Source organism: Apodemus sylvaticus, chromosome 21, assembly GCF_947179515.1.
Source record: "Apodemus sylvaticus chromosome 21, mApoSyl1.1, whole genome shotgun sequence".
NCBI classification, from domain to species: Eukaryota; Metazoa; Chordata; class Mammalia; order Rodentia; family Muridae; genus Apodemus; species Apodemus sylvaticus.
Genome location: NC_067492.1, coordinates 44,838,145 through 44,909,439, shown reverse-complemented (window position 1 = coordinate 44,909,439; position 71,295 = coordinate 44,838,145). Strand labels below are relative to the sequence as shown.

Below are 71,295 nucleotides of genomic sequence, written 5' to 3'. Positions count from 1 at the left end.
AATTCCAGCATTCCTCTGTTTTGGTTTAATTAAAAAAAGGAAAAAATTAGGAAGAAGTGATGGTGGAGCAGGAATAAATCCTCATGACCTCTAACTACTTTCTGCTGGCTTTAGGGTGATGTGTCTCTGGGAAACCTAAGAAAATGGGTATGAGAATGTTGCTCCAGCCTTAGAAGAGTTGGCTGTTTCCTGCTGTCCAGGGTCTGTGGATAGATCAAAAGGAACAAGTCAGCTGGGAGGCAGAGGCAGACAGATTTCTGAGTTCGAGGCCAGCCTGGTCTACAGAGTGAGCTCCAGGACAGCCAGGGCTATACAAAGAAGCCCTGTCTCCAAAACAAACAAACAAACAAACAAAAACAAACAAACAAAAAAAAAAAGGGAACAAGTCCAGTAGAAGCGTCTGTGTCTGTGGGAGAAGGTTGGAGCATCTGTGGGTTGCTTCTCTGGAGCTGTCCTAGATGTAGTAAGCACCTGGACTTGACAAGATGCTGAAACACACACACACACACACACACACACACACACACACTAGGTAGAGAAGAAGATTAAGTGTATTTGGGAGAAAGAAAATTTTTTCTTAGATATATATTTGAAACCCAGAGGAATCCCACCCTATGGAATAGGTAATAAGTGGGCTATTGATTAGCAGCAGACGTGCTTATCTGGATGGAGTCTATTTGGTCCATGAGAGGTAGATCTGAGTGGGTTTCCTGTACCTTATAAGTTGGGCAGAGTCAGTCTGGCTTTCAAGCCCAGAAGAGGAAGAGCCTTTTTCTCTATGGAAAGGATACCTGTGACATGAGAAATGGCTTACCTTGATTTAGACAATATAAGTCATTTGACTCAGGGTATCCAGTTTTGTCCACTGTGTGTCTCAGTGGTTATCATACCACAATCCAGGCAGTATCTTGTAGCTGTGTTCAAATCTTCTGAGACCTTTTGGGGTAAACTATTAGACTTCAGGAGATTCTGTCCATCATAAACTTAAATATATTAATAATTAGCAGACTTCTGAGAAGATTGAGGGCTATATCGATTGGATATATCTGAATAGAGCATACCATAATTTAATGGCAGTAGCAAAAGTCACTATTTATCAAGACAGAATAGGAATGAAAATCTTAAGTAACTTTGACAGGTTGCATAAGTAGAGAAAAACACATTTTGCATTAGCAGAGAAACATTTGGCTTTGTATTAGTAGGGAAACACTTGACTTCGAGTTGGGGTGGACCAGAATATAAGAGAACTGGCAGGAGTGGCTTGAGATGTGGTGACAGAAAGTGAGTTTGTCCCAGTGGGTTCAGGCCTGAGACATGAACTGAGCTGGCAGACAAGCATTGGGAATGGCTAGTCTGCAGAGCGAGGGACAGGTGGGCACACACATGTGCAGTCGAGTGCTGTGGTGACGCATGCCTTTAATCTCAGCACTTGGGAGGCAGAAGCCGGTGAGCCTCTGAGTTTGAGGTGTACAGATTGAGTTCTAGAACAGCCGGGGCTACACAGTGAAACCCTGTCAAAAAGAAAAAGTAATTACTAAAATATCCAGTGCCTTATTCTGAACTCTGAAAGTGCATACATACATGTGCACATACAGATACAAAAGTCCTTTTAAAAATATGTAAAATATAGTGATTCAAAATATGTATAAACTGTGAAGAATTACTACAGTCAAATATTTTCTTATCATTTATTTATTTTCATTCTGACTGCAATCTCCCCTCCCCCTCCTCATAGTCCCTACCCACACAGTCAAATATTATACCACCCAGTTATCACACAGTTAGTGTGTGTGTGTGTGTGTGTGTGTGTGTGTGTGTGTGTGTGTGTCTGGGGGCTGACATTTGGCTTTTAGCTTTTGCCTTTTAAGACAGGGTCTTGCCAAATGGCCATGGTCAGTCTCAAACTTGCAGCAGTTGTCCTGCCTCAGCATCCCAAGTGCTGGAATTACAGTACTATCTATCATACCATGCCATTTCTTTAAAATGAATGTCTTAGTTAGGGGCCTATTGCCGTGAAGAGACACAGTGACCAAAGCAACTCTTATTAAGGAAACCGTTTAATTGGAACTGACAGTTTCAGAGGTGTGGCCCGTTATGGTGGGAAACATGGCAGCATGAGGGGCAGGCATTGTGCTGGAGAAGGAGTTGAGAGTTCTACATCTTGATCCACATCTAACAAAAGGAGACTGTGCGCCATACTGGGTGTAGCTTGAGCATCAGAGACCTCAAAGCCCACCCCCATAGTGACACACTTCCTTCAGCTAGGCCACACTTATGCCAACAAGGCCACACCTACTCCAACAAGGTCCCACCTACTTCAACAAGGCCACACTTCCTAACAGTGCTATTCCCTATGGGTCAAGCATTCAAATAAGAGTCCATGGGGCCATTCCTATTAAACCACCATGCTGAGTATGCATTAAAAGGGGGAAACAAGCCATCTGTAACTTCATCACTTAAAGATAAGCACTATTCACAATGGACCATACATTTCAGACATTCTAATCTATTCAAATATTCACAGAGAAAATAAAACCTCAACTATCACTTTTAAGCCTTTTGAGCATCCCAGTGGACTGGAAATGTCATCCTCGGTGACCTGTGAAGAAATGGGCTCACTGTGCAGGGAGTCAGTCTGTTTGAAGTGGCTGTGCAACTTCTGACATTCTTAGAACACTAAGTAGCTCAGAAATCAGATGGGCATTCAAGAATTTCTGCACAGAGGATATCTAGGCTAAAACGGAATATAAGAGTGTCATGAAGTAATACAGCCACAGTGATAATAAATTTGAAACCAGCATTCAGATCCCTTTGATGTATGTCTCTTCACAGAGGCTAAACCAGTCTGACTCTGAGTCTGTCTATTATCTTGAACTTGAGTGCACAGAGAATTCTAGTTAAAGAGAATTTAGGTGGTGGAAGCTAGTGGCCTGCTAAGTTAATAGATTTTAAAAGGGTTTAATCTGTCAGTCAGAGGATGCCAGGTCTGACACAGAGGTGAGCAAGGTATAGATAGCTGTTTGGGGGGTTAAACTTAGCCCGAGATAAATTATAGACATTCCAACTTCTCCAAATCACTACAGTTCAAATCAATCAGACGTTACAGACTCAGCTTCTTTCCAGAAATTCTTGTTCAATTTCTATTTCCATAATAGCTGCAGTAACTTATATTCCTAGGAATGGTGTGTAAGAGTTCCTATCTCCTCACATCTTATCCAGCGTGTGTGTGTGTGTGTGTGTGTGTGTGTGTGTGTGTGTGTGATTTGGTGTGCCTTCCAAGTGGGTGAGATGACATGTATTAGTCAGGGTTCTTTAGAGTCACAGAATATATAGATAGTCTCTATATAGTAAGGGAATTTGTTGATGATGTAGTCTATAGTCCAACTTCCCAACAATGGCCAGCAGCAGCTGTGAATGGAAGTCCAAGAACCTAGCAGTTCCACAAGGCAAGAAGGCAAGCAGGCAAGCAGGCAAAGGAGAGTGAATCTTCCTTCTTCCAAGGTCCTTATGTAGGTCTCCAGCAGAAGGAGTGGCCCAGATTAAAGGTGTGTGCCACCATGACTGGATCTGGGGATTTGTCCCAGATGACCTTGAACTCAGAGATCTCCCTGTCTCTTAATCTGGGATTCATAACCACTATGCCTCAAGATCTCCAAGCCAAGATCCAAGTCAGAACTCATTCTAGATATAGTCAAGTCGACAACCAAGAATAGCCACCACAATCCACCTCTTGTCAACTTGACACAAATATTATTTCATGTCCACATGAAATAATAACAAGGTCATGAATATGCCTAACATGATATAACTATTCCTCGTAAAATCGCAAATGCATTTATAAATTTACAATGGAGCAATGTCTCTTGGGAACATTCTTTTAGTGTCTCAACTTAAATACCAATTGATGTTAAAGAACTTGGAAGAAAGACAATTGTATTTTTTTTTGTTTTGTTTTTGTTGTTGTTGTTGTTTTTGAGACAGAGTTTCTCTGTGTAGCCCTGGCTGTCCTGGAACTCATGTTGTAGACCAGGCTGGCCTCGAACTCAGAAATCCGCCTGCCTCTGCCTCCCAGAGGGCTGGGATTAAAGGTGTGCACCACCACCACCCTGCGACAAATGTATTCTTAATAAAATAAGACAGAAGCATCCATATTATTGTATAATTCTCCTTTCTGCAACTGGTTATGTGGTTTTAACTGGCATATATAACTACCTTCCTCTGCTACCCATTCTAATTTCCTTCACTCTCAGCAAGCACCTCAGCAGGTCTTGGCTCTTTTCCTGAGGATTGACCCATACCTTCATTCCTAAAGGGTCTGCATCCTTTGTCATCCTGCTTGGATTAGGTTGTTGTAGTTTCCCGTTGACTTTAATCACAGGACATGGTAGTACTAAGAGACGCCCTAGGGGAGCTCCTGCACTCCAGACATAATCCTACTCACCTCCATTGTGGAGAGGCAATCCAATTTCCTCATGCTAATCTGGATCTATCACCCCTCCTAACACTGTTAGTCCTTTCTTAGCCTGTCCTTTTAAGGGCATTAGAAGCCCAAAATGGCCAGGGGAAGTCTGAGCTTCCAATTCAGTGCAATGTTTGTTGTGGCTTCTGGTAGGAACACTGCCCCCTCTAGAACCAAAACGCCTAGGCCAACAGAATCTAGAGTTGTGGGGACAGGAAGCAAAAATTTTCCTAGAGGATCACTAGGAGTGAGTGGAACTATTCCCTTTTCCACCTCTTGATTCCTGGACCCATGAAATCTATGTAATATATGCTATGTAATATACTATGCTAATATATGTACCATATATTAGACGCTGATTCAAAGCATATACTGCCTTCTGAAGAACTCTGCCCCAGCCCTCCATGCTGTTGCCACCTAATTGGCACTGTTAACTGTGTCTTCAAAAGGCCATTTCATCTTTCTATCAGACCAGCTGCTTAAGGATGATGGGGAACATGGTAAGACCAGTGAATCATGGGCCCACTGTCACACTTCTCTGGCTGTGAAATGAGTTCCTTGGTCAGAAGCAATACTGTGTGGAATGCCATGATGATAGATAAGGCATTCTGTGAGTCCACAGATAGTGGTTTTGGCAGAAGCATTACATGCAGGAAAGGCAAATCCATAACCAGAATAAGTATCTACTCCAGTAAGAACAAAACGCTGTCCTCCTTTCCACAGAGGAAGTAGTCCAATGTAGTTAACCTGCCACCAGGTTGCTGGCTGGTCACCTTGAGGAATGGTGCTATATCTGGGGCTCAGTGTTGGTCTCTGCTGTTGGCAGATCTGGCATTCAACAGCAGCTGTAGCCAGGTCAGCCTTGGTGAGTGGAATTCCGTGTTTCTGAGCCCAAGCATAACCTCCATCTCGGCCACCATGGCCACTTTGTTCTATGGGCAATGATGGGAATGGCTGGGGAAAGAGGCTGACTGTCCACAGAACGGGTCATCTTATCCACTTGATTACTGAACTCTTCCTCAGCTGAAGTCACCTTTTGGTGAGCATTTACATGGGACACATATATCTTCACATCCTTTGCCCATTTGGAGAGATCTATCCATATACTTCTTCCCCAGATGCCTTTCTCACCAATTTTTCCATCGTGATCTTTCCAAGTCCCTGACCATCCAGCCAATCCATTGTCTATAGCCCATGGGTCAGTGAACAATTATACACCTGGCCATTTCTTCTTTCAAACAAACTATAATATCATATGTACTGTTCAAAGTTCTGCCATCTGTGAAGATTTTCCTACACCTGTATCTTTGGGGTTGTTTTAGAAAGGGGTTGTAATGCTGCAGCTGTCCACTTCTGGGTGGTGCCTGCATAATGTGCAGAGCCATCAGTAAACCAGGTCCTAGTCTTCTCTTCTTCAGTCACCTGATCATAGGGAATACCCCATGAGGCTATAGGTGCATGCTTGGCAGCAGATGGCATTGTAACAGGAGTAGAAACCATAGGCATCTGAGCAACTTCTTCATGTAACTTACTTGTGCCTTCAGGACCTGCTCTGGCCTGATCACGTATATACCACTTCCAGCCTGGCGGTGGTGGCACACGCCTTTAATACCAGCACTTGGGAGGCAGAGGCAGTCAGAGATTTCTGAGTTTGAGGCCAGCCTGGTCTACAGAGTGAGTTCCAGGACAGCCAGGGCTACACAGAGAAACCCTGTCTTGAAAAAACAAAAAACAAAAACCAAAAAACCTGTATATACCACTTCCATTTGATAATTGACTTAGACTGCTGCTGTGCATGTCCTACTTTATGACTTGGAGGGCCTGATAGCACCCAGCTCATGATGGGTAGTTCAAGTCGCATAGTAACTTGGTGTCCTATTATCAAACGGTCTGTTTCCATTAAGGCCCAATAGCAGGCCAAGAGCTGTTTTTCAAAGGGAGAATAGTTGTCTATAGATGATGGTAGAGCTTTGCTCCAAAATCCCAAAGGTCTCTTCTGTGATTCACCTACAGGGGCCTGCCAGAGGCTCCAAACAGCATCTCTATCTGCTACCAACACTTCTAATACCATGGGGTCTGCTGGATCATATAGTCTAAGTGGTAGTGCAGCCTGCACAGCAGCCTGGACCTGTTGAAGAGCCTTCTTCTGTTCCAGGCCCCACACAAAGCTACCAGCTTTCCATTTCACTGAGGTAGGTGGTCCTTGAATTTTGGTTAGATTTATTTCCTATCCTCTTATATGCATATGTGCTACCAGAGTCCAAAGTGGTTGCTACTTCCTGCTCACTTGGTCCGATCAGCATAATGTCATCAATATAGTGCACCAATGTGATATTTTGTGGAAGAGACAAATGATCAAGATCCCTTCTAACGAAGTTATAACACAGGGCAGGAGAGTTAATATACTGTAAAGGTATACTGCTGGGCTTGCCAACTGAAAGCAAATTGCTTCTGGTGGTCCTTATGGACAGGTACTGAGAAGGCATTTGCCAGGTCAATAGCTGCATACAGGTTCCAGGAGATGTGTTAATTTGTTCAAGTAACAAAACTACATCTGGTACAGCAGCTGCAATTGGAGTTACTACCTGATTTAGTTTTCAATAGTCAACTGTCATCCTCCATAATTCATCTGTCTTCTGCACTGGCCAGATGGGAGAGTTAAAGAGAGATGTGGGGGGAACCAATACTCCTGCATCTTTCAAGTCCTTGATAGTGGCAGATAGTGCAGTCCTTAATTTCTACAATTCCTCCAGGAATCTGATACTGTTTTTGAACCACTATTTTCTTTGGCAGAGGCAACTCTAAAGGCTTCCATTTAGCCTTTCCAACCATAATAGCCCTCACTCTACAGGTCAGGGAACCAATGTGAGAATTCTGCCAATTTCTGAGTATATCTATCCCAATTATACATTCTGGAGCTGGGGAAATGACCACAGGATGTGTTCAGGGACCCACTGGACCTACTGTGAGTCGGACATCAGTCAAAACTCCATTAATCACCTGTCCTCCATAAGCCCCTGCTCTAACTGGAGGGTCACAATGTTTCTTAAGATCCCAAGATCAGGGATCTGGGATCAGTGTCAATTCAGAACCAGCATCCAATAGACCCCAGAAAGTCTGATTATTTCCTTTCCCCCAGTGTACAGTCACCCTTGTAAAAGGCCCTATGTCCCTCTAGGGAAGAATTGGAAAAAGACTAACAGCAAACTCTTAGGTATCTTATCAAGATCCTTCCTCAGGGGAACTTGGCCACCCCTTCATGCAAGGGGATATGTAAACTGGCTCAAGTCTGGAAATTGATTCACCGGCTGAGACTGCCTTTTACCATGATCCAATGTAGACTTTCCTTCATTTGTTTGAGAATTTTTCTGCTTATATCAAACAGATATGCTGTAAGCTTCCTATCTAGTTCATGCCTGGAAACAACTTTATAACAATTATAAATAAACCTGTTAAAATTTTCTGGACAATGTCAGCATTTGGATTTTTTTTTAAAAATTAAGTAAATTTCTTAATGACAGCAACTTAATGGTGTTTGGAGCATTTTTATCATACAGTAGATTCCATCCATTCACTATACTTTTCTGAGTTGACCTACATGCAAGTACATGTTTTCAATGTTGTCTGTCTTCTGTGCTGTTCCTGTAAGTTTGCTATTAAAATACATTAATATATATATATGAAGTTTGTTTGAATGGTTGACTGAAGTGTTTATCGAAAGCTGGCCCACTGGAAAGGAGTTGGAGATGCCGGATGCTTAGTGTTGATGAAGGGATTGTAAGGCTCAGGGAAATTGCAATGCTAGAGTGGATACATTATGTAAAACCTAATCCTTCACAATGGGAAGGCCCAGAAGATATGCCCTTCAGGAACCCTATATAAGACACAAACTGGTGAGAGGGGCACCAGCCCATTTGAAAAGTTTTGTTCTTGCCCTTTTCCTTGTGCCATACCTTAGGGTTGGAGATGCTGCTGCTCAATTAGATGAATTAAATTCAATGGGTTTAAATGGGTCCCGAGGTAACCAGATGGCCAGATTGGCAGCATTGAATTGCCAGAGACAAGATGATCATAGTTTTTATAATGGACGGTGTAGACAAAACAATGTTTATAATGATATACCCCATAATGGTCAGCATAGGAGAGGTGAAACTGTTGAAATATGTTCACTGAAACATTTTGCTTGCATTAATACTTTACATCTTGCATTTGTATTACAAATTCACACACAAATGAACGTGGAGAAACTGCCAATACCTGATTCTGTCCCCTATGTTTCCACTCACAATCATACACCTAGGTACCTTTGACCCCATGGAAGAAATATCTGACATTCAGAACTACTGATAACAGGAAGAAGAAAAAAAATTTTTGAGAATGAAATGTTTCCCATCATAGTGGACTCTGAAGCACTCTCTCTGCATATGTGGCATACTAGCTGGATATCTTTCGGCATAATTGTTACACAGTTGGCACGGATAGCACACAGGTTGGTATCTTCAAAAAGGCCAACCAGATAGGCCTCAGTTGTCTCCTACAAAGCACCAATAGCAGCACCCTGGAAGCGCAGATCTGTTTTGAAGTCCTGAGCAATTTCTCACACCAGACGTTGAAAGGGGAGCCTGCAAATCAGAATTCAGTGGACTTTTGATAGTGTCTGATTTCATGGAGTGCCGCAGTACCAGGCCTGTAACAATGAGGTTTCTTCACTCCTCCAGTAGAGGGCGAGCATCTCTCCAGCCCTCAGAGGAAATCTTTATGGGGCCAGTTTTCTCTCCATCGGGTCTGTCAGGCTTACATGGCATCCATCTTTGCCCCAGAGCTACCCCTTGTCCTCTAGTTTATTTATTTATTATATGTAAGTACACTGTAACTGTCTTCAGACACACCAGAAGAGTGCATCAGAGCTCATTACAGATGGTTGTGAGCCACCATGTGGTTGCTGGGATTTGAACTCAGGACCTCCGGAAGAGCAGTCAGTGCTCTTAACCGCTGAGCCATCTCTCCAGCCCCATTGTTTTTGTTTTGAGGCAAGAATTCAAGTAGCTCAGGCTGGTTTCAAATTTACTACGTTGCTGAGCCCCCCTTTTTTGAGACAGGATCTTGAGGGACTCTAAAAGCTTTTCCAGTCACACAGCCTCCACACAGCCCATCCCCTCCCCTGCGGCTTCAAGGCTTTAAGGCTGGCTTAGAGCTCACTAAGGCACTCTGTAGACCAGGCTGGCCTCTGTCTCACAGAGATCTACAGTCTCTGCGTCTGGAGTACTGGGATTAAAGACTTGAGTTATCATACCAGAGAACCTAAACTTTTTTGTTGCTTTGCTTACTTTATTTCTTGGAGGTGGGGGGCGGGGAATGAGAGGTTTAAAGAATTACTTCCTGCTTCAACAAGCTCTCCCTAACCCCACCAAGACTACACAGTACCAGTGCCGCTGTCCTTTCTCCTTCTCCGAAGCTCACGAAGCTCAAGGGTCACTTAATCTGGCTAACTCTCACTCGGCTTCTCTGCTCTCACAAAATTCCATCCCCTTTCTCCCCAGCACTCATTACAGTTGGTTCGTCATCGTCACGTTTGGGTACCCGATGAGTTCAATAGCATCTGCTTTTGTTACGAAACTGTTCCACGCAGGACAGTCTGTCCCACTTATTGATGTCTCGGAACTCAGTACAGTGCCTACTACCTGATACGTCTCCAGTAAGACCTTGCTGAACTAAGGAATGAAGGAAAGTCTTTGTGAGCACATGACCGGCTGTGTGGGTGGGCTGCATTCGGTGTGTGTTTGGAATACTCATCTTGCCTACAGGAAGGGCATTCATGAGCTACTCAGTCAAGTTCTACCTCCATATTTAGGATTTTTTTTTTCTCCTGGCTCGCAGCGGGCATGGAGAGCAAAATAAAAGCAAAGTTCACGGAATTGCCACCCCCTGTTACACGCACCATGAAGAAAGTTTTCAAAGCTGAGTGCATCACGATCAACAGTTCATATTTCCAAATTCAGAGTTTCACAAGATTGATCCTAGAGTCCCAGCCAATCAGCGGGCTAGGGGCGGGGCATAGGTAATGGCGGGAAGCCGGGGCTCCAGCAGCACCTGATTTATGAAGCACAGCTCCTACTCCACCACTAGCCCCCCGCCCTCACCCCCATCCCCTCCCGGCTGGCTGAACAAGCTGCTTACCCTGAGGCTCTGCAAGGTAGAAATAACATTGTTTGCTCTTTTGTGCTTTGTACACAGTTAAGGGTGGTTCACAGGAGGTGTTTTGGTTGGTTGGTTCTTTTTTTTTTTTTTTTTTTTGGTTGTTTTGTTTTGTTTTGTTTTGGTCAGTGCCCTCTCCTCCCCACTTCAAGAATGATAGACAAGCCACCTACCACTGAGTCACACCCCCAAGCATGGGAATTTTCTTATACAGTCTAGACACAGTGCTACTGGGTATGGTAGAGACATGAGCTACTTGTGTTTTGCAACAGTGATGTGGGAGACAGTGTAACCAGGCAGCCTGCTGGGTACTTTTTCTCAATTGGTCTTGTGTGTACTCTGGAAAGACCTCCTCTCGTACCCCTTATTTCTACTGATTAGGGTAGAGATAGGCAGAATGACAGACAGACAAGCTGGAAAGACAGATGGCACAGTGACTCAAAGGACAGTATCTTAGCATTTTACTGCTGTGAATGGACACCATAACCAAGACAACTCTTTTTTTTTAAAGATTTATTTATTTATTATATATAAGTACACTGTAGCTGTCTTCAGACACACCAGAAGAAGGCATCAGATCTCATTACTGATAGTTGTAAGCCACCATGTGGTTGCTGGAATTTGAACTCAGGACCTCTGGAAAAGTAGTCAATGCTCCTAACCACTGAACCATCTCTCCAGCCCCCAAGACAGCTCTTATAAGAACAACATTTAATTGGGGTTGATTTACAGGATCAAAGGTTCAGTCCATTATCATCAAGGTGGGAGCGTGGCAGCATCCAGGTAAGGCGTGGTGCAGGAGGACCTGAGAGTCCTATATCGCCATCTGGAGGCTGTTAACAGATACTGACTTCCAGGCAGGTAGGATGAGGGTCTTAAGGCCACGCCCACGGTGACACACCCACTCCAACTAGGTCACACCTCCTAATAGTGCTACTCCCTGTGCCAAGCATATACAAACCATCACATCCAGGGAATGCATTTACCTCACGGGTAGGTTGAAGTTAGGTGGGGCTTGGGCCTGCTTAGGAGGCATGCGTTTGTTTGTGTGGCTCTTCAGTGGGGCAGAGTGTGTGATAACAGGACACTGAAAACTGAAGTACTCAAGGTCCTATGTCACTGGGAGAATCTTCCATCTGGAGACTAAATGCTGGGCAAGGAGACAAAAGCTGGGAAGCTGTTAAGAGAGGTGTTGGTCAACTAAAAGACCAAACATGAGAACAGAGAGATACCCAGCGGTTAAGAGTGAGCATTGAAAAAGAAAAACCAAAAAAAAAAAAAAAAAAAAGTTGAAAAAAGAGCCGGGCAGTGGTGGCGCACGCCTGTAATCCCAGCACTTGGGAGGCAGAGGCAGGTGGATTTCTGAGGTCGAGGCCAGCCTGGTCTACAGAGTGAGTTCCAGGACAGCAAGGGCTACACAGAGAAACCCTGTCTCAAAAAAAAAAAAAGAAAAGAAAAGAAAAAGAAAAGAAAAGAAAAAAAAAGAGTGAGCATTGATTGCTCTTCTAGAGGAATCAGGTTTGGTGCCCAACAATGTCATGGCCACTCACAATTGTCTGTAACTACAATTTCGGGAGATCTGATGCCCTCTTCTGGCCTCCGTGGGTACTGCATCCACTTGGAGCACAGACATACATGCAGACAAAACACTTGCATGCATAATATAAGATTAAAAACAAAAACCCAGACAGCCTTTCTTTCTGCTTGCCTTCCAGGAGCCAGCCCACAGGGAAGGCCTGGCTCACCTCTCTACTTCTTGGCTTCTCTCCCTTAATAATCTCTTTCCTTGCAAGAGAAGACAACAACGACGACGACGACGACGACGGAGAAGAAGCAGCAGCCTCCTATGCCACACAGATAACTTCTTTGCAGGGACTTGAGTCAGACTAGTTTATGAAGGTAGGAGCACTCAGAGCTATCTTTGGCTTCTGTTCTCCCTGACGCATTCCTCTTTCATGAGTAATCAATTTGTTTGATCAAAGCATATGGTAGTCCCTTGAGAGATCAACAAGAGTGTTGTGCAACTTTGGGATCCAAGTTCCGCCAAGTCCCACCAGAACTCTCTCCTCAGTTGCTCATGGCAGGTACTGCTACGTCCACTTCACACACGAGGGGGACAGTGACCTTCTTAACGTTAGGTGACTCAGAAGTGGTTGTATGCGATTATTCTCAGCCGGTTCCCCGATGTCCTGCTTCTGCCCCCCCCCTATGCTGCTTCTCCCTTACACTGAATAGTGTCTCCTTTCCCCAAGTTTCACAAGACAAATGTATTTGTTGTGACTGTGCAAACCCTGGGCTGTTTTGCCTCGAAACTACCAGAATTACAAAATGTTCAAGATAGCAAGGGGAAAGGGAGGCCATTTAACCCGATTTATTTGGCAGCTAGGGAGTCTGAGGCAGAGAGAAAGAAAGCGGCTTCTCCATGTCCTCCTTGTAGATGTTTGTGGCTCAGGCTGCCAGCTTACATTTCTACCTTTGCACCAATTGCACACTTAACCTAGTCTTGTCCCAAGCTTGCTCCGTGTAGTGGCTCTTCCTGGTTGTCAACTTGACTCTATCTGGAATGAACTATAATCCAGACTTGGAAGGCTCACCTGGGATCCTGATCTTGAGGCTGGAAGATACAAGTTTCTGACCCAGATCTTTGTATGGAGATCTTGAGGCAGGTTGGCTAAGAATCCCAGAAGATTAAGACAGGGAGATCTCTGAGTTAAAAGCCATCTGGGACAAAGCAAGTCCCAGATCCAGGCATTGTGGCACACACCTTTAATCAGGGCCACACCCTCTGCTGGAGACCTACATAAGGACATTGGAAGAAGGAAGATTCACTCTCTCTTCTTTGCCTGCTTGCCTTGTGGGAGTGAGTAACGGCTCGATCCTTCCATCCACAGTTGCTGCTGACCATTGTTGGGGAGTTGGACTACAGACTGTAAGTCATCAACAAATTCCCTTAGTATATAGAGACTACCCCTATCTTCTGTGCCTCTAAAGAACCCTGACTAATACACTCTGCACATGCAAAATGCATGTGTGGCGGGGCCTACTGGCTGGATACTTTTGCCCAAAGTAATTGCCACGACGTTCTGTGTATTCATTGTTCAACAAATATTTACTCAGTGTCGATATAGTGTTAGAGATGTTATGAAAACAACGGTCAGAAACCAAACAAAACGAAAACATTGTTTTTTGTCCTTCTGAGTCCTCAAGAAGTATCTAAATGAGGTAAAATTTAGAAAGGAAATAAAATGGGTATAATGAATGTGAGGTAAGATAGAGTGGTGTTGCAAAACCGTAGCACATGGTGTGTGGTCCTTTCGGACAACCTCTCCCCACCACCTCAACCCCCACCCCCACACACCGCTTTTTGCTAACAAGAACATTGAATCTGAGAAAGAGATAGGATGTTATATCAAGTTTCAGTGGCCCTACTCCCTAACCAGCTGCCCCTGAGCGGCCAGCAGAACCATATGGCTTGGATGATGAAACTCAAGGCGAAGAGTGCATCACCACGCAGTCCACGTCACTGTAGGTGTCCCGAGGTGAGGGTGAAGGGAGGCGGGGTGTGCATCTAGGGAGAAATAGCCAAGCAGCAAATAAAAAATTCCAAAAACCTCTGGAAGGAGAGCAGCTACCTTAAAGTAGGGATTTTCTGTCACCAAGAGCCCGCCCAGATGACCGCTCCCCACCCCCTGCCTAGCCCGGTCTGGTCTGCGCCAGGCTTTAGAGGACTTGTAGTTTATCCGCTTCGTCACTGTATCGTTGGTACGGTCACGATAACTACAAGACCCAGAAGTCAGCGCGCAGGCAGGAGGCGGAGTCGGCGGCGGTGGGTGTGCGAATGCAGGGAGCCAGGAGGTGCGGGTGCCAGGCGCCAGGCGCCAGGATGCGGTGTCCGGCCACCAGCTTTGGGAGTAGCCCAGGCTCACTTTAACCGGCGCGGTGCGGACGGTCCGGCGGCGACAGGCACGTTGCATACCTACAATAGGCGCAGCCCTGGCCACCCAGCGGTGTAGCGTCTTGGTTCTGCAGAGGTTGGGTGCAGCGTCGCGGTAACCAGGGGGTGGGAATCCAGCCCCGGAGCTAGGCTGGCGCTGTTGGCCGAGAGCCTTGGGCTCTTGGGGGGACTTGTGTCTACCTGGGGCTGTGCGCGATGTCTTACTCTTCTTCTTTCTGGGCCAGGGCTAACCTCGGCAGGTTCGCGATGCAGCGGGCAGCGGTGCTGGTGCGGCGGGGCTCCTGCCCCCGCGCCTCGGGCCCCTGGGGCCGTAGTCACAGCAGCGCTGCAGCCGAAGCCTCGGCGGCGCTCAAGGTGCGATCGGAGCGCAGCCCTCGAGACCGCATCCTCACCCTGGAGTCCATGAACCCGCAGGTGAAGGCGGTGGAGTACGCCGTGCGGGGACCTATCGTGCTCAAGGCCGGCGAGATCGAGATGGAGCTGCAGCGGGTGAGTGCTGGCCTGCGGGGCGCGAGGCCAGGGGGCGCTCGTGGCGGGAAGAACAGTGGCAAGCTACTTGGGGTTCCTCCAGCAGGACCTCCACCCCCCAGCCCCCGCCGCCCCTGGCTTCCAGCGTCTTCATTGTGCCATTTTTGGCTAGAGCGAGAGAACGCCCCCTCACTCTCTCCCGTCACCCACCAGTGCCCCGCATCTGGCACAAAGCGAGGCCTTCGACGGTTCACTTGTTGAATTGTGCCCAATTATTGAGCGGCCTCTGCTGCCAGGCACTGCGTGTTCCTTAAGTGCCCTACCTACCTTCCCTTGGAAGGAGGAAAACAAGCAAATATAGAAATGAGAGTTTCAGATGGAGAATAAGTGTTTTAAAGCGAGACGAAGTTGCTGGGGGTGGCGAGGTGGAAACCCGGTTGAGTAGGAGTGGAGGGAGGAATGAAGGCTGTGTGTCTGGCTGGTTTGTTCCTGAACCCTATTTTCTGGCTAAGGCCTGCTGGGTGTTTGCCAGCCACAGTTGCTTGACAAGACCCGGACTCTGGAGAAGAGATAGGTAGGATTCCTTATTTGTACCTGGAGAACTTTTAATTGCTATAGAGTTGGGCCCTTATGACTTTAATGAGGTGAACCTGGGACTTCATCTTGGTGGTACCAGCCAGGGAGGTTGGCTTGAACTTACAGCTGTTTTTCCCTGTCCCAACTAGGGTGGTTTGGCTATGTGTGAAACATGCATGCCCTTGGATGAAACCAAGTTCTTTGTTCTGGGGCCAAGGTCTGGTTATGTAGCCCAGGTTGGCCTCGGACTCCACATCCTCCTATCTTCCCCTCCCATGTGTTGGGGTTTACAGGCATCCAGGCACACAGCACAGCGCCCTGCTAGGACACTGAGCTTTTAACCTGGGTGAGATTTGGAAGGCAGAGTCAAGAGGGAACCTCAAAAGGAAACACTCCTAAGATTAAAAGAAAATGTTAGCCTGGTGGTGGTGGCACATGCTTTTAATTCCAGCACTTGGGAGGCTAAGACAGGCAGATCTCTGTGAGTTTAAGACCAGCCTGGTCTACAGAATGAGTTCCTGGACAGCTAGGGCTACACAGTGAAACTCTGTGAAAAACTTAAAAGAGAAAGAAGGAAGGAAGGAAGGAAGGAAGGAAGGAAGGAAGGAAGGAAGGAAGGAAGGAAGGAAGGAAAGAAAGAAAGAAAGAAAGAAAGAAAGAAAGAAAGAAAGAAAGAAAGAAAGAAAGAAAGAAAGGTCACTAGATTGTTCTGACCTAAGATTGGATGGATGGGAGGTCTCTTGATTTTGTTCCCACACAGCAGATCCCAATGTCTGCAGGGTAGTTTGGTTACTCAGTATCCTTGAGTATGTGAGAGGAACTCTGAGAATCTCTTCTTCCCATCAGGACTTTTATGATGCCTATCTACATCAGATACCCAGTTCTACTCAAAACACTGAGTTAGATAAGTCAGTGTCTATTGCTGAGTCTTGCAGGGCTGGGTTTATTTTTTTAAGTTTTGTTTTTATTACTTTTAAATATGTGTATGCATGTAGTTATGTGCACATGAGAGCAGGTGCCCATGAAGGCCAGAGGAGTTTTCTTTGCTGGGCATTGGTGGTACAAGCTTTTAACCTCAGCACTCAGGAGACAGAGGCAGCTCAATTTTGGAGTTTGAGGTCAGCCTAATCTACAGCCACGGAGATTTCACACAGAGAAACCCTGTCTCCCAAAACCAAACCAAACAAAGCAAATAAAGAGCTGGATCTTCTTGGAGCTGAATCCCAGGTGTTTGTGAGCCACCTGATGTGGGAACTGAATCGGAAACTCTGCTGCTAGCCTCCACCATCTCTCCTGCGCATTGGCCCAGAGGAGGCTGGCTCCGTTCCCATGCCTGACACACTGGTGGGCTAGAGACACAGCTGCTTTCCTTTTTTTTGAACTTTGGTATCTGGGAGGCTGCAGCTGTCCCTCCTCAGGGCTAAAACAAAGCTAGGCTGAAAGTGTTCCCTGTTCTGTTCCACCACAGCTGACTTCTCTGCTTCCAGAGCTGGGAGGGATTCCAGGAATTATCTCTACCCTTTGCGGAATGCCACTTTCCTGTTGGCTCCATAAGTAGAGGATGAGGAAGACCGAGAGAGCCCTGGCCTCAGTTTCAGGCTCCCATATTGTTATTCCAGCTCGTCGCCCCCAGTTCATTACATTTGGGGAATGTGTGAGAGAGCGTGTGTGAGAATGGTCCAAGAGCAGGCATGGCTGTGATCAAAGGCAAGACGCTGAGAAGGCCTGGGTCTAGGGGAGGGGGTGATGTAGTGAGAGTAGAAATCTGTTTGGCAGAGGGAGGTGGAGTGAATTCGATAGAGAAGATAGACAGAAGTCATTTGGATGACTCAGGACTTGCCATGCATCTTGGCTGGACATGGGGAGCTAGGAAGGGTTTCCTGGGATAGCTCAGGTAGGTCTATGTCTGGGTCACTGGGTCAGAAGCATCTTGACTTCCAGAAGTTCCACACTCCCATGGTTGAGCCCCAAAAGCTGGATGAGAAGTTCTCTCTGTGCACCCACGTTCTCTGATATTTGTGTTTGTTTTAAGACAGGTTCTCACTATGTAGTCTTAACAGACCTGGAACTTTCTATGGCTGTCAGGCTGAACTGGAACTCACAGACGTCTGTCCAGCTGTCTCTTCTTCCCAGGGGCTGAGATGAAATCTGCATACCACCACAGCCTCTGCTGCCTTCATCCAACTTAATTAGCCATATCTGTTGCTTGTTTCTTTTCTTTTTGGAGGGTGGGAGTCGGTGCTGGGGACTTACATTTTAGGGCTTTACTAACTTAAGGGAGACTCTCTGATATTGACCTAGAGCTGTATTCAGAGCCCTGCTTATTTTCATTTATTTATTTTTGGGTTGGCTTAGATGTTTTTTCTATCTCTGTTTTGAATCTCTGATGAAAATTGGACCAATATTCTAAGAGATTTGATCTGGCCGGGAAGTTTGTAAGGAATATGAAGACTCCAGGCAAATTTCGTGTATTCTCTGGGCATCAGTTTCCCATTCTTTAAGCCTTGTCTCGGGCAACCTGAGGTGATTTCTGTGTTAGGACCCAGAACCTTATGTTGCCTATGGGATTGCTTCAGTGGACACTTTGTCAATACACAGGTCAGACACGTGGCTTTGGTGTTTGTCTTAAGGGTGGCAGTCAGGGCTTAGTCCCCAAGTTGTTGGTTTTTTTTTTTTTTTTTTTTTTTTTTGCTTCTCTGATAAGATAGCCTGAGGGATGAGGAGAACAAGATAAGGAATGTGAACAGCCAGGCCAGGGAGGCCAGTGCGCACTGACAGCAGTTCCACCGAGGGAGAGTCCGTTTGGAGGTTCACATCCCATTGTTCATTGGGAACGGCACTTTTTAATAAGCCTCAGTTAAAGGGGTTTAGAAAAGATCTGACAATTTCTCTACCTACTTTTTTCTCTTGCTTTTTGAAGGGCAAGGATCAGGGCTTGGCGCAGTAAAGTGAAGGAAGGAATAGCTTTACTTTTCCAGTTGTAAAAGTAAACACCAGCCAGGTGTGGTGGCTGGGGCCTGTGTCCTACCTATTAGGAGTCTGAGACATGGGGGTTACTTGAGTTTAGGAATTCAGGGCCAGCCTGGCAATAGAGGAACACTCTGTGTCAAAGATTAAAAATAGAATATGTTTGCCGGGTAAGCATGAGAGCCTGTGTTTGATCCCCAGAACTTACGTGAAAAGCCAGGCGTGCTGCGGTGCTCGTGTGACTCCAGTGCTGGTGGAGCACACCCAGAGGCTCCCAGGGCGCCCCGACCAGCCACTAGCCCACTCAAACCAAGGAGAGACCCTGTCTCAGACTTGAAGTGGCTGGCTCCTGAGGAACCACACCCGAGGTTGCTCTGTGTACACATATACACACATGCACCTACAGGAACACATACAAAGTACACAGAACAAAAACTAAAGCTCACACAGGCCAGAAGGTTTAGGATTAGAAAAGACTGGGTACTTTTGTGGACAACATTGTGTGGTTGTGAGGATAAAAAGTGTGGAAGACTGCTTTGCCCTCTCTGAATCTCTCGGAGTGCGGCTTTCTGGGTCAGCTGTATCTTTGCTATAATAAATGATCCTGACTGGAAAGAATTCAGCTTTACTTACTGTCTTAAGATTTTACTGCTATGAACAGACACCACAACCAAGGCAAGTCTTATGAAGACAACATTTAAATTGGGACTGGCTTACAGGTTCAGAGATTCAATCTGTTCTCATCAAGGTGGGAGCAGGACAGCGTCCAGGCAGGCATAGTGCAGGAGAAGCTAAGAGTTCTACATCTTCATTTGAAGGCTGCTAGTGGAAATCTTGACTCCCAAGAAGCTAGGATGAGGGTCTTAAAGTCCACACCCACTCCATCAGGGCCACACCTTCTAATAGCGCCACACCCTCTAATAGTGCCACTCCCTGGACCGAGCACTTCCAAATCTTTTTTTTTTTTAGATTGATTTATTATGTGTATGTGTGTTTTGTTTGTCTCTCTGTCTGTACAACCCATGTGTGCTGCTGCTTGTGATGCCAGAAGAGGGTGTCAGATCTCCAAAAACTGTAGTTATACACAGTTGTGAGCTACTTATGTAGGTGCTGGGAACCAAACCCAGGTCTTTGGTAAGGGCAGGGAGTACTTATGAGTCAGGTTACCTTTCCAACCCTGTTCCTTGGAAAGCGCAGCTTTTCTTGTTGTCTGCATGAATGAAGAAGAAAAAAAGGAAAGAAAGAAGGAAATGAAAAAGGAAGGACGTGGTCACTCCCAGGTGTGGTAGGCCTGAGGGAGAGCATAGCCAGAGGCAGGGACATCCAAGAGAGTCCCGAGTGGACATGGCCTGGAGCCAGGCCAGAGGAGAGAGAGGGGAGAGCTGGGAGAGTAAAGGGTGGATGGCAGAGGAAAGGGTGAGGTAACTAAATTAGGGAAGGACAGCCCAGCCCCTGGGCTGGAGGAGTTTAAGGTAGGGGGTGGGGTATACCAGCCATACCCTGTCACAGGCAGGGACTGAGGGGTGCTGGGGGAACCTGGCAGCCAGACCCACTTTGATATGTTAAGTAGACACTGTGTTAGGCATTTGCCCCAGGTTTGAGACCTAGCACTGCAGTGTCTTACCCTGTGCAGAGCCCTGCTTCTTCTCCTTCTGAGAAATGAACCTGTTTTCAGGACCTGTGGGATCTCACTGGGTTTGTCACCAGTGCTTCTTTCAGACGTCCTGCCTGCTCTAGTCTGATTAATTGTCCATTTGGACCTGGGGTCGAGGGGCCTTTCATAAAAAGTGTCTGGGGTCAGGGAAGGCCTCAATTCCCATCCTGTACCCCAACTCCTTCCTGTACCCACTTTTAGTCAAGATTTGTGTGTGTGCACGTGTATGTGCGTGTGTTTGTGTGTTCGTGTGCATGTGAATAGAGGTGCTCACAGAAGCCAGAGGCATAGAGCTAGAGTAGCAGGGGTTGTGAGGTACTGGCCAGGAGTACTGGGTCCTTAACCACTGCGCCCTCTCTCCAGCCCCGAGCCTTCCTGTTTTGATGACTGCTTTTGTCTTGACTTTTCCACCAGTCCTGTGGCCTTTAATGCTATTGGACTGTGGACCGGAAGGACAATGATAAATCTTTTTCCTTCTTGTCTGAAGAAGTGTTTCACCACCTTAGACCCCTGCAGAAGTGAAGGTGGCAGGAAGAGCGCCACCCTTCCCTGGACCTGCCCCTGTGCTGCGTGGGATGCCCTTGGCAGCTGCACATGTCCAAGGGCATCAGACCGAGGAGGTCACACTGTGTGCTTGTTAGTCTCTCTGTCAAGGCTCTGCGCTGGGGGCAGCGCACCACTGCATGATCATACAGCCTGGATAAGCACTTTGGCCAGAATCTATCTGGGCTACCTTGGTATTTCCCAACCCGTGTAGACCTTGTGTGCCCAGAACACCCTTCTGAGTGGCTGCTCTTGGCTGTGTAGAGTGGTCTGCTTGTCTATTCAAGGGAGCCAGTTTCCTCTCCCAGGCTCATCCGTCATGCAATGTGTCTATGGTCTGTAGGCACAAAGACCCAAGTAAGGAGATGCTTTAGTCTTCCCAGGCTTGGTGTCAGCAAGCTCTGAATTGGCTGAATAGTGCTGGGGGAGATACGGGGGAGGGACAAACAGGGCTAGATTCCAGGCATTATCTCCTCCTGTACTGGGCTGGCCTAGGGCCCAAGCCTACAGCTGTGTGTTGAGTCCTGGCCTTCATAGCTGTGGCAGATTTATTTTTTACTGAAGAATAGGCTGTGGCACTACCACAGAAGTCAACAATGCTCCGTAGCTGTAGGCTTGGAAGTTCCAGAGACTTAAAGGCTGATGTAGGGTTCCTCAACAGGAACCCAGGCCAGTGCCAAGGCATGCGTTCCTTTTATACATGGTGACTTAGGAGCCTCGCATCTCCCTGACTCCCAGCCTTGGCCCCTGTCTATGGGATGAGCCTTGCAGCCACATACCCTTCTCTCCTGCTCTCACCCTGACCCAGCCTGGCGCAGCGAGTGGTGCCACCACCTGCTGTGGTCTACCAGTATTTGACTGCCAGGAATAACACTCCCTATTGGCCAATAGCTCAAAAAAATGGGACACAAGGCCCTTGCAGGGTCCCCTGTCTCCCAGACACACCTTTCAGAGACTTGAGCTCTGTTTGTGAATCACTGGGGTCTTTTCTCAGCTTCTTTTCTTGGCCTACTATGCCTTGTAATTTAGGGTTGTAAAACTTAGGCGGCAGCTGGTTTTCCTTCTGGAGCCCACTGTCCTTTTTTTGTTTTGTTTTGTTTTGTTTTGTTTTGTTTTGTTTTAAGTTGGGAGATATTTAACTGATTGTGAAAAAGCCTGATGGGGAAGGGACAAGAGATGACTCAATAAGAGTACGTGTTGCAAACGCATGAACCTGAGTTCAAATCCCAGATCCCAAGCAAAAAGCCAGGCATGGTCTCAGCTGTCCCTGTCCCTGAAACCCTAGTGCTGGTAGGAGGGGAGACGGAAGGATTACCAGGACTGGCTTTTGATCAGCGTAGCTAAACAACAACACCAACAACAACAAAACAGTGAGCGCAGGGGGCAGTGAGCTATCCTGTCTCAGAGAAGCAAGATGGAGAGCTATGAAAGATAGCCCAGATCCTCCTCTGGCCTCTACATGTTTGCCCATGGTCAAGCACACACCTGAGCATGGTGCACATGCACACACACATGAACACACATATGTGGACACACACAAATACTTGTACACACACGCAGAACAAACTTCACCAGTGTCAAGCCCAGAGAATTGTATCTTTAACTTTTGTATTAGGAACACACAGCTGGAACACGAGGTGGCCAGGCCTTCCCAGTCCCCTCCCTTCCTTCACAGTGACATGCAGGCCTCTGTCCTGGCCTAGCTGTGGATAGTTGTGTAGGCGGGTGTTTATTCCTGATTATCTTTCAGTTACCCAGGGAGGTCCTTAGACCTGTGTAGTTTAGACCTCTAGGCTAATTCCGGATTTCTCAGGGGAGGGGGGTGGGGAATCCCATGTTTTCACATCTCCATGATCCTTTTTACCTTTGTAGCAGCTGAAGTGTCTTTCCCTCATCTCCCGAGTGACACCCAAATATCTGTTAGTTCCTTTGTGACCCCTACATCATTACCTCATCTGTCCTTGCTCTTAAAAAAAAAAAGGAAGACGAAAAGGAAACTAGCGATTTTGCAAAACCAGGATTGCAAGGGAAGAAAGTCAGGAGTTGAGTCCCAGGGATGAATGTCTTCTGAAGGTGAACATGAGCTCAGTACCTTTAGCCCCGTGCTTATGGTTTCAAAGTGAAACTGTGCTTGGGCACAGGGGACAGGAGCATCCAGGCTTTCCCCCGACATCTGGCATATTTTGCGGTTGTCCTCTGCTCCTTCTCTACTGCCATTTTGGTCCCAGTGCCTTCTTTTAGACATCCCTGTGAGGTGACAGGCCATGGAGCTGTCTCAGGGTGTTCCAGGAACCTAACAGCTTTTCTAGTTTGTCTGGAAAGGAGAAGGCATACAACACAGTGGTTGCTAATCACACTGACTCTGAGTTCAAATCCGGATACTCCTGTTTAACAATTTGTGACGCTGAACAAGTTTTTAGTCTTTTGAAACCTCGGATTTCTCATTTGTGAAATGGGGTTGCTACTTGTTCTTCCTTATGGAAGTGGTTGTGAAGATTAAATAGGGCCAGGCATGTCGCAGGCTTAGTTAGCAGTGTGCTTGACATTTAGTGAGGCTCAAAATAGGATTGCTTATTAATATCCTGTAGCAGTACTACAGCTTGGCCTCAGGAATGTAGGGTCTATGAGTCGTTAAGTAACCACTTGCCGCCTTCTCTCTGCAGGGTATCAAAAAACCCTTCACTGAAGTAATCCGAGCCAACATTGGGGATGCCCATGCCATGGGCCAGCAGCCAATCACCTTCCTCCGTCAGGTGAGCCAGCCCTCAGGAACAGGCCTCTGGCGCCCTGAACGGGACCTGGGAGGGACCAGAACAGCAAGACTATACTGGCATCCCTCAGGGATGTGCCAGGGAAGTAGCAGCCCTTCCAGATACTCACTCTCTCTCTCTCTCTCAGCAATTCCCCTTCCAGTGTTATCAGAAATACTTAACACACTTTGGGGTTGCTCTGGGACAGGACGCTTCCAGGAAGGCTCTCCTTCATTGTTAGGTCTGGGGCCCTGACAGAAGAGCTTCGGTGAGGGTGTTCATGTATATATGTGGACGGAGAGGTACAAGCACAGGGGGGGTGTGAAGAGGTGTCCCACGGTGAAATATAGCCCAAAGACAGCCCATGGGTTTGAGTGTCGGCTCTGCTGCTGACCAGCTAGTGGCTTTGGGCGTGTGGAAATTGTCAGGGTGCCTTGGAGGGCAGATGGAGGTCTGCCTCCATCCAGCTCAGCAAAAAAGTGTAGGGTGTGGTGGCCACAGCTGTCTGCTCTCAGTTGCCTCCAGGGTAATACAGTTTCCTCATAGGGGCTCCAGGTGATGGCGGGTCAGGGTTTATGTCTGAATGTCAATGGCAAAATGTTGCACGGGCTGACAGTACAGGATCAGCAGGCAAGAGACAGGGAAGGCCACCGGGCAGCCTGAACTGAGGTAGGAGACGGAGCTGTGGAAAGCCTTTTCCTGGAGAAGGACTGGGCCTGTTTCTGACCAAATTAACAGTCCTATATGTATAAGATCCACAGGCTAGGACAGGTAACAAACTTTGGGAGTGGACAGCTTTGTCCCCATTTCTCAACCTATGTTACCACCTTCAGAAGGGGTACAAAGTGGGGATTCCCTCACTTTGGAGCAGAGGGCTATTGGGGGCTAGAAGGCCCCAGCCACACCCACTGCGTAACAGAGGAGAGCAAGCAGCGGTTCCTGGTCTGGGGAATACCCTGACTATTGCTGAGTTTCAGAAGACTGAGATGAGTGCATTAGGGTCCAGCATGTGGAATTGGGGGACAAACAGTGCCTCTGCCAGAGGGGAGGCAGGAAGAGGGCCTTGACTGTAGGTTAGGAGTGTGGATCTGGTCTTGGGTTGAGAGTACGTTCCCTACAGTACTTACCTTTACAGGCTGTTAAACTCATCTCCCAAAGCCAACCCAACCCCAGGGCCACCGTTGTCCTAACTTGTCATGCATACTGTCAGCTGCTTGGCGGCCGTCATCTGTCTCTCTGATCTTCATAATGGCCCTGGGAGGGGGGAGGCTAGGTTATTGCTCATTATACAGAGGAAGAAAAGCCGAGAAGCTGGTTAGTCACCTGACTGGTGTTAGAGCCGTGACCTGTTCTTCCCTTTGGTAAGCCTGGCGTGGTTCCTCAGCTGCCAGCCTTAGACAGGTGCGCTTGGCTTCACTGGCACCTAGTCACACAAAGCCTGAGCTAATCCTCTCAGTTTTCATGTGTAGGGTGGTGTTGTGTTAGAGGGAGGAAAAGCCGTTCCGGCTTTCAGATCCGGCTTTGGTCTTCCAGTCCAAAGGAAGGACAGGAGGAGAAGGGCTCAGGCTACCCTTCTCCTCAGGGGTCTTACAACCTTGTTCCTGTCAGCAAGATTTTGCTGCCCACTGAGGCCTGGCCCCTTGCCTAGGAGACCGTCTAGTTCTTACAGGCCCAGATGTTAGGGTCCAGTGGTGTTTGTGGATGAGTAGAAGTCAGCGCTGTGGTGAGCCCTCACGTTCTGCCACAGCTCCTCGTTTGGCACCTCAGTCTTGGGCCTAGCCTTGGGAGTGTTGCCTCTCGGCCATCAGATTCCCTCCTGCTGCTGGGAGCCAGCATCTTCCTTTTTGCTACCCTGAGTTCCATGACGGCCCAGCCCTCATGGAGGGGCTGCCACACAGTGTTGGGAGTTGTTGTCTTCTTTTCCCTTTTCCTTGCCCAGTGTCCTGTGAGCTTGGGGTACCATATTGTAAACTCAACTGTACCTTCTTTCTGTAGGTGATGGCACTCTGCACCTACCCAAACCTACTAAACAGCCCCAGCTTCCCAGAAGACGCTAAGAAACGAGCCCGGCGGATCTTGCAGGCTTGTGGCGGAAACAGCTTGGGTGAGGCTCCACTTGCAAGGTCCTCAGGGATGTGAAATGAATGCGGGTTCCAGGGTGGGTCTGAGCCCATGAGCAAAGGGCCGTGAGGTGACTGAATGTGTGGAAGGCGGCTGGTGTTCAGAGTATGTCTAGGTGCACACTCACCTTCTGACGTACTAAGGCGGGGATCATGCCATCCTTTGGTGAGTCAGGCACTTAAGTATAAGTACCTCCATCCTTCTGAATTTGGGCTTGTTTAGGCCAGCAAAGGTTTATAGTTCAGTGACCACCCTTAGCATCATGGGGCTGAATAGAATGTCAGTTCCCAGCCTCACTCAAGTTTCTTGTGTCTGTGGCATTGTCTGAGACGTGGCACTGTTGGCTGAGCATAGGAAGCATGTGGGCTTTGTCTTTCTTCAGTTTAATTATTCTCATTACCCCTCCACTTTGCTGTATTCCTTCACCCTGCCTCTGGTCCTCCTGAGAGAAAGCTCAGGCCCAGCGGTCTGCCTCCTAAGAGAGCACCGCGTCCCTTCTGGCTCCCTGGAAGACGGACCTGGGACTTGACCTCCTGTGGATGTGAAAATGATATTTTTCCTCCCTCCCCTGCTTGGAATCCAACTTTTGGCCCCTAGTTCTTTGTCCTCATCTCATTTTATTTCCTGTTTGTCTCCTCTGCCCTTTCCCCAGCGCCTGCACAGCGTCCTTAAAGCTTTCTTAGGATGGGAGCCCTGATATTCCGAGACCCAGAGCCAAGAGGGAGGCAGATATTTTTCTAAGTTGCTCAGTCAGGGAACAGCCCCTTGGCCTCTGCCTCCTCCGTGTTCCCACTTTTCTGCTCTGTCCCTTGCTGTGGCCTCTGTGCTTACATGTGCTGGCTGCAGTGACTCCATCAGCGCTCTTGATCTGGCGCTGTGGTAGCTCTGTTAGAAAGGGCCAGTGTCCCCTGCTTCCCTGCCTGGCAGCCTGAGCTCTAAACCATAGGCCGCCAGGGAGCTCTGTGTGTGCCAAGCATTTCTCGCCCTCTCCCTTCCACGCAGAATAGAGGATGAATGTGCTTCTCAAAGACCCAGTGGCCCTGAGATTTCCAGAAGTTCTTCTGGGGAGGCAGGGGGAGGGGAGCTTGCTTTGTGTGTCTAATGCGAGTTGGGAGGAAATGGCCTTTGACCTTTGTTCTGCCCACTCATCTATTGATTTTTGTCCCTCTTTGTCGGCTAGAGCTAGTGGGTAGGTGGAGGCAGGTCCTATGGAAGGGCGCTCTTGGGGTGTTGTAGCAGGCCAGTCAACTGTAAGGATTTTGTGGTCTGCTGGGCTCTGTCTCAGGAACTCGTGAGTGCAGATGAGGGAAATGCGTTGTTCTGAGCCTTCTGTCTTAGAACAAGGAAGTGTTTTGTCTCCACCTCCTGCCCTTGCAAGAAAGCTAGAGTGTTTGCCAGCGTTTCATGTTAGACATTACAACCAGGCCGTCCCCACTGCGAGGAACAGCGAGTGTGGTCCCTCTTCAGCAGGGGTGTTGAGGTCTCGCTGTCTGCCTGAGCCTTAGGCGACCCAAAGTTTCCTGCCATAGGGGTGAAAGGAAGTGGACTGTCGCCGGTGTTCTCCTGGGGCGTGCCGACCCAAGGGCCGAGGCTGAGCATGCATATGAAGGGTTTTTTAACATTTTCAACATTTCGATCTTATTTTATGTATATGGACATTTTGCCTGCCTATATGTCTGAACCACTTGCATGCCTCGTATCTGTAGCAATAAGAAGAACACTGGATCTCTTGGAACTGGAGTTACACACAGTTATAAGCCACCATGTGGGTGCTGGGAGTTAAACCCAGGTCCTCTGGAAGAACAGCCAATGTTCTTAACTGCTGAGCCATCTCTCCAGTTCATTTATAACTTTTTTATGTATATGTTTTTGCCTGCTTTACCTGTGTGTGCCCCAGCTGTGTGCAGTGCCCACTGAATTAGAAGAGAATGTCAAATCTTCCCGAAACTGGCATTGTAGGTGGCAGTAAGCCACCATGCCCGTGCTGAGGCTTGAATCTGTGACCTCTGCAAGGACAGCAGTGCTCCTGACTGCTGAGTCCTGTGCACGAGATCTTAAAGTTCATCCATGCTTTTCTTGTCACCTTTAAGATTGTTTTTTCCTTAGCCAGGCATGGTGACCGTGCCCTTTAATTCCAGCAGTCAGGAGGCAGAGGCAGGCAGATCTGATGAATTTGCATCCACCCAGAGCTACATAGAGACCCTCTCTTTAAAAAAAAAAGTTTCTTAATAGTGCTTTCTTTATTGTTTATCTGACAAGCAGTCCAGTCCATAGTTGTGTCCTGGATGGGAAATACCCAGGTGGGAGCCGTGGGGTTGTCTCACTCCACTCAGGATGCAGCACGGGAGGCAGGCTCTATTTCCCACACTGGGGGACATGAGTGGCTAAGAGGAGTGGAGTGTCTGCGCTCATTGAGTGCACGCCCACGTTTGAAAGAGGCAAAGGGTAACAGTAATCGGGCTGGGGAGAAGGTGCAGCCATGAGGACCGAGGACTGGAGCTGAGATCCCAGTACCCACACTGGCTGCTCACGACTCACAGTAACTCCTGCTCCCGGAGGGTCCAAAGCTCCTGGCTTCTGCAGGCACTAGCGCTCACGTGCATCCACCCACACACAGATACTTACACACTACCTAACTCCTCTAAAAGTAACTCCTATGGATTCTATACGTATGCACCAGTTGCAGCTTTCATGACTTATCGGATAAGAGGCAGAAAGCTAGAGGACAACATGTAGAGAGAGATAGAGAGAGCAGACTGGAGCTTGGTGTGGATGGCACACCTTTAATCTTAGCACTCGAGAGGCGGAGGCAGACAGATCTCTGAGTCGGAGCCCAGCCAGGTCTACATAGTGAGTTCCAGGCCAGCCGGAGCGATGTATAGAGACCCTGTCTCACAAAACCAGAAAACAATGCTCAAAGGTTGGCATCCAAGCTCAAGAGGGCGGTGAGTAGAAGAGAGCTTGCAGATGCCCACCAGATAGAGGGCACTCGTGGGCAAGGATCCTGAGGTTCAGGACTGGGTGTGAGCCAGCAAAAGGTGAGGCTGGGCTATTCAGGGTGGCTAGGGATGTGCCAGTTTGTAAACTGGGAAGTGGATGAGCAGTCACTCAGGGAAGTGACGTCTAAGCAGAGGTGAAATGAGGAGAGGCCAGAGGTGGCTAGATGCTCAAGGGTTTCTGTGTTCCATGGTTTCTGTGTTGGTGTTACTTAGAACTCTGGGCGATTTTACTAAAGCCAACCCGTTCTCAAGTTCTGTAGAACCATGTGCAAGCAACTAGCTGAAACATGGAAATCCCAAATTTAATGGGTACTGTTGTTATAAAACATGCCTATATCCCAGGAATGAGCACTACTTGACACTTTAGAAACCAAGGCTCAGTCTATAGAAGATGCTCAGTACACACTGGGTGGAGGGATGTGTGGGTGGGTGGATGAGTCCAAATAAGTAGGTAAGCATCTTGCCATAGCCTGGAGGAGTAAGAAGAGGCCTCACCTTAGTGTTCACTGCCATCATTGCTTCTTGGCCTTTTGGCTAAGATCAAGTGTAGTGTTCACCACCATCTTTATCCCCAGTTAATTACATGGATATCACACTGCATCTTGCCTCTAATCATCGTCTTGCTTGTTGTCCCGCAGGATCTTACAGTGCTAGCCAGGGCGTTAACTGTATCCGTGAGGATGTGGCAGCCTTTATCACCAGGAGAGATGGTGTGCCTGCAGACCCAGACAACATCTACCTGACTACTGGAGCTAGCGACGGTATTTCTGTATGTGCAAAGGTGGCCTTGTTTGTTTGTTTGTTTGTTTGTTTGTTTGTTTTTCAAAACAGGGTTTCTCTATGTAGTCCTGGAACTCTCTTTGTAGACCAGGCTGGTCTCAGACTCACAGAGTGCAGGGACTAAAGGCGTGTGCTAGTCACCTCATGGTGGCCCATTCTTATCCCCAGTGTTCACTTAGGTGACTGCACAACCTTGCAGGTTAGGGCTAAGTGTTTGAAGTTGCTAGCCAGGCAGGAGATAGGCTTGGTAGATAGAGCAGGCCACCCTCTGGTGCCTCTGTCCCAGTAGTTTCTAGTCCCTGATAGTTTGCATGACCCTTCAACTGCAGCATCAATTTCCTTCCAAAGGATCTACTCGCAGGTCTGGCTAGAGGATGCCCAAGGTTGCCCACTGGCCTCTCTGCTGTTCAGCACATGCTGTGTTCTTCCTTTGCCAAGCACTGTGCTAGATGTTGGGGAGACCTTTGGGAACCAGGCTCGCTACTCGGGTCTCTGCTTCCATGCCAGTGTTATGACAGACTAGCATTAACATCACATACATAAAGGTCACGTCCTGAGTGTTCAGTTTCTGTTCTATAGTGGAAAAAGAATATAGACTGTAACAGCAGCAGGAGCTATAAAGGCCCTCTGAAAAAGACTACAAGATGCAGGAATGTATCGGGGGAGGCAGGAGAGGAAGTGTTTTCTAAATTGAAGAAGATCAGTGTAGGCAAAGAGCTTCACCTGGAAAGAGGCCCAGTGTTTTAGAAATGAGCAATCTCACACAGTGGGGGTAGTTACCAAAAATAGGGCCTGGGACGCAAGTAATAGCTAAGGCTATAGGGCCCTAGGAGCCACGCTGAGGATTTGAGTCAGAGCGTTGGCACTTCAATAAAGGGAGGGAGTCCACATGCAGTTCAACTTTGGCCTGTCCAGAAAGAGCCAGTGAAGTAAGTGAAGGAACGCACAGGAGATGAGGGAAGAGCTGGCTCAGGCTGGGAGTCAGTCAGCAGTGCATGGGGCACGTGCACTGGCATCAGTGGCTGTGTGGCTGAAGAATCTTGTGGCACAGGGTAAATGGACTAAAGCTAGTGCTTACGTAGCTGGAGAGTCCGCTGTGGCTTTGGTTCTGTGAACTAGAATCTGGTTACGTGGCTCAAGTCTGGAATTCCAGGTCTGTGTTGCTATTGGTCGGCTGGTTTTGTTTATTCATCAATGCTGAGGATCAAATCTGACCCTCGGCATGCTGGGCAAGTGCTGTGTGCTCACTTGGCTGCACACACCTCTGTTCTCTTTCAGAATATTTCTCTTAGGCTCTAGCCCTCCGCTAAGCACCATTAACTTGTGCATTCTTCCTACGTGAGCTGGGGTTGCTGTTATCTTTTCTATCTTATTGCGGCTCTCTGTCTCCTCACAGGCTCTTGTTTTGAAGTTGAGTGTGAGTTTCCCAGAGCCTTTCAGATAGCTAATGCATTAATCTCTACTGGAGCCCATGAGGAAATAGGCCCCGAGACAGTAAGTGTGCATCATGCTTTCCAGTCTGTCGGGATTCTTGCAGTAAGGAATTGACCCTCAGATGAACCCTGTGTACACATGTAAAATGGAAGGTCTCCCAGCAGACGATTTTAGCTTGCTAATTCAGAGAGCTATCGCCATTTTCACCAACACCTCACATGACCCCACAGCTTGTTTTCTTAAGAAATATATAAATATGTATCCTGCTTTGCTTAAAAAGAGGTAGAAGTACCACCTGCTGGCTGGTGGCACCGTTTCAACAGTCTTTATGTAGGAGTCTGTCCAGCCTTGTGTGGGCTAACTGATGATTATATTGATAACGTAGAGTTTAAATGAGACTATCAGGATGAGGTCTGAATAATTCTAGGGCAGAACCAGCTTGGATACTTACTGTTTTAGAAAGTGTTTGTTTGTTTGGTTGACTGGTTGGGTGTTTTGAGATCCAATCTCACAATGTAGCCCAGACTGGCCTTAAACTCAGGATGTCCCTGCCTCAGCCATCCAAGTACTGGGATTATACATGCGTTGCTCCATAGCCGTCAAGTGGCCAGTCTTTTACTACATGCCATGAATTATATCAAGAACTTTAAGATATTCTGAGTTTCTTACTGCCCACAGCGCCCTTATGTTTCAGTTAAGGAAACAGAATTAGGGAGATGAAGCGACCTTGGCAGGGTTCTAGTAGAGGCCCCTGGTAGACAGCTGTGACTGAAGCGCATCTGGCCTGTCTGCCCATTGTCTCCTGAAGGATGAGAGAAGCAGCAGGAGCTCTATAGATGAGCTGTGGGTCTCAGCCTCTCTGGGGAATGTTGGATGACCCTTTCACAGGGGTCACCTAAGACCACTGGAAAACACAGATATTTACATACGATTTGTAACAGTAGCAAAATTACAGTTATGAAGTAGTGATAAAAATAACTGTAGGGTTGAAGTCACCACAACATGAGGAACTGCATTAAAGGGTTGTAGCATCCGGAAGGTTGAGAGCCGCCACTGTAGGTGTTGTTTTTCGTCACAGACAATCCTGAAGCTCCTGGTCTCCGGTGGTGGCAAGTCACGGACAGGTGTGATGATTCCCATCCCACAGTACCCCCTGTACTCCGCGGTCATCTCTGAGCTTGATGCCGTCCAGGTGAACTACTATCTGGATGAGGAGAACTGCTGGGCTTTGAATGTGGACGAGCTCCGGCGGGCATTGCGGCAAGCCAAAGACCACTGTGACCCTAAAGTTCTCTGCATCATCAACCCTGGAAACCCCACAGGTCTGTACTTGACCCTCTGGCCATGTTCTTAGAGGCTTGGAGCGGCTGGTGTGCCAGACACTTGACGACTCAAAACTTAAATTATGCAAGGTTTTCTCTGTTCCAGTTTCCCAGTTCACTCCAGATTTGCTAACAGCTGTGAGACTCGCCTCAGGCCATCTCAGGAGCTGAGAAGCAGGCACATTTTTTTTTTTTTTTTTTGGTTTTGGTTTTGAGTGGGGTTGTATTCCTGACAGGACCTGTTCTTTTTCATATTTTACCTCTAATTGTAAAGAGTCAAGAGTCATCTCCTTGAGGTTATTCACACAGACTATCATCACTCAGTCTAAGGCTGTTTGTTGTTAACTCCCTCTTGTTTCTCAACTGGATTCAGAATGCTGGTGTATGGAGTTTGGCTTTTCCTTTGAGAAGAAAATTCAGCCGGGCGGTGGTGGCGCACGCCTGTAATCCCAGCACTCTGGGAGGCAGAGGCAGGTGGATTTCTGAGTTTGAGGCTAGCCTGGTCTACAGAGTGAGTTCCAGGACAGCCAGGGCTACACAGAGAGACCCTGTCTCGAAAAAACCAAAAGAAAAAAAAGAAAAGAAAAAAGCACCCAAACTTTGTATATTTTTCTTAAAAAAGAAAAAAAATGTATACAGCCCAGCCTGTTGTGCCTCTGAGGCAGTTGGCTCATGCCTTTCCAGGGCTCTTTGGATCAGAGAGCAAGAGCTCCTTCCTCTTTTGTTGGGCTAAATTGAATTGAAGCCAGACTACTTTAGAGTTGATCGTGGAATCGGCTGCTCTGAGATGTGAAATGATGCTTCAGTCTGCTGAAAACAACCACTTTAATTCCTGAGTGCAAGCAGAGGTGCAACTGGTCCAAACACCAGTGTGTGCTCCAGTGCCTTGGGAGGGGGATGGAGTTCACCCACAATGCACTGCAGGGAAATGACACAGAATTGTATTCTCAATTGTGCTGTAGATCAGTACCACAAAGCGAGCTTTGAAAGCCTCTCAGAGCCGTCCAGACAGCAGTGTTCTTCACAGATGAGGAGAACTACTTCTTTAGGACTGTGGTTCCTAAACATTTAGCTTGTGAAAGTGAAAAATGCAGTCTGTGCTCACCGACATCTTAATGACTGGGCTAGGGCTGAAGAATTGGCAGGTCTGCTCAGTCCGAGACGACACTTCTGCTGATCCCAGGCCACACTTGGGACAGCAAGTCCTGTAGCATTTGGATGCTGAGTCGGCTGTTGAGTCAGTACTTTTTTGTTTGTGTCTTTGAAGACTGTGTGCCTGTCTGGTCTGATCCTTGCTATGTCATCTGGGCAGGCCTCCCCCAGGCTCTGAGTGCTGGGATCACAGGCGAATGCCGCTGGCTTGTCTTTTAAGTCGGGATTTTTTACTCAGGCATTTATCTAAATCTTTTTACCTAGCTGCCTTGGAGAACATTCCTCCTGTTCTAAGTAAAGAGATCCCATGACTGTATATTATTATAAGTAACATCCCCTCCCCCTCCTCTTTGAGACTGGGTCTTACTATGTAGTTCTGACTGTCCTGGAACTTACTATGTAGACCAGGCTGGTCTGAACTCACAGAGATCTGTCTGCCTCTGCTTCCCAAGTGCTGGAACTAAAGGCATGCATCACCAAGTCTGGCCTCATAAGTAATTCCTATGAGAGTGACGTAACGTATGAGCGGACACCACCTTTCCTTGTTTTCTGGGGTCTTAATGCATGGAAATCAGTCAGCTGCTAGAAGAGGTAGGAAGTGGAAACTTTCCAACCACATTCCACGGCCAACTTGGCTAAAAGATGTCAGAGAGGCTTGGGATGGTAAGCCAGTGTTCTCCTGGCTGAGAGACCGTATGGTGGAGCTGTGGAGCCTGGGCATAAAGCAGTAACTTGAATCAACATTACTGTGTTTGCTTCTCAGCTCCGCCCACTGTCCTCTGGGTTGGGTTCCTTCTTAGACTCTGTCCTTGGAAGGCCTTCAGCAACTCCAGGTATTGCTCACCAGATGAAACCTTAGAATACACCGTCTGGGTTCTCATGAGAGCGTAGGTCAGGACCTCGCTGGCCCATCTCGGAACAAGTCGAACCCCTGGGACTCTGCTGAGACAGCTCTTTTACTCATTCCCTTAGAAGTCCTCCTTAGGTTAGCCTCGAACTTGCGACCTTCCTGCTTCAGCATACCAAGTGCTTGGGTTAGAGGTGTGTGTCACTGGGGATTAGGCAGGAGGGCCGTTTCTTTTTTCTGCGGCTGGGGTGTTCTCCCAGGACAGCTGTGGTATGTTTCAGGAAAGAGAGGTGTAGTCACAGATGTTTCTGTCAGTGTATAGGGAGTTTCTTAGGCCCGTCTTCTGGTTTGGCCATTAGGCACATCTCTCTAGCATTTCAGGCCTGTATCAAAGCTGTCTTATGTCTCCTCAAACTGGGCATAGCCTGGCCCCTATAAAGCCATATATGACTCTGTCTTATTCTCTCAACTATTCATGTTCGTCTCTTTGGTGTCTTCATGTGCAGTGATTGCTAAGTCCCAAGCTTGGGAAAGCTTAAGCTTGTCTCCATCTATCTGTCTGTCTATCTATCTATCTATCTATCTATCTATCTATCTATCCATCCATCCAGCTATCCATCTATCTATTTGTTTTTTGTTTTGGTTTTTTTTTTGAGGCAGGGTTTCTCTGTGTAGCCCTGGCTGTCCTGGAACTCACTCTGTAGACCAGGCTGGCCTTGAACTCAAATCCACCTGCCTCTGCCTCCCAAGTGCTGGGATTATAGGCGTGTGCCACCACCGCCCGGCCTTTGTCTTTATTTTCAAGTGTGCATCGTGTATAGCAGTGGAATTTTTGTATCTTTTCCCACTCCTTTTCCTCTACCAGGTTGAAGGGAGGTTTTCAAGACTTTGGTCCTTCAGCTCCCCTTTGTGTTCGCCTTTGCATTGTGTGAATGTGGTTTGGTATATTTTAGTGCTCACATCTCTGCTTGTATTCCAGTCGGATATAGTTAGGAGATTACGAGACCCCACCAAGGGTTTGCAGGCTGCATCGACCCACAAACTGGGCAGCCCCTGTCTGCAAGAGTAGTGCTGATTCCATGTAGAAGTTAAGTTCTGTCACTCCCAAAGCCCCATCTTGCTTCTTACAAAGTCTGGCTGGGGCTTGATGGCCAAAGAAACTTCAGTCCCTTATTTAAGCAATTGGTTTAGTTTCCCTTAAGAAGGTGAAAATCCTGACTGAATCATTTTAAGATACACTTCTATATTTTTATAGTCATTTTCATATCATTCTGTAGATAAATATATAGACATTTTTTCTTTTTAGCCAGAAAGGTAACATTCTACATGCTTTTCTCCATTATGATGTCCACACATGCAGAAATTATTCATGTGTGTATGTCTATAGTTGTGCATATTGCGTAACATACACATATGCTGTACACACAATAAAGAAATCAGCAAGCCTGACTGAGCATGCCAGACCTTCCTGGTGTCGCACTCAAAGCCAGTGGAAAACACGGGGAAGCCCCACTCCCACCTTCCTACCCTTCGCTCTCTGTCCCAGTGGTGTGCCTGCAGGCTGTGGACTCAGCATCTTGCTGCCTGAAGCCATTCTCTGACATGGGTAATGGGTGTGTCTTCCCTGCCGGTGTCGAGGCAGTCCCTGAAAAAGCCGAGAACAGCAGTGTGCTCTCTCAGTGTGCAGAAGCAGCTGGCCGGAGATAGCAGCCCGGCTCATTCATTCCGCGTTCTGCAAGCACTGATTTGAGCACTCAGGGTAGATGATGAGCTGGGATTAGCTCGTCGCTTCCTTGTGGGCGTGTGCATCTGCCTTTCTGGGAAGACATCCATGGCTTTTCTTCAGTAGCTCCAGCTCAGTTACCATATCAACCAGTACAGTTTTCCACATTGCTTGCTGCTGGTGCGTAGTCTAGGAGAGGTAGGGACCCGATGAACTCCACTCTGTCAGTTTTATTTCCCTGCTCACTGTGACACTTCCACGCCTTCTGTCCTCCAGAGAAGACACACATCATGCACACATGTGCACACCACAGCTGTAAGGATGATGGAAAAGTTAGGTGTGAAAGGCCGTCCCTTCCCCATGCCTGACTTCTTAGCATGGGACCAGAGAGGAGCCTGTAGCCATGACTGGAGCCCGGCTTGGCTGCTGTGCCAAGCAAGTAGGAGAATGGTCTCCTGAGACCTTCAGGGAACTTAGGACACCCAAGTGATTTGGGTGGGAGTATTACTTGGGGACAACTTATATAGCATTACAACCTACATTTTGGTTTTCTTGGGGATTTTGTAGGCCAGGTACAAAGCAGAAAGTGCATAGAAGATGTGATTCACTTTGCCTGGGAAGAGAAGCTTTTTCTCCTGGCTGATGAGGTAAGAGCAGTCCCAGAGATTGGTGGGTAAGTCCAGAGAGGGAGGGGCAAGCCCTCTCGTATAGGGGAAAGTTATTATTAAGCAGGTCTGATTATTCTATAGCCAGAGAGAACTTTCTAGGCAGAGTGATTCTGGGCAAGCAAAGGTGAGGATGTTCATCCTTACCCTGTGAATTTGGGACATAAATTATTTCTCTTTTGGTTCGGACTCTAGTTGTACACACACACACACACACACACACACACACACACTGTATATCTGGGAGACTGAGAATTTACTATGTAACCCAGGCTACCCTAGAACTGTATAGCCTAGGCTGGCTTTAAATTCACAGCAATCCTCCTGCTTTAGCCTCACAGTGTTGAGAGACTAAGGTGCAGTGAGTCCCGGTCTTCCGTCTTGTTTACTCTCCAGCATCTCATCTGTGAGCCTGTGAGGATCTCAGGTCTATAACTGTAACTTCTCGAATGCCAATCACGAGGCCTGGGCTTCCCATTCTTTGTCTGATTTGGAAGAAACTGCGAGTCTATCGTGGCCCGCTGATGCCTTCCCTTCACTTCAGCGTCTATCTTTTCCTGTCTCTTTAAGCACCCTGCTCCGTTACCGCATTTAAATTGCCATGGGTAATCATGGATCTAAAAACCTTACATTCTAGAGAAAAAGAAAGAGGCATCAGTGAGACCTGGGGATTCCCTCTGAAGGCGTACTGACCACCCCACTGGTCTGCAAGGAGGGCAGGGCCTCTGACTGCCCCACTGATCCAGACAGCCAGCTTCCCTGAGTGTGGAACGGGCGGGTGGTGTTTCTAGTCTGTGGGTGCTAGATCTAGAGACAGGGAAGTGTGGGGGTGTGCTCTGGCAAAAAGAGCAGAGACAAACCAGGCAAGTGGCATAAAGGACATCCCACAGGGTTCACCCCAGAACAGAGGGCAGATGACAGGAAGCTGCTCCCACTAATGGAGGAACAAACAATGCTTTAGGAGAAAAAAAATTGTTTGGGAGTGTGGATGTCCCTGGCGTCACCATTGGCCTGATGCCTTAGACAGGCTAGAAATGGGTAAATGTAGAAGTCAGGGAAGCTTCTAAGCTGTCTTAGGATCCAGTCTGAGGCTTTTCTCTTGCTTGTTCTAGAAGGTTCCTTCAGACACCTTCTGGCTTATCTGTGGAAATAGCATTTGGAAGTGGGGTTGGCAGGTTCTTTCAAGGCTGGACTTTGTGACCTTCCCCCGACAACAGGCCAACTCTGTACCTACATACCTGTCTTGGGTGTAGACTGTTGGCTACTCTTAGCCACAGCCTTTGTTTGTTCAGGCCTTCCAGAAGACCTCATCAGAACTGTCCTGTTTCCCCTGCAGGTATACCAGGACAACGTGTACTCTCCGGACTGCAGATTCCACTCCTTTAAGAAAGTGCTTTACCAGATGGGGCAGGAATATTCCAGCAATGTGGAACTTGCCTCCTTCCACTCCACCTCCAAGGGCTACATGGGCGAGTATGTCGGCCGCTACTCCTCTGCCACTCCTCTGCGGAGTCCCAGCGCTTGCCCCCTCCTCTCTGCCCACTGCTCTGCCCTGCCTGTGGTCCGCCCATAGGGTTAGAAAGCATGCGTCATCACTTGCTGCGGGTGCAAGAATCAGGAGATGGGCTGCATCTCTCTGGCAGATCTAGTGGTGTAAGAACCATCCTTGTGCAGAGGCTGAAGGGAAATGCAGCCATGCTCGAAAGAAACCAGACTGAGGATAAGGGATGGGGATGAACCAGGTTCCATAGCAGCTCTAAGTCTGGGATCTTCTGCTCTAACATCTCCTGAAGTCTGAGGGCCCAGGAAGAGAGAAGTTAGACCAAGCTCTGTGCCCAAGGCTGCCTTAGCACTGGGGCGCTTATAAGACCAATATTTGGGGCCCATATTTGTGACTAGTATTTACTGAGCACATGCCCCGAGTTTGCAGAACTGAGGACTCTGCTGTCACAAAGCCACTATGTTACCAAGGAGTAAAGAACTAGGCCAAGAGAAAACCATGTGGCATGTGGACAACTGAGGTTAGAGAAGAGGTAGGACTGCCAGAAGGTGGGACGGGAGTAGGAAGGGAGGCATTTAGGAGAACATTCTAGACCAAAGGAATAGCATATGAAACTTGAAGAAATGTTTTGGTTAGGTCAAGGGAGCTGTATTCTTACATTGTTCTTGGCTTAATTTGATGTGGATAAAGTGTATGAGTTAGGTTTTAGGGAAAGCAGCTATAACAAAATGGCCCAAAAGTATAGAGGCTCAAAAAGGGTGACAGTATATCTTAGTCAGGGTTTCTACTCCTGCACAAACATCATGACCAAGAAGCAAGTTGGGGAGGAAAGGGTTTATTTAGCTCACACTTCTGCAATTGCTGTTCATCACAAAAGGAAGTCAGGACTGGAACTCAAGCAGGTCAGGAAGCAGGAGCTGATGCAGAAGCCATGGAGGGATGTTCCTTACTGGCTTGCTTCCCCTGGCTCGCTCAGCCTGCTCTCTTATAGAACCCAAGAATACCAGCCCAAAGGTGGTACCACCCACAAGGGGCCCTCCCCACTTGATCACTAACTGAGAAAATGCCCCACAGCTGGATCTCATGGAGGCACTTCCCCCAACTGAAGCTCCTTTCTCTGTGATAACTCCAGCCTGTGTCAAGTTGACACACAAAACCAACCAGTACACAATATATCTTTTTTTGACATAATGATTCAAAGATTCTAGGAAGGCATAGCCGGGCTCCTGGAGATCATTTAAGAACTGTGGCTTGTGAGTCCGCTTCGTCAACATGTAGTACCCACCGGTCAAACAAGAGGGGAAAAGAAGAAAGAGTCCTGGCTTCTCCTCGTAGGAGAGTGACGTTGTAGTATTACCTGTTCACCTACCACTGGCAAGAACTCAGCCACAGCTGCCCGCTGGGTATCGAGGGTGTGGTGTTATAGATCTGGTGTCCAAACTGCATTTGTGAGGTCTTCCTATAACTGGCGGATGTGTTCCTTCTACTCACCTCTCCAGGTGTGGCTACAGAGGGGGCTACATGGAGGTGATCAATTTGCACCCTGAGATCAAAGGCCAGCTGGTAAAGCTGCTCTCCGTTCGCCTCTGTCCACCAGTGTCTGGTCAGGCCGCCATGGACATTGTTGTGAATCCACCGGTGCCGGGAGAGGAGTCCTTTGAGCAGTTCAGCAGGGTAAGTCTGCCTGGCCTGTGTCCGTCGCTGCTATTGTCAGGGTCAAGGTAAACGAACAGCCACCACTCCGTGGGCCACGCACCTGATGGTGTGTCAGGGTGTGTCCATCCACGGCCATCGTTCAAGGGGCCGCCATAATGTCTCGGTTGTTGAACCACCCTCACGAGTTAAGCCTGAAGGTGCAACAGAGAGAGAGAGAGAGAGAGAGAGAGAGAGAGAGAGAGAGAGAGAGAGAGAGGGATGCAGTAGTTTGGAAGTGGAAAGATTTCCTGTGTGAGTGAATGGACTCTTCTTTCTCACTGTGAGCATCGTAAGGGGCAGGGTTCCAGGAGGAGAGCCCTGTCTTGCAGAGATTTTTTTTTTATTACTAACCTGAAAAGAAGGGGAAGTAACTAGGCGTCACAGCATCAATGTGAAAAAGCGCAACAAAACAGTTTAGATTGTAGAATCTAAAAGTCAGTTCCCAGATGTATGTAGGCTTCTCTCTCTCTCTCTCTCTCTCTATGTCCTCTCTTTCCCCCTCCCTCTCCCCTCCCTCTCTCCCTCCCCTGCCTCTGGGGAGGGGTGCATAGAGGGAGGTTGGCTTGTTTGTTTTTTTTGGACACAAGGTTTCGTAGCTAAACTATTTTTTAATTTAAGATCCTCCTGCTTCCGCCTCCTAAAGGTTCCGATTACAGGCGTGCCTACAACGCTCCTCCCTCCTCTCTTTCACCCCTCTTCCTCCTCTTTTTTGTAGTAAAATACAAACAACTAAACTTTTTTTTCTCATAATATATACTTCTATCCTGCTGTAGTGAACGCCTTTAATCTTAGCACTCAGAAGGCAGAAGCAGGAGAACCTCTGTGAGTTTGAGACCAGCCTGGTTTACATAGTAAGTTCCATGATAGCCAGAGCTATTCAGAGAGACCTTGTACAGACAGACGACAGACACACAGACAGCTGTTCCATTAAGGAAAGCCATTCAGATTGTTGTACACCCCTCTCCCATCCCATCCATCTCAAGAACTTTTCCATTATCCCTAGTTGACACTTGAGACCTAGTAAATACATAGTTCTCCATTCAACTATTTCCTCAGTTCTTAGCTGCCAGCATTCTACTCTGTCCCTATGAATTCCCCTATGACATGTATGTATAGGTGGAATCATACAATGCGTGTGCTTCCGTGACTTGCTTAGTCCACTTGGCACAGTATCCCCCAGGTTATCCCTGTGGGGGCTGCCCTCTTTGGGATTGAAGGCTAGGTCATAGGTTACTGCATTTTGTTTATCTTCTCATCCGCAGCCCTCGCCCTGTACAAGAGGGACTTGCAGAAATCCCGACTGATTCTGTTCCCGCTTTGGATGCTTGTCCAGATCTGGGACTGTTGCTGACTCTGCTCGGCCTGAGTCTGTATCCATATACACCACACTGACAGAGAATACAAAGGGATAATCCCTTGATGACATGACGGGGCTGGTCTCCAGAGGCACTCGTGACTCTCTCAGAAGTGTTTCTAGGGTATTCCACCCAGGGCCAGGGCCAGGGACTGATGGATGAAAACAATCTCTGTAGAAAGATCTGTCTGCGTGTCTCTGCCTACCTGCTCCTCCTACCCATTTACAATGTTTATTACATGCAACTCCTTTTCTGTCAATCTGTTTGTAGAGAACAGCATTTGTAGCCTTGTCTAGAATCATTGATACCTGTGCTTTCTATCATCATCAGGAAAAAGAATTCGTCCTTGGTAATCTGGCCAAAAAAGCAAAGCTGACAGAAGATCTGTTTAACCAAGTCCCGGGGATTCAGTGCAACCCCTTGCAAGGAGCCATGTATGCATTCCCTCGGATTCTCATTCCTGCCAAGGCTGTGGAGGCAGCTCAGGTCAGAGCGGAGGGCTGGCTGTCTTCCTGGATTCACTGGAGCTGTCTTGGACATGGTTGGCTTTTTGCTTTGATGAGCCGTGGTGCTGACCTTAGGAGTTCTGAACTCTATGAGCCTCCTGGATAGAAGCAGTTTGCCGTGTGATAGCTCCTTAGAGCCCCAGCTGCAGCAGAGTATGGTGGTAATAGAGCAAGCAAGAGGCTAGCCCCAAGTGAGAGTCCAGGGTGGGCCTCCACGGTGCTGCTCTTGGAGCGGAGGCATTGCTCAGCCGTTGAGATGCTTGCTGCTTGCAGAAGATGAACCTGGCCTTCTGCACCTACATGGTCACTCACAGCCGTCACAGCTCCAGCTCTAGGGGAACCAAGCCCTCATTCTGTTTGCAAGGACACTGGGCATGCATGTAGAACACAGGCATACAAGCAGGCAAAACACTCATACACAAAATAAATAACCATTAAAATAGCAAGACGTACTGACTCTGCAGGGCAGGACCCAACAGGAGTCTGATGCTGATGTCGGAGAAGCAATGAGAGTCCTCACCTCCCCCAGATATCGCCTCCTGCAATAGTGATTCCTAAGCTTGAGTATTCACAGTAGATGCCTTGGGTTTGGTTTACTGAGTCTTTGGGGGAGCTGAGAGCCTGCACTTCCGGGTCCTCACATGCTATTGCAGACCTTACTTTGAAGCTCAAGGGAAAGTCATATGTCTGACAGTAGCACGCTCATCCTACCCTGGAGTACCTGAATACCTCCTTAGACACTAGGGATCCAGCCCCACCCCCACCCCCAGATGTCCAGAATTGGACTCCCCCTTGCCAGAGCCTGGGAATCTGAGAGGGATTGTTGTATAACCTACTCTATCTGATGCTGTTTTCATTGCTGTGACCAAACACCTGAAAGGTACAATGTAAGAGAGAAGTGATTTCTCTTGGCTCCTGGGTTATGGGTGTGGCCCTCTGGTGGGAAGATGTGAGTCACTTGAGGCTGAGGCAGAAGCACAAGGCTGCTTGCTTACCTCTGGGTAAGCGAGGGTCGAGACGCAGAGGAACAGGAAGCCAGCGCCCGCCGGTTTGTCTTCTCCTTAGGTCCCAGCCGATGGGCACAGTCTCCATTTCCTCTGGAAATGCCTTCAGCCATGTGGTTACAAGTGTGCCTCCCTAATGCCCGAGTCCTTTCTAATCCAATTGGGTTAGCTTTCTTAGCCATCATTAGCACTGTCATCCGTGGCTCCGAGGCTTAGCTCCCGAAAGCCCCTACTGGCTTTAGATCCCAGGGCCCTGCTTTCACATCATTTGCGTGACTTGGCACGTAGACATCTGCAGTCAGTGCCTGTTGAACAGTTGCTGCGATGGGGATGGAAATCCTGGGACCCTTGAAAGAAGATCAAGGGTGTCACAGCCCCTGGCTCTGCAGGCAGGGAAGGGAGAAGGGGGTCTGTCACAGAAAAGAGGCACAGGCACTCTGCATTTTGGTTCTATCTGGTATTGATCCCTTCACCCCAAGTGGGGTCTTACTTTATATTTATAGCCCAGGTGAGACCCCCACTGTGTAGCTCAGGCTAGCCCTGAATTCAAGGCACACTTTGTTTAAGCGCCTTCAAGTGCTATGATTGTATAAATCGAAACCCGCGCTATTTTAGTTTGGATTTTAATATGTGCAGGCCTCGTGTATAGCCAGGCATGAATCTCAAGTTCTGTCCTCTTCCCACAGTCCCATAAAATGGCTCCAGACATGTTTTACTGCATGAAACTCCTGGAGGAGACTGGTATCTGCGTCGTGCCTGGCAGTGGCTTTGGGCAGCGAGAAGGCACTCACCACTTCAGGTACCATAGGGGGTGGGTGGTGGTGGTCCCTTGGGTTCTTGCTTAAGAGACTGCAGGGTGTGAGCTTCTCTTCTCCTTGAGGGGCTCTCATCATGGCAAGCTCAGACCCTCTGTCAGAAAATAAGCTAAACAGGGTGCTTCACAGCCCCTCTAAGTATTCCGGGGCTGTCCTGCCTCTCTGCTGTGTCCTGTCCCTCTCACACTCCTTGCTTCTGAATGCACAGGGCAAAGCCGGTGCCTTGGTTCGACTTCTGTTACCATCATAAAGAGCATGTCTAAAGCAGCCTGGGAAGGAAGGTGTTTATGTGGCTTATGGGTTGCCGTCCTCACTCAGGGAAAAGCCGAGGCAGGAAGCTGAAGGCAGGGCCCGAGACAGAACACAGAGGAACACTGCATGGCTTGCTCTCCATGGCTTGCTCAGCCTGCTTTCGTATGTGATCCAGGACATCTGTCCTAGGGTGGCACCACCCATGGTGGCCTGGGTCCTTCCGCATCAATCATTAATCAAGAAAAGCCCCCACAAACTTGTCTATAGGCTAATCAGATGGATGGAGTTATTTTCTTGAGTGAAATTCTTCCCAGATAAACCTAGCTTGTGTCAAGTTGACAGAAAAGCCAACCAGGACAGCCTGGCACAGAACAGGTGTTCTGTGGCTCCTTGGCTGAACTACGGGCCATGATACTATCCTGGGCCCCAAAGCCTCTTAAGGTACCACACTGAATTACAGAATGGCAGAATTAGGTTCGCAAGCAAGAGGCTGTTTACAGCCACGCCTTGTCCAGCCCTGTACAGGTGGACACACGGATTCCCAGAGTTGTTAGGACATTCCCAACTGTTCCTCACTGAGGCCAGCTGTTCAGAACACGGTTATTTCTTCACAGTTCCTGCGGCAGTGTCTCTTGTAGCAGATGCTAAAAAAAGATTTGTCATGAGTTGCTGACGTCTAGAGCCAAGTCTTTGCACAGTCAAAGATATGGCTTGTGTCCTCGGACTTCTAACTGCTTTCCTGGCCCTTTTTCCTTGTATCCTTGGCCAGGTTCTCTGCTGCGATTCATGAGTCATCTGAAGTGGAAAGCTGGGGTTGCAGTGAGGTAGCCCAGTGAGGTCCTGGCTTCCATGCCGAGCACATCACCAAAAGTGTAGTTGAGTTGGGAAGACTGTTGTCAGGACTAGAGAGGGGTGACTTTTGCGGGAACTAACTGAAAATGTCTTTGAAGTGAAACTTGTTATTGTCAGAAACTGAATATTGGGACACACACATATGTGCCTGCATGCACATGTGTGCACACACACACACACACACAGAGAGAGATTCCTGAAAGAAAGGCTAACAGTCATGTTCTAGGATTAGACTATAGTTTGACCACATGCTTGAAGCCCTAAATTCAGTCCCTAGCACCACAAAACAGGAAGGAAAAAAAAAGTCATGTTCTAGAATGTACTGCTGGAGCCATGTGTGGTGGGGCATGTCTGTAATGCAAGCACTTTAAGAAGCTGAGGCAGAACGACTATGACCTCAAGGCCAGCCTGAGCATCAGGGCGAGTTCCAGACAGCTAGTGCCACGTGAAACCCTGTTTTATAAAAGAGGAAGAAAAGAGAAAGAAAAGAGGGGCAGAGGCAGGTAGATCTCTGTGAGTTCAAAGCCAGTCTGGTCTACATAGCAAGTTCTAGGACAGCTGGGGCTATACAGAGAGACCCTGTCTTAAATATACAAACAGCAACAGCGACAATGCCATGATGCTGCCCTCTGTGGTAATGAAAAATACATTTTGGTGACTCAAACTATGGTTTATTTCTTTAGTAGACAGGTCTGAGTGGTAGAAATGTGTATAGACAATGGCATTTTGTGTTGGGTGCTATTGGATTCTTCCTGTGAACAGCCAGGCTGATGTCGGTCTCTTTCCTGACAGAATGACAATTCTCCCTCCGGTGGAAAAACTGAAGACAGTGCTCCATAAGGTGAAAGACTTTCACCTGAAGTTCCTGGAGAAGTACTCATGAGGATGCCTCAGGCGCCAGAGCGAGGCCCCTCCTCGGGTCTCCGTCCCAATACCACCCAGGCCTTCCTCATGGACTCTGCCTCAGACCTCATACAGGTCACCAACCCTGGTCATCATCATTTTCCCAAGGAGACTTCTTTCTTTGTGCCTTGATGTTTGAGAGTTCTTCTGAGCAAACAGTGATTTTGCAATGTCTTGCAGGCCCTGTATTGTTTGTTGTTTTTTGTTTTGTTTTGTTTTGTTTTTTAAAACACAACCAAAAGTAGAGTCAACCTGCTTGGCAGATGTTCCTGGGATTCTCTGAATCACTGTTCTGTTTGCAAAGTTCCTTTGGGTCTTAAGCAGCCAGGGTACATTTAAACAAGATATGTCAGACCTGGAGAGACAAGTGTGTGTTGGGAAATATGTGACTTAACATGATAAGGGCTGGGAATCCAGAAATCAACAGTGAGACCCATGAAATAAAACCCTTACCAGTATGAAAATGTAGCATTTTTAGACAGTAAACCTGCAAATCTAGTGAGGACTCAGAGAAAGCTGGTCATTCTGTCTGGAGATAGGCAGTGCATCACAGACAAGAGTATGGAAGTCAATAGCAGGACAGGGGTCAGGCACATCAGAGACCCGGTTAGATTGCACTACCTGTAACAGTTGACTCTGGGTTTGGCTGAGCCTTTATGCATACCATCTCCCTCTGCTGGAGACAGCAGGGATAGGCAAGGGCTGAAAATGGAGGTGATCTTTTACCAGGCCCTGACAGTTGTTTTAATTGTTTCAAAGTGAATTTGATTTGTTCTGTAACTAACTGATCACGGTGCCTGGTTACACTGGCTGCCAAGGAGTGGGCGCAATCTGATTCAGTGTTTTCACATCAGTTTCCTGCCTCCCTCCCTGATACATAGGCAGCATCCTTTGTCATTAGCCATCCCTGTGTGTCACAAAGTAACAAACAGCCACCAAGCAAGTATACTTCTTGAATTAGCACACCTGGGTGGCCCACGTGCAACCAAGGAAACAGATGCTACAGGGAGCTCCAGGCCAAGTTTCCCTCCCGATCTCTTAACTGTCTCCATTCTTCAGTGAGATGGAGAAAAACTAGGGGGTAGCTCTAGCACAGGGGCCTGGGGGCTTGAGCCAGAGGGAGAAAGATGTGAGGGCTGTAGAGTGAGGCTGAAATCCGCCTCCTGCCCTATGACTCCACACTGCAGGGGTTGGATTTTAAAAAAGAACTTCAAGTTGTTAACACTCACAAGCATTACATTACTGTGAAGGAAGTACACATCCATTACATCCATAACAGGATGTAATCTTCTACAACCTTTCCTTTAAAGGCTGAAAAAGTAGCATGTGTGCTTGCTAGGCGTATAACCCAGATATGCTCCAGAGTTCTGAGATTCTTCCATGAAAGGTTAACTAGAGCCTAGTATATTTTTTATATTTTTGTAACAATTGGCTTTTTTCATTGGGGGGGGGGTGGAGGTGGAAGGGTTAGTATTTATAGTCCTAACAAGTCCAATAATTTTTATAAGTGTCTTCAGATTATAAAATAATCCTCCAAATTTTGCAATGTTTACATGTTTTTTTTTAAGATGACAAATATGCTTGATTTGCTTTTTAAATAAAAGTTTAGCTGTTCTAAGAGATTAACTTCAAGTAGGATTGCTGGTTATGGTAGTCTGGATTTTCTACAGGTTCTGTTCCCATGCCTCTTCCGTTCCAGCATCAATCGAGCGGTGTGTGGGCGGGGCTGTGGGAGCTGGCCAGGCTGGACCTGGACAGCCACGCCTCAGAGAATTGCGTCCATTTGATTGTGAGCAGGCACAGGCCTGCGTGCAGCTTACCATTCTGCGTTCTTCCACCTCCTTGTAATAGCCGTGCTGGGAAGCTCTGAACAATAAAATACTCCCAGAGTGGTGACGGATCAGCTTGGTCAATAAAAACTCAAAGTTGTTTGGGCTGAGTACGGTGGCATACACTTTAATCCCAGCACTGGGGAGGCAGAGGCAGACTGGTGTCTGCGAGTTTGAGTCCTGTCTGATTTATATAATAAGACCTGGTCACAACAAAATTGAAAACAATAACAGAAGCAATAAATGGTTGAGTGGATGTCACTAGTTATCTGTCTGTGTATGCATGCGTATTTGCATATATTTTAATATCTCATATATTTAATATATTTTATATATGCATAAATATGTTTTATAGGAACATATATAGATATGTGTTCCTGAACAGTAAATGTGCCTAAATATCACAAACTCTAACCAACAGCTTCTGCTTCTTTTTTTTTTTTTCTTTTATTAGATATTTTATTTACTTTTCAAATGTTATCCCCTTTCCTGGTTTCCCCTCTGGAAACCTGCTATCCCATCTCCCCTCACCCTGCTTCCATGAGGGTGCTCCCCCACCCAACCACCCACCCCTGCCTTCCTTACACTGGGGCATCAAGCCTTCACAGGACCAAGGGCCCGACAAGGCTATCCTCTGCTACATAGGCAGCTGGAGCCGTGGGTCCCTCCATGTGTACTCTTTGGTTGGTGGTTTAGTCCCTAGGAGCTCTAGGGGTCTGGTTGGTTGATATTGTTCTTCCTAAGGAGTTACCACCCCTTCAGCTCCTTCAGTCCTTTCTCTAACTCTTCCATTGGGGACCCAGCTAATGCTTCTTAAGGTCTGACCCTAAAGACAGGGAGTTGCTGAGTTGGAGAAGCTTCGGGGGTCTTTTGTTTCTATTTTTGTTTTGACACTGTGGCTTGCTATCTGGCTGCCTAGTATAATAGTACATATGCGGCCGAGCAGTGGTGCGCACACCTGTAATCCCAGCACTCTGGGAGGCAGAGGCGGGCGGATTTCTGAGTTCAAGGACAGCCAGGGCTACACAGAGAAACCCTGTCTCCAAAAAGCCAAATAAAAAAATCCAATAGTACATGCACACCCTAGGCTGACTTTAAACTCACTGTGTAGTCTGAGAATGACCTTGAATTCCTGAGGCTCCTGCCTTTACATTCTACACTGGAATTATGACATGTGCCACCATTTCCTGCTCTAGCAAGATGTCACAACTAATGTGGACCTTTGCTTTCTGCTGGCAGTGAAATAAGAAGAGATTAAGTCTTTATAAGGCCGGATAGATGGGGATCAGAGCTGGAGAAGCCATGGGTCAAGTTGTGTCTATATAAGACCTTGTATTGATTTTACCCAGTTTTCCCATTCTACTTTGTTTTGAAATATGGCTTCCAAATTTAAAATTCTTTAAAACTATGCCTTCTATATCTTTATTAAAATTTAGAAAGTATGCAAAGAAAAATAACTAGGACTCAAACTAGGAATCATTAAGAACCCACTCAACAGAGTTTAAGCAAAGAAACTGACTATCCTGTGTAAGTTGTAGAGAAACGGACTCCGTTTCTAATGTTTGCTCTGGCAGAGAGGTTGCCTCCCCACTGCACATATAAAATCTCATGGTCCCACGTGTCCTTCCCGAGCCAGCTTTTACGGCTTGTGAGAAGAGGGTGCTTTGCAGGACAAGGGGACACTGAGTACAGAGGAGGTGGGAATGACTGTTAGGATCACCAGCCTTGCTGAGTAACAGTGAACCAGAAGAAACTCCCCATCGAAAAGGGGCTGGGGCGGTGCTATGCTAACAAACCTCATTTGCCACAGGCCACTTTAGTGTGTGGATGGAGGAATGTATGTTCAAGGAAAGTGTGTGTGTGTGTGTGTGTGTGTGTGAGTGTGTGTGTGTGTGTGTGTGTGAGTGTACGTGTGCCCACATGAGTACAGGAGCTCACAGAGGTCAGCGGCATCACAACCCCTGGAGCTGGAGTTGTGTAGTGAGCTGTTTGTGGGAGTCACAGCTAGTTGGTAGCTAAGTGGACAGAGAAATGATCTCTATCTTCCTTCACAGGAGCCCACATAGGAATACATACCAACTATCTAGGGGGTAAATAATATTTCGTTGTACAATTGAGTGTATTAAATACAGATCAGAAACTGCAGATGTTATTCGTTGGGTAAGGGTAGAATGTTGAGATGGTCTCACTGTGCAGTCCTGGTCGGCTTTGAAGAGAGTTTATTTGGGCTCACAGTTTAAGGGCACGTGCAGGAGCCACACAGCAGGATCTTGAGGGAACAACTGTTCACCCAGATGAATGCTTGTCCTGAGCTCACGTTCTCTTTTTCACTCAGTGTGGGACCTCCCACCCCAGAATGGTATTTCCCATATTCAGGGTGTGTCTTCCTCTCTCAAATAACCTAACAAATACTTATTGCCATAGTGCTTCTAAATCCTACCAGTTGTCAATCAGGCTTAACCAAAGCACTGAGTGTGAGGAGTATGAACCTGTAGTCCTGACTCTTCTGCCTCTTCCTCCCTGGTACTGGGGTTACAGGGTGTGCTCCAGACCCTTGGATTTCCAATGATTCAAGATAATGTCTTCAGATGGGTTCCACACTGTTATATATGGTGTGTTGTTAGTCACTGAACTTATAAGATGTCTTAGAGTGTGTATGGATTAATACTAACAAAATATTACTCACTGGTGCATGATACACTCATTCTTTAGAATGTCTTGGTCAGATAAAAATATGTAACATTGGCAGCTGTCCAGATGGCTTACCAGTGAAGATGGTTGCCATGAAGCCTGAAGATGTGGGTTTAGTTCACGGAACCTATATGCTACAGGTTGTCTTCTGAATTTCACATTCACACCATGGAGCAAGTATGGGCCCATGTGGTGGTGCACACCTTTAATCTCTGTACTCAGGGGATGGAGGCAGGCAAATATCTGAATTTGAAGCCAGCCTGGTCTCCATAGCGAGTTCCAGGCCAGTGAATGCTATGTAGTGAGACACTGTCTCAAAAGACAGTAACAGCCAGGGAGTTGTGGCTCATACCTTTAACCACAGCCCTTGGAAGAAAGAGGCCAACCTGATCTACAAAGTGAGTTCCAGGACAGACAGGGCTACATAGAGAAACCCTGTTTCAAAACAAAAACTTAACATAAGCACAACCATAATAGGAATCTGGAGAGATGGCTCAGCAGTAAAGACAACTTGCTACTCTTGCACAGGACCCAAATTTGGTTACCAGCACCCACATGGTAGCTCACAACTATCCGTAATTCTAGTTCCATTCTACCCGATGCCTTCTTTTGATCTTTCAGGGCACCAGGCAGGCAAATGGTACACATACTGCAGGCAGAACTCCAATACACAAAAAAATACATTGTTAAACATATACAAATAAAGAAACATGTAACATTAACAAAGGCATTCAATGACTTCCTGCTGACCCATATTAGTTTGAGGACTGTTGTATTGAGCAACCATAGTGGTATTTCTGTTAATGAATATAAGAAAAGATAAGGACCCTGTGAATGTATTTGAGATAGATGTGGGTCTCTGAAGAAATGATAGGTGTGTGGCCAGTAGAGTTTGCTTCTCTGTTCCCGAAGCCTTGGAGTCAGTCACCTTGCTGATGACGAGAATCTGAACATTAGTTGAATCTCCTTTCTTCTAAGTGAAGAAGCTTGTTTCTGCAGTAGGGCTTTCTTTTTTGTTGTTGTTGTTTTGTTGTTTTGGTTTTTTGGATTTGTTTTTTTCGAGGCAGGGTTTCTCTGTGTAGCCCTGGCTGTCCTGGAACTCACGCTGTAGACCAGGCTGGCCTCGAACTCAGAAATCCACCTGCCTCTGCCTCCCAAGTGCTGGGATTACAGGCGTGCGCCACCACATCCGGCACAGTAGGGCTTTCACAGTGAATTGGTTTAGACATCATCACTCGGGCACTGATGCTCCAGATTGTGACTGCCGTCCAGGACTGAGGCGGCTGTCATTACTTTTCTGTTGCTGTGATAAACAACCAAGGCAGCTTGCAGAAGGGAGGGTTATATAGGGCTTATGGTTCCAGAGGAATGAGATTCTGGGATGGCCAGGCAGCATGGCAGCAAGAAGCAGGCATATTGGCTGGAGCAGTAGCTGGGAACACACATCTCTAACCACACACAGGAAGCAGAGAGGGCTAACTCAAAAGGGGAAGAGTCCTTTGAGAGGAGTCTACCTCCATGATACACTTCCTCCAGCAAAGCCACATGTTCCTAATCTTCCCCTACTAGCTACCAAGTTGGTAGCCAAGTATTCAAATGCCCAAGACTTATGGGAAGAGATCTCATTCAAACCACACACAGGGGGTGGGGGCTGGGGGGTGGGTCTAGACTCAGAAGTTCCAGCTATAAGATGTATCTTTCTGGACTGATGGGTGAGAAAACAATGGGAATATTACCATTTTGTCCTACCATGATCTTCTCAAAGAGTTGTTTGGAGATACCGGGAATCAAAATATTTGGGGTCAGGGCAAGTTCTACCTCCAGAAGGAATATCTCAGTTTTCCTGACGTACTCTGTAGAATTAATCTTTCGATGCCCATGAAAAGGCCAAAATTTAAAGATTCCAATCCAGCTACAAGCCAGTGGCCCACAGAGGAACTCAGCTCCCGGTGATACCAGGTTTGGCACATAAGGTTGGTACTGTGCTTTTCCATGGCCGTCTCACTAATAAGTACCTATATTTTCTCAGCTATCTGCACAGCATTGTGCAGACTTATTGTATCCTGTACCCCTACCCCATGATCACAATTTCTTGTACAAACTGAGTATCACATAATGGGTTGACATCAGCTTCGTCAGGCGTGTGACAACGAATGAGGGATGGTGTCTTAGTATCTGTATTTATTTTTCTTTTTTTAATAAATATTATTTTTTTTAAAAAAAAAGATGTTTGTTTGTTTATATAAGTACACTTTAGCTGTCTCCAGACACACCAGAAGAGGGCATCAGATCTCACTACAGATGGCTGTGAGCCATCATGTGGTTGCTGGGAATTGAACTCAGGACCTCTGAAAGAGCAGCCAGTGCTCTTAACCCCTGAGCCATCAGCCCCTTAGTATCTGTTTATGTTGCTTTCACAGCTGGAGTTTTTAGGTCTTAGGTAAAAGTCTAAGACCAACAAAGCAGTGTCTTTGTGTTTGGTCTATGAGACAGTGTAAGCGTGGAAATTTTTTGAATACCAGTGATCTGGAATTGGCCATTGGTTTCTGGACCTTCCATGGCTTACTTCAATCTTTGTCCAAGTTACAAATTCTGCATCCTGTGTCCTCATTTATCCTAAGTAGACACCATTAAATACAGATCCCTATTTTTATGGGTTTGGTTCTGTTGTGAGTTATATCACAACTTTCTATATTTAAAAATGATACTTAAGTGCAAATCATTACTTGTTTGAGAAGTCAAATATGTCATCATAAGAGCCTTGATGGTTTAGAAAAACAAACAAACAAAAAAAAAACCTTGCTGGTGTCCAGCACTGCAGGATTATATTCATTTTAAACATATTTGAGAGCCAGGCATGATGGCACAAGAGTCTAGTCCCAGGCTGAAGTGGGAGCATCACCTGATTCTAGATCAGCTTGGGCAACACAGCAAAAACCCATCTGGGGAAAATCAGCGCCAAGCATGGTAACTCATGTCTTGCTTGTTGTAATCTATAATCCCAGCACCAGGAAAGCAAAGGCAGGACAATCTTCGCAAACCTTTTTTTGTCTCCCAATCCTGTTATTAAAGGGTCATACTGCTCTTTCAGAATTTGTTTTCAGGTCGTTATTCTGGATCCTCCATATCAAGGTTTAGGTCAAAGAGCAGGAAGCACTTCTGTCAGCATTTGGATTGCCATTGTTCTGTACAAGAGGAATTTGGGGGCGTTTGGTGCTACAGATCAAATACAGTGCCTTACTCGTACAAGGCAAATGCTCTGACACTGAGTTCCATGACCAGTCTAGAAACTTCGTAGTCTGTCTCACAACCCTCTGTAACTCCAGTTTCGGGGAACCAACACCATCTTTTGGCTTCTATAGAGGCACCAGGCATGGACAGAGAACACAGGCAGATATTCAGAATAAACACCCATACACATAAAACAATAGTTCACAAACGTTAAGGAAGGGCCAGTTCTCTTTCCCATCTTGTAAGATGGCAAGTGAAAAAGCCAGGAAGCTATTCACTGGGGACTGGAAATGTGGAGCCACACCTGGTACGCATGATGTGGTTAAAAATAACTGTACAGCCGAGCTGGGAGCCCAAGAGCAGCCATGTCCACTGGAGCGTCCACACAGGAGAGGAACTGATAGTGTGAGCGCAATTGTGAGATTGGCTTGTATGATAGGAGCTGACTAGGCCAACAATGGCCAACTTCATGCCAAAGAAAACCAAGAGCACAGTAGCTCCTCAGCCCTGAAAGCTGGATACTTCAGCAGTCCCAATCTGGCAGATACTGCCAGAATAATCCTGCAGATCTTCTAAATTCAGCCTGAAGCTGGATTCTAATGTCACTTACGGATGGTGGCAGTTGGGTCAGCAATGGGATTGATATACCCACTTAGCAAGAAGCAAAGGCAGGCAGACAAGCAACACCGGTTTTCAGGCCTCTTTAAACCTAGGCCAGCTGCTGGAGGATGCTGCCTGTCTGGAGAAACAGCTTCTTCCTTTAATCCTTCCAGAACTGCCCACACAGACATGCTGGCCATGAGACAGTTTCTTCAGTTTTAAGATCCCATCACGTGGACAATTGGGTTCACCATCACAATAGGCGAGTTCACTGATTTGGTGGAATGGACTGATGGGTACCCCTATATCCCATGCATTTCAGAGAGGCACTGCACACTTGGCTAACTTCAAAGTTGAAGAGAAACTTGTTCTTGCTATTGTCACAAAACCGGTTGGTGATGACAGTGGTGGTGGCTATGGTTAAGTGTTGCAAAATATTATCCCACTTAAAGTGCCAAGAAAGGACACTGCTGAGCTGTGGCAAAAATTCCATTAGTGTGAGGAAGCTACACCCTGGCATTACTGAATTTGGTGGTTGCTTGTGCCCCAAGTCAAGTCTGGCTACTAATCCTCGATATGCCAATAAAGAGAGCCAAACTAAGTGGAAAGCAGAAAAATATTTCACGTGAAAAGCAGAATAATATTCAATGTGGTCACAGTGGGAATGGGATGAAGAGATTCAGCAAGTCCCTCAAGTCCATCTTCAGGGTCCTTAAGTAAAATTAAAGCTTAAATAAAGGACCAAGGATACGCACATCTAAGCACTTCCAGGCAAGGTGTGGTTGTGCCCACTACTGACCCACTGTTAAGATTGTCTGGGCTTCAATTTTATCCCGTCAAGGGACTAAGAGGTTGTACAACTGTGTGAAATCTCTTTCCAGGAAGCAAGTTCCACCTGGCACCCTTTCCTTCCCCCAGCATGAAATTCCTGGGGAAATTCCCATTTCTTTAGGGATCCATTGTTTCTTCAGATTGAGACACAAGCTGTCATTTCTGCCAGATGGGTTACAGCACCATCCTGAGGCCACCACAGAACCAAAAGAGATTTTCTGAGGCAGACCAGAAGTGGCTTTCTACCAGAGCATGGAATTCATTCCTCTAACCAAGTTACTCTTTAAAGAATGTACCAGGATTCATCACCTTCACAAATCCCTAGATTCCTACTTCACAAAGGGAAGGGGAGCTCTTTCACACAGAAACACAAAGGTACAGCAGTGGAAGGTTAATCAGAAAGCCAGGGTCAAGGCGATCTATTCCTCAGTTCTGGGGCTGCCTGTGTTCCATTTTAGCTGTAAGGAAGGTGCATGCCTTCACAAATTAGTCCACATTTCTCACCAAGAACATAACTAAGCAACTGATACCATACTGAGCATTAGCTTTTCTTTGGTGTATTTTTGGTTGGCTGGTTTGTTTTTAACAAAAGCCTATTGAGATGTGAGCTGCCCAGTATACAGGTCAGAGAATAGAGATTTAAGGAGCAGCAATGCACAGGGCCCACCTTCCAGAACTGGAGCAATCTATGGACCTAACTATAGTATAAACATATAGAACAATCTGAGGAGAATAAGAGCCCAAGTATACACTCAGAAGGAATTGTTGAAATGAAGGGTAAGAAACTGGAACCAGAGCCAAAAATGGGTGCTGCATTTTTTTTATTTTTGGGGTTTTTTTTTTTTTTTTGGATTTGGTTTATGTACATGCACACATGTACATAAATTAAAAACAAAAAACCAAAAAACCAAAATCAAAAATTGGTCCAGGCATGGTAGTATATGCCTTTAAACCCAGCACTCAGGTAGAGTAAGTCCCAGGATAGTCTCTTACAGAGAGAAACCTGTCTCAAAACAAAAAAAGCACCAAAAACCAAACAGAAAACCTTAAAACATCCAAACTTGCTTAATGCAAATTATACAGCAAATACTAGAGTTGGCTTACTCAATTGTACAGTATAAACTTATACAACAGATATCGCTGTGAATCAAAGTTTCCAGAGAGAAGCTACATCTTCAGTTTGAAACCTTTTTTTTTTTGGATTTGGTTTTTTTTCCGAGACAGGGTTTCCCTGTATAGCCCTGGCTTTCCTGGAACTCATTCTGTAGACCAGGCTGGCCTCGAACTCAGAAATCTGCCTGTCTCTGCCTCCCAGAGTGCTGGGATTACAGGCGTGCGCCACCACCGCCTGGCTTGGGTGGTGCATTTTTAATCCCAGCACTTGGGAGGCTGAGACAGAACTGCCCTGAATTCCTCAGAGGAAGCCTCGAATACAACAGCAAAAATTGTCCCCAAACAAGCCTGTCTCAAGTGTCTAAAGCCCTGAAAAACAAGAAAAGTTACCACCATCATCAGAGCCAACAGGTGCTTAATGCAGAGAGACTAGGACTACGCAGGGCTCTGGAACATGGAAAAGATAAAGAACTTCAGATATATACATAGCCAATTAAACTCATGGAAGGATACAGGAACATTAGTCATCAAGAAATAGAAATTAAAACTGCTTTCTATCCACGGGGGAGGCAGTAACCAAAGTAATGTGCTGCCAAAGATGTGGGTCAAATGAAAACCGTCCCTGCACTGCTGGAAGAAAGGTAAGGAGGTTCATCCATGGGGGTGGAGAGATGGTTCAGTGGTTAACAGAGTACCCACATGGCAGGTCACAGCTGAAATTCCAGGTCTGGGGATATGATGACACCCTCACTCCTCATATGTGGAGGCAGAATGGCAAGGTAAAAAAAAAAAAGGTACAGCCACTTTGGCAGTTCCTTAGATGGTGTTGCAATTCAATTCTACTCTTGGGTATGCACCTAAATGCATTTATCCCACACAAAACTTGTCTTCAGTTACAGTTTGAATAGTGTATTCTAAATGTCCACTAGGAAGTGAATAAACCCTATAGCAAACTCATATACTGAATGCTTGGTTAAGAAGAAAAAGTAATCCTAAGCTAGGTAGTGGAGGCAGAGGCAGAGGCAGATCCCTATGAGTCTGAGATCAGCCTGGACTACACAGAGAAACCCTGTCAAGAAAAAAAAAAGTTCTATATGATGGGTGAGAATGAAACTCAATGACCCATTTGAGAGCAGTGTATCTTAACAATTAGTGATTGCATAAAGGGTTGGAGAGAAAATTAAATGAGACTAATTAGGACATGAGGTTTGTTTTTTGGCATGATGAAAACTTCTAGAATTAAGAGAGTGCTGATTGGTATGCAGATGTTAATAGACAAACAAACAAACAAACAAACAAACAAACAAACAAACCAGAACACCTGAGCAGTCAGGGATTGCACAGCTGAGAAAGCAGCTGCTTGGTATATACAAGGGCCTGAGTTCAGTCCCCAGCAACACACACACACACACACACACACACACACACACACACAAACCTGGGCAGAAGAACTGCAGACTGCTGAGCAACTGGTTTTATAAACCTTTATTGGAAAGGCTACAAAGTTTATATTATCACTGCATTGCTTAGGCTTAAAGTGTTGTGGGGAAGTAACCTCAAATACAAAACTATTATGTGGTTGAATCTTGCCCAGGCTTGTTGCAAAATATTTTTTGTACAATGGAGGTAGAGTGGATAGGGTAGTAATTTAACCCTCACAGGTCTGGATTAGCTTTTGGGACATTTTACATCCAAGTTCTAATAGCTCTAGAAATGTATTCAAGTGCTATTAGGCTCAGAGATGGTGAATTTCCATTTTTGTCCTGTTGCTCCTTTGACCAATATAAGTGGTGTATACCTGGTGTGTACTTTGGACCTCAAAGGGACATACATGTTTTAAAAATACTCCAGGAATGAAAAGGTCATCACGAGAAGATGGAAACATCTTCTCATCATCGCCTCAGGACAGCTGTAATCCAAGTGAGGCGCCAGCGGGGCATGGATTAGTGACCCACAAGCACTGCTGGCTCGGTCACTCTGCATGCAAACCTCTGCTAGCCTAAGAATCTTAGTTTTCTACATAGAAAATCAGTCAATGCTCCCCCAAATTCAGATACCAAACTTAATGAGACAGAGGAAATTTTCATAACATTTAATTAAAACAGTATTTTAACAGGTCTATGTAAACATGGTTTTATTACTGACCTATTACCTTATTTTCAAAAAAACGGGGTGCAAGAGGATAAGAGGTCTGGGTTTGTCCGAATATTCAGGTAATCTAGGAGTTAGATAACTTGGATGTTCTTGATGCTACAGAGCATCAACTGAAGTGAATAAAGCCTGTTTCAACCAACATTAGTGTTATTTAACTATAAAATGGGCAGGTATCCAAGGCAAAAGCCTCAGGCTGATGGGTTTTTAGAGGCTGTTTAAAGATTCACTCCTCAGAGTTAAGGATACTTTTACAGTTTAAAATACGTTCTTTCTAAAAATGTGACACAGAATAATTTACACCAACTGCTTTTTATTATCAAGTTTCAGAAACCTTTCACAAAATGGTTTTAAAAAAAAGCCAAAAAACTTTACAACCATGGCTAATGTAATTTTTTCCATTGTTCCCAGTCAGCTTCAAACCCATTGTGTGCAAAGCCCATTTTTTTCCATGCATCTAAATGATAGATACAGGCTATGAATTCTTTATTCTATTTGTAGCAGCTTATGCAGGTGCAGCCAAACACAAAGCTTCAGGACAAATTGTACAAACTTTACAATGCTGGATTTGAGTTTAAAATATGAAACATAAAGTCTACACAAAACTGATAAAAATCAAGCAGATACCAGGACTGAAACTTATAACCCACATGTGAAAGGGAGTCTTATTTCAAGTGCTTTACTCTGCTACAGAACAGTCGAAATGAAGATGTAAAGCTTTGTGGTTAGTTTAAATTATACACTCTGTGGATACTATACCAATTTTAGAAGTTACACATAGATCAACAGATGTCCATCAGTTCATCTGGACTCATCAGGTACTCCAGCAGCTGGCAAATCCGGCAAATGTGGAAAGAAAATCCACCTGTGCAGTTGCCTGAAGTTACTGATGGGCACACTGCACTCCAGGTCCATGATGGCTGCTGCTTTCTTCATCAGAGCTATCATTATAGGCTTCACGCCTCTGACCACCTCCAGAGCCTCGAGTGCTATCAAATTCCTGAAGCTCCACTTCTTCTGTCTCTCCAATTACATTAGGAACTTCTGGTCTAGATGGCAGGAGATCTTCTAATTCCTTCATGAAACAAAAACAGGAGATGTGTACACACACATATATGCATGTGTGTGCATGCGCGGGCACACACTTTTGGAGACAAGGCCTCACTATGTAGCCAACATTCATACAAAATAAATATTTAAACACTAGAATCTTCACTCCAGATATGTTCCACTGCCTCATACAGCCTGCTTCAGCCATTTATAGTCACCCTGCTTAGTTGTCCCATAAACATTTATATCAGCCAACATTATTTTCAAAATGACCAGTAAAAAACATCAACCATACAAACACTAAAAAAATAAAAACCACCAAAAAGATTCTGTTTCAAAAGAGCTGGGAGTAGTTGGTTACATCTATAATCCCAGCAATTAAAAGACTGAGACAGGAAATGCATATAACCATGAGTTCTACGCCAGCCTGGGGTGCAGGCAGCAGGAAACCCTGTAATAAAACAAAATGAAGAGAAAAGAAACACAAAGGGAAGCAAAAGAAGGAAATGAGAGGAAGCCAAAGGGAGAGCCACAAATCAGCTGCTTAAGGAACATTAAAAACCAGCTTACAGAAAGTTTGTCTGGGTTGATCCAGTTATTTTCAGGAAACTGCACATCAAACTTTATGTAAAGATCACCCTTTTCAAAGGGATTACGATACTGTGGCATTCCTTCACCTCGAACAACACGAACACATCCTATTATTTTAAAAAAGGAAATTAGTTAAGAATTTTGCCCAAGAAAGATATTCAATAATATTCCTTTTTACCCACTGTAAACACGAATTGTAACAAAACACAGATGACCTGGATAAGATGAAGTCATTTACCTGGTTCAATGACTTTGCCAGGAGGGTATTTCACCACAATCTGACGAGCATCAAGATGTTTAAATGTGAACTGGAATCCACATAAAGCTTCAACAAGTCCTATCTTATATGTCATATGCAAATCATTCCCATCTCTCTGGAATACCTATAGACAAAGCATATACAAACTATATTAAAAAAAGAAAACCAAACCATACTACCCTGTTGAACATTCCTTAAGTTAATTTCAGAATCTTAACTTTACCATTCACTACCAGAGCCAAAATGCCATGTGCCCAATTTCAAAGCTTTTTATTAACAGAGCTAGCTACGAGTATGCCAGAAACTTCTATTACATCATCCCAATGAGGCAAGGGAGCCTAAGATCAGTGTTTTTTAAGAAAGCTCATCAATAAGGCACACCAGAAAAGTTAAGGACTCAATCTTGCAGTTCATACAGGTACAAAGAAATTTTATCTCACTTAAAATTCAAACTTGGGGCTGGAGAGATAATCAGCTGTTGGAGTACTTGCTGCTGTTACAGGTTTGATTCCCAGCACCCACATGGTGGTCCACTACTATCCCTAATTCCAGTTCCAAAGAATCCAAAGCCCTCTTCTGACCTCCAGTGGGCACCAGGCACACATGTACATAAATTAAAACCAAAAAACCAAAATCAAAAATTGGTCCAGGCATGGTAGTATATGCCTTTAAACCCAGCACTCAGGTAGAGTAAGTCCCAGGATAGTCTCTTACAGAGAGAAACCTGTCTCAAAACAAAAAGCACCAAAAACCAAACAGAAAACCTTAAAACATCCAAACTTGCTTAATGCAAATTATACAGCAAATACTAGAGTTGGCTTACTCAATTGTACAGTATAAACTTATACAATAGATATCGCTGTGAATCAAAGTTTCCAGAGAGAAGCTACATTTTTTTTCGAGACAGGGTTTCCCTGTATAGCCCTGGCTATCCTGGAGCTCACTCTGTAGACCAGGCTGGCCTCAAACTCAGAAATCCTCCTGCCTCTGCCTCCCATAGTGCTGGGATTACAGGCGTGCGCCACCACCGCCCGGCAGTTTGAAACCTTCTATGAGGGTGATAAAACCAGAACACTGCAGGTCCAGAGCCAGATAATTTATCTAACTTTATATGTATACTAATCTATCTTTAGTCCCCTAAATTGGCCATTTTGCCCACCACTGTGTCAGATCCTGTGACTTAAAAAGTAACCCTTTCAGCCCGGCACAAGCAGTGGATCCCTGTAACCAAGCTGGACAGCCCATCAAGGCCATGAAGACCAGGCCGCAGAGATCTACGTGTTCTCTCTGCCCATCAACAAATCTGAGATTATTAATTTTACCTAGCAATCTTTATGTTAATTTTGATGACTAGTTTTGGTTATTAACTTGTACATCTGGAATTAACTAAGACCCAAACTGCAGGGTACACCTATAAGGGACTTTTTTTATTAAATCATCTGGAATGGGAAGACCCACTTCTCTGGATCTTTGAGACGGGAAAGTCTACCTTTGATTCAGACCTCCTTCTAGAAGACTATATAAAGGACATGAAGGAGAAGCGGTTCTTTCCTTGCCTGCTTGTGCTCACTCTCAAGTCCATCCCTTCACTGCCTTTAGAGCCTACTTCTTCAGGATTCTGATGTGTTCTGAAGACCAGCCGAGACATCCAGCTCATGGACTGGACAACTATTGGATTCTTGGACCTTGCATTGGTAGACAGCCATTATTGACAGTCAGTCTCCTCTCTCTCTCTCTCTCTCTCTCTCTCTCTCTCTCTCTCTCTCTCTCTCTCTCTCTCTGGAAATGGGATTTATAGTAAGTTGTGAGGTACTAACTATGTGGTTGCTGGGGACTGAACCAGGGTCCTCTACAGGAGCAGCAAGCACTTTTAACCACCAAGCCATCTCTCTAGCCTCTGGAAAGCACTTTTTAAGGATGAGGTTTTAAAGAAGGGTAGAAGAAGAAGACTCGGTTTGGCCAGTAGACCAGAACCAAAGTTACTAGGATCAAGATTAGAAAGCCCCACATTAGAAAGCAAGATACAGAGTCCTGTAGCTCTGTGCTGGTGAGCCTCACCACTGCCCACAGAGGCAGTGGTACTGTCTCTGCTCCTGTGGCCCAAGAAGCTGCTGCTGCTAATGGTTGGTACCGTTACTCTACCTTACTGTATGTAGAGCAGTTATGGGCTGCAATGCCAAGGCTACCTCTGATGCCATCTCTAAAATCTAGAGTTACCTATATAATTCTGGATGATCTCAAACTTATTCTCCTGCCTTGGCTTCCTAAGGCCTGGGATTACAGATGTGCCACTAAGATATTCAAAACTACAAGAGAGCTAAGTATGGTGGCCCAGGGCAGAGAAAGAAGGATGGCAAGTTTAAGGTCAGCCTAGGGCATAAAACAGAAAAAGAAAGGGGGTGAAGGGAGTGATATAAAAAACATGTTCAGAGCCAGGCAGTGAGTGGTGGCGTGTGCCTTTAATCCCTGCACTTGGAAGGCAGAGGCAGGCGCATTTCTGAGTTCAAGGCCAGCCTGTTCTACAGTGAGTTTCAGGACAGCCAAGGCTACACAGAGAAACCCTGTCTCAAAAAACCAAACCAAACAAACAAAAAACCCCAAACAAACCATGTTCAGAGATATGATCAAAATTCCACACAATGGATCTCATCTATAGACAAGTTTATTTGCCTCAAACAAATATAACTAATACACATTAAATAAGAAACTAATTAAAAATGTTTTAAATCTCTAGAACTTGGGCCAGTGAGATAGCTCAGAGTAAAAGCACTTGCCACAAAAGACTGACAACCTGAGTTTGCCCCCAGAGCCCACTGTGGAAGAACTGATGCCACAAAGCTGTCCTCTGATACATACTTATGACATGAATAAGCCCTCACACCAATAAAACAGACTACTTAAAAAAATAAACTCCTGACCTCAGAAGGAACACTTAGCTGGCTACCCAGTAAGTAGAGTAAAATTAATACAGTAGTTCTAAATCCAAGGAATTCTAAAGTGAAATTATGTTGCCTAACACCATCTTGTCCAATGGCTTTACTTTACATAAAGGAAACTGAGGTGCAGAGACAACAAGATCATTTAAGGGCACAGTGCTAATGTAGTAAGGACAGGGCAAAGATGAACACGGATGGTGCTTCTGACTACCCCTTACTTGGTTTGGTTTATCTGTTAGTAAGTCAGACACACTCAATGCGAGCTGAAAATTAACTTGACCATACTCCCTAACAAGTTGATTTGTGTTCAGTTTTACTTCAAAGCATCCAAACAGATCTATCCATTTCTCCCAAGCAAGATCAATTCTGAATAAAACAAAAAGGGGGGAAAAAGTGAATAAATCAAAAGGAAATTACCTCATGTTCTTTTTCCTGTAGCAAAAGAACAATATCTCCAGGTTCCACTCCTGGAGCCTGGTCTGCTTCCCCAGTGAACGTAATTCTCTGTCCATGTTTCATGCCTTTGTCTACGTGGACTTCCAGAATCTTGACTTCTTTAATCACCTTCTTCCCTTCACATTTTTTACAGCGGTCTTTTTCATTGATGACTTCCCCTACAAAGAGAGGTCATTCAAGCTTCTAGTAAGAAAGAACACCCTGATATTAAGTGCCCTTAATTCAAAAAGAAACATTTTGGGTGCCACTGGTTAAAGCTACCATGAGTGACAAAAATCTTACTAAAGGTCAACGAAGGGTCCCGGCTACCCAAGATTACAGAGTAAAATAAAACTGACCTTTCCTTAGCTTGTTGGGTAGTCAGGAGCTGGAGCTTCTATGAATGCTTCTGCAAACCTTTGCAGTTCTTACTCAATTAGGTTACCAGCAGATAGGGACAGTCTAAGTAAAATTTTAATTTTTCTTTCTAGTCAGGGTTACTGAACCTAAGAACTTGCCAATGATCTCTACTTGATCCGTAAATACTCTTGATTGTGAATTACTAAACTGTACAGCTGGTACTGCAGATTACTTCAAAGACTAAGCCTTGCTTGGAATTCTTTTTTAAAGGGTGTTATGCTGCTAGGGCAGGCTTGAAATTCACATTCCTCCTGCCTCTGCTTCCTGCATAGAAGATTACACCTTGTATAGAAGATTACACCTTAACTCAACTGTTAAGTTTTCAGCTGAAGTTAGCAATTTTAACAACGTAGAATGCAGAGACACCTCGTTGAAATATAACATGAAGCTAGGGGAGACAACCTCAGGTTTCATTCCTTAGTGTCATCTGCCACCCAACTTTTTACGACAGAATTGTTCACTGACCTGGAGGTTAGCAGGTCAGGCTGGCTGGTCAGTGAGCTCCTGGGATCATCTTCTCTCCTTAGCACAGTGATTCTTAAATGTGCACTACTGGCCTTAACACAGGTTTCTGGGACTGATCCCATGGCTAGGCCCTCAGCCAAAAGGCAGTCACTGTAGCAACTAGGTCATCACCTCATCACTTCAAACAATTTTGGAAAGGGAAGTTCTACAACTATACTAATTAACCATATCAGGCAAAGGAAAGAAAGGGGGGATGTGGCTCAGTGGGAAGGACCCTAGGTTTAATCTCTTTCATTAGCTAGGGTAGGTGTAAGTAGTGGAAATTAATCAGAATAAGGGCTTGTGGGTATAGTTTAATACTTGCCAAGCACACTCAAGGATTTGGCCTTACTCTCCAGTGTTGGTGAGGCAAAATTCGCCATATAAATTAACTCAAAATTTAATTTCTCAGTTACACTAGCCACATCTTCCCTTGATTAAAGCCAGCCCTAGCTGTCCTGGAACTCACTCTGTAGACCAGGCTGGCCTCAAACTCAGAAATCCGCCTGCCTCTGCCTCTCAAGTGCTGGGATTACAGGCGTGCACCACCACTGCCCAGTTATAGCCAACTTAATTTAAAAGCCAAACTATTAACAATATTCAGAACTTGATTAGGACTTTTCAGAATGCACCCAGAACCCTACTAGTTAGTGATAAAGATTAATTTCTAGCTGAGTTTGCAAAATATCTTTGCTTTCAGAGGTAGAGGCAAATTAGGAATTCAAGATCATCTTTGAATACAGTTCAAGGTCAGCCTAGGTTAGAGACACTATGCTGAAATAGTAATGGATAATTCCAATCTTCTATTAGATCTTCATTTTGTAAATAAAATAAATAAGAGCATATTTTTAAAAAATTGTAGGGAGGTTGGAGAGATGGTTTAGTGGTTAAGAGCACTGACTCTTCGAGAGGTCCTGAGTTCAATTCCCAGCAACCACATGGTAGCTCACAGCCATCTGTAATGGGGTACGATGCCACCTTCTGAGGAGAGCAACCATGTACTCACACATATAAAATAAAATTTTTAAAACAAATTGTAAATGTTTCTGACTTCTATATTACCAACATATTCAAATCCTGGGCACCTACCTTCTCCATTGCAGTCGGAGCACACGGACTGCATCTGCTGCACCATCCCTGGAGCCAGCTGTCTGATCATAATGCGCACACCTCGGCCCCGACAAGCGCTACATTTCTGAACCGATCCGGACTTTCCACCTTGGCTAAAACAAAAGTATAAATCATACTTTTGTCTACAAGCCATTAACAGTCATTAAAAAATTACAAACTGTGCTTTTTAACTCCCCAGTAATAATTATTAAAGTGACCTTTAGAAGTATCAGAAGATGCCCAGTTGCTTACTAAGTTTTAAATCAAGAAAATTTTTTTGAGTTTGTCACTCATAAAGCAGAGACACACACTTACCCACTGCATGCACTACAGAGCACATTCTTGCTAAGTTGTAGTTTGGTTGTCTTGCCATTATACAGGTCTTCTAAAGATACTCTGCAGAGAAAAAGAACCAGGTTCAACCAAATTGCCAATATTATTAAAAGATAATAAAAATAGTTTACAGAGCAAATTTCACCTTGACTTTTTGTAACAAAGCACTCAATAACTATGACTATAAACAATATACATGATCTTAACACTACTTTTTTATTTCAGAGGACAAAAGTTTGTTCCCAGCCCCCACATTGGAACCACCTGTGACTATAGCTCACGGCTCTGGTAATCTCATACACACACACACACACACACACACACACACACACACGCACGCACACTCTCTCTCTCTCAAAATTACAAAAATAAAAAAAAAATTTTTTTTGAGACAGGGTTTCTCTATTTCTCTATGTAGCCCTGACTATCCTGGAACTCACTCTGTAGACCAGGCTGGCCTTGAACTCAGATCTGCCTGCCTCTGCATCCTGAGTGCTACAATGAAAAACATCGAGACATCCACTGCCACAACCATCCAGCAAAAATAATAAATTCTTGAACCAACAAATTGATGCAAATTTATACACTGATAACTCCAATTTATCAGCAATACTCTAAAGACAGAATCTTGTAATTCACACTGGCTTCAAATTCAAAATGCAGCCATAAAATGACTGAATATGGATATCCCTGCCTCTACTTCCCAAGTGCTAGGATTACAGGCATATATCATCTTGCTCAGTTTTATGTGGTATAGAGAGAACCCAGGTACTCCTTCCTTTGTGCCAGACAAGCAATCTAGCAGCTAAGCTATATTCCTTGTTTCTAATTGCAATTATCACCCAATATGATAACAAGTAAAGCACAGAAAAGCTAACTAACTTGACCAAGGTCATGTAAATGCTGATTCTAGAGTCAGAGCTTTATTAGAGGGGAGGGTACATTACAGATGATTAGATTAAAAATGTATATTACAGCTTAAGATAGGCACATAGAGGCCTGGAGAAATGGCTCAGTGGTTAAGAGCACTGGCTGCTCTTCCAGAGGATCTGGGTTCAATTCCCAACACCCACATTGGAGATTTCCAACTGTCTATAACTCCAATCCCAGGAGATTGGTCTTTCTGCTTATCTCTGCAGAAATAAGGCACACACATGTATGCAGGAAAATAGTCATACATACAAAATATGTTTTTAAAAATTAAAAAGGAGAGGCACTTAGTTGTATGTGTTTAAAAATTCTGTAGCAGTAAAGAGGAAAAGAACATAGTTTTAACAGGGAAATATTCAACCCTTTCAGCTTCTAAAACCCCTGCCAAATCATAATTCTGCATATCTGAACAACTCTTTCTTTTTTCTTCTCTAAACCATTTATTTTTCCTGTTTCGGTAGCAGACATCATCACTAAGGGTAGATGAGTGCAGAATACTGTGTGCAGTAATGCTCTGAGAAAGGCAATGCAGGTAAGTCTGGCCAACACTCAAGTGAATATGGACGCATTCCAGACCTGGTAGGACAAGTTCATGTTGTAATAGTTGGTACAGATCTGGTCTGGGCTGATGCACAGTCAATCAACCAATTAAGACATACAGCAGCTTTGTATAGGATCAGCCAAAAGCACTGTAACGTACTGTGTCAGCTTGCTGGTGGCTTGTACCAGCTGCTGGGTGAGCTCGGAGGTATGAGGCTCCTTGGTGTTCATGATGAACGACAGCATGGTGGCCCTGAACAACTTTTAACATATTTTCAGAATATCTAACTCAAAAGGCTGAATTAAAAAAAAATACCAAAATTGTTTGTGTGTAAAAGTATACAATATTTTACATATACATTTTACCTCAAAAAAGCGGTACAGGGAAAAAAGAAGGCTTACTAAAAATACATATGGAGGCTAGAAAGATGGCTCAGCAGGTACTTGTTATTCTTGCAGAGGACCTGGGTTCAGTTCTAAGCACCCACACAGGGTCTAACAACTGTCCATTACTCCAATTCCAGAGGATTCGACACCTTCCTCTGGCTTCCATGGGCACTCACTGTACGTGGTACCCAGACACATGTGCAGATGAAGCATCCATATACATTTTTTAAAAGCTATAAATGTTTCTTTAAAATAAAACAATTTAAAAAGTGTATTTGTGCCGGGCGATGGTGGCGCACGCCTGTAGTCCCAGCACTCTGGGAGGCAGAGGCAAGCGAATTTCTGAGTTCAAGGCCAGCCTGGTCTTCTGAGTGAGTTCCAGAACAGCCAAGGGCTACACAGAGAAACCCTGTCTCAAGAAAACCAAATCCAAAAAACTAAAAGACCAAAACCAAAACAAAAAAACCCCCAACCAAACAACAAACAACAACAACAAACCCAACAAAACCCAAAACAAACAAAAAAAGTGTATTTGCTAGGTGTGGCAGTGCACACCTATAATCTTAATACTGAAACAGGGAGACTGGCAAAAGTCCGAAGTCAGCCTGTCCTATATAGTAAGTTCTAGGCCAGACAAGGTTAAATAGAATGACCCAGTCTCAAACATACAAACTATATATACATAAATGGATGTATGTGTACACACACAACTAATAAAACACAACTCAATTTTATTCATATATAAACATAACAAAACAGCCCTATCCCTCCCTAAGGAGCTGTAGTTAATGGTTGCTGAGGGAAGGGATTCATTCTCAGCGATGTGGTCAATAATAAGTTGCCTTTGCTCAAGTAAATAACCCCACCATCCCTATTCATTCAGGAAACTATAGTTGAGCATAAAGGACCAAGGGATGAAAGGCAAAAAAGTCGGAGGGACTTGTTAGAAACAAGGGAAACACAGGAAAAGGTAGTATGACGATCATTGCCAAGCTGCATTGTAGATTTCTGTGTGTATCAAACCATAATAGATTTAATAATACTCATTTGTTTTTTGATTGGTTTGGTTTTTTGTTTGTTGTTTTGTTGGTTTTTTTTTTTTTTAGACAGTTACACTAAGTAGCTCTGGCTTTATGGAGCAGGCTAGCCTCAAATTTAAGAGATCTGCTTATCTCTGTGTCCCTCAGTCCCAAGTGATGGAATTAAAGGTATGAGCCACTACAACTCCCTCCCCTCCCACACATAGAACTGAAGGTGAATCAGACTTCACACATGCTAAGTGGGCTCTGCTACTTATACACCCAGTCTTTAAACCTTCCTTACTAATTTAAAACCCTTGAATTCAGGTAAAGGAACAAAGAAATAGTCTCAAATCATTCTCCAAGGCACAAACACTATTTTGTGATATTCAGCCTTTCGCCAAATTGTTACTTTAAGCTTAAAACATTCAAGTTGTAGACAGTATAAAGTAACACTTATAGGTAGGCAAGATGGCTCAGCAGATAAATGCACTTGTTGCAGACCTAAATTCCATCACAGAGGAAGATAACCAACTCCCCACAAGCTGTCCTCTCTGATTTGCATGTTCATACAAAATAAACATTTTAAAAACCACTTATAGATGAAAAATCACCAACACACCATTACATCAAAAAAATGATATATTGATCTATATCTTAAGTTTTACAAGACCAGGAAAGGAAAACTAAATAATAATCTTACTATTGACCCTCTTCAGAGAGGCTTAACCTGGCAAAATTTCTCTAAAGCAATTAGGTTTTATCAGCTTCAAAACATGGATGTCAAGTAAGGGATAGTACCTCACACCTATAATCACAACACTTGAGAGCCTGATGCAGGTGTGCTGTTGTGAAGTCAAGGTCAGCCTTACAGCCTTAGCTACAGTGTGATACTATTTCAAAAAGAAATAAAGCCATGAGACGGCCGCCTGTAATCCCAGCACTTGGGAAGCAGAGGCAGGTAGATTTCTGAGTTCAAGGCCAGCCTGGTCTACAGAGTGAGTTCCAGGGCAGCCAGGGCTACACAGAGAAACCCTGTCTCGAAATACCAAAAAAAAAAAAAAGAAATAAAGCCATGAATACTTGGCTGGGAATCTGCCAGAGATAAAACAGTATACAAAGAAATTCACAGCAACAGTGTCTATTCTAGCCTCCCCCAACATCACATAAAAGATGCGTGGTTAATCATTATGAAATGGAATTATAAAGCCACTCAAAAGAATGTTAGTCAGTAGATAGCTATGGTCCACCCCAGTAATCCTAGTATTCAGGAGGGAGAGGTAGGAAGAACATTACTTGGACTACTTAACAAGCTCCAGTTTAAAATAAAAGGGAGGGAGGGATGTCTTTGAAGATGTGCCTTGCAGCACAGTATCTGGGTTCAATCCTCTGCACTTGTATAAAAACCAGCTATCAGCGATGGTGGGGCTGGAGAATTCATTCTTACAGGGGACCCAGTTTCAGTTTCATCCACATGGCAGCTCACAACCATCTGTAACTCTTGTTTTAGAGGACCTGGCACTCTCTTCTTACCTCCTTGAGAACCAGGCACTTGTGCAGTGTACAGACAAACATACACGCAAGCAAAACACCTTTATAAATAAGACCAAATAGATAAACCTAAACAAACAAAAAACTGGACCAGTAGGATGGCTGTGGCTTAGCACCAAACCTGCCTCCCCGAGTTCAATCCCTGGAACCCACATGGTAAAAGAAAAGAACCTACTCAATCAATTCTGTAATGTGTCCTGACCTTCATGTCTACAGAACAGCAAGCACTTACCCACCTCCTCATAACAACAAAAGACCTGTAACTGAAATATTTTAAACAAACAACTAAGAGTCAGGCATGATCATACATTGCAGTAATCCCAGCACTTTTGAGGTGGAAGTGGGATACTAGAAATTTATAATCAGCTGTGGCTTCAGGAGACCTTGTCTCAAAACTCCAGTGTTAACTCTCCCCACCTCAATTCAGTCTCTTGCATTTGTTATTAAAAACATCCTTAATTAAATAACTTTAAAATATAGTGAAATAGCTATTTTCAAATTGTAGAGGAGCTGTGGAGTCTTAATTCAAAATCAAAGTCCACCGCTTATATGCTGACGGTTATGCCAAGCTGGAAGCCAGTAAGCTCCATGGAAACCAATTTAGGAGAGTTAGGAATCAAGTAACAAGGGACACTACCACGTAAATAATCAAAGCAACCATTTATTTTGATTTAAACTACTTCTAAGATTATCCACACTTTATAGATTTTGGCTGTTTTGTTTTGAGACAGGCTTCTATGTATCCCAGGTTGGCCTCAAACTAGCTCTTCAGCTGAGTATATATGACCTTGAAGTCTGATCCTCTTGCCTCTTCCTCTCCTGTGCTTTAATTATAGGTAAAGACCACCCAACCTGGCCTAAATCCAGGATGAGTTAAGCACTTTACCAACTGACCTATATTTCTAGAGCACCCTTCCACCCTTTAAGGTCTAAAGCAAAATACAACTAATTAACTAATTCACGTTGTCACTTAATAAGAACACATTTAAAATACGAATTTTAAACTAAAGGAACAAAGTGTTCTGCAGCGACACTCTAACTCACTTCAGTGGGTGCATCATGTCCTCGCCTCTTCTTCTGCCATTCCGACTTCTGCTCTGATTGCCCATGAAGCCAAACAATCCTCCACCAAAGATATGTGAGAAAATGTCATCCATGCCGCCGCCTCCGCCGCTACCTTCCCGCAGGCCTTGCTCTCCATACCTGTCATACAGCTCTCGCTTCTCGGGATTTGACAATACTTCATATGCAAAACTTATTTCTTTAAACTATAAAGTAAAAGTAAGAGTAA

General features: G+C 45.7%; 2 protein-coding genes across 2 annotated transcripts in view; one reads left to right on the top strand and one right to left on the bottom strand.

Moving 5' to 3' along the window:
* Positions 1–14,470: 14,470 nt before the first annotated feature.
* Gpt2 (glutamic--pyruvic transaminase 2) lies at positions 14,471–47,389 on the top strand. Its single transcript, XM_052166881.1, has 12 exons — positions 14,471–14,617; positions 14,834–15,098; positions 23,481–23,570; positions 25,563–25,671; positions 29,326–29,456; positions 31,980–32,223; positions 36,513–36,592; positions 37,947–38,083; positions 39,611–39,785; positions 41,492–41,647; positions 43,358–43,470; positions 45,383–47,389. The coding sequence occupies exons 2-12, from the start codon at positions 14,856–14,858 to the stop codon at positions 45,471–45,473; spliced, it is 1,569 nt and encodes a 522-aa protein (XP_052022841.1). The 5' UTR covers positions 14,471–14,617; positions 14,834–14,855; the 3' UTR covers positions 45,474–47,389.
* A 10,843-nt stretch (positions 47,390–58,232) lies between these two features.
* The window catches only part of Dnaja2 (DnaJ heat shock protein family (Hsp40) member A2), a 15,044-nt gene continuing 1,981 nt past the window's right edge, over positions 58,233–71,295 (bottom strand). The window contains exons 3-9 of the mRNA XM_052166637.1: positions 71,049–71,272; positions 65,560–65,640; positions 65,224–65,357; positions 63,193–63,389; positions 59,819–59,963; positions 59,560–59,687; positions 58,233–59,014 (exon numbers count right to left, since the gene is read on the bottom strand). Coding sequence (XP_052022597.1) covers positions 58,823–59,014; positions 59,560–59,687; positions 59,819–59,963; positions 63,193–63,389; positions 65,224–65,357; positions 65,560–65,640; positions 71,049–71,272 — 1,101 coding nt within the window. The 3' untranslated portion in view covers positions 58,233–58,822. The remainder of the gene's footprint in view (positions 59,015–59,559; positions 59,688–59,818; positions 59,964–63,192; positions 63,390–65,223; positions 65,358–65,559; positions 65,641–71,048; positions 71,273–71,295) is intronic.

Coding starts and splice junctions, on each gene's coding strand:
- Gpt2 (XM_052166881.1), top strand. CDS start 14,856: ATGCAGCGGGCAGCGGTGCTGGTGCGGCGGGGCTCCTGCCCCCGCGCC. Junction 29,457..31,979: donor GAGCTAGCGACGGTATTTCT/GTATGTGCAAAG, acceptor TTTTCGTCACAG/ACAATCCTGAAGCTCCTGGT. Junction 43,471..45,382: donor GAAGGCACTCACCACTTCAG/GTACCATAGGGG, acceptor CTTTCCTGACAG/AATGACAATTCTCCCTCCGG.